Source organism: Cupressus sempervirens, chromosome 4 (assembly GCF_028749045.1).
Source record: "Cupressus sempervirens isolate cs-2001-9-10 chromosome 4, ASM2874904v1, whole genome shotgun sequence".
Lineage (NCBI taxonomy): Eukaryota > Viridiplantae > Streptophyta > Pinopsida > Cupressales > Cupressaceae > Cupressus > Cupressus sempervirens.
Genome location: NC_143121.1, coordinates 320,279,137 through 320,351,225, shown reverse-complemented (window position 1 = coordinate 320,351,225; position 72,089 = coordinate 320,279,137). Strand labels below are relative to the sequence as shown.

The 72,089-nt window shown below is 35.6% G+C and overlaps 1 protein-coding gene across 1 annotated transcript; it reads left to right on the top strand.

Annotated features, from left to right (window-relative positions):
• Positions 1 to 37,284: 37,284 nt before the first annotated feature.
• LOC149561322 (uncharacterized) lies at positions 37,285 to 41,344 on the top strand. The gene is made up of 2 exons (XM_089825089.1): positions 37,285 to 37,666; positions 37,764 to 41,344. Exons 1-2 carry the CDS (start codon positions 37,646 to 37,648, stop codon positions 40,761 to 40,763), a joined length of 3,021 nt encoding a protein of 1,006 aa, XP_089681215.1. The 5' UTR covers positions 37,285 to 37,645; the 3' UTR covers positions 40,764 to 41,344.
• The last annotated feature ends 30,745 nt before the right edge of the window (positions 41,345 to 72,089 follow it).

The window sequence follows — 72,089 nt, the reverse complement described above, 5'->3', positions numbered from 1 at the left end:
ATGAATGAATATATAACAAGGAGAAAATAATCAAGAAAGGAAAGGAAGCGAAGATCTGATACTACAAATTTGATGTGATCAGTCATAGGTGATTTTTCTCTTAATAGGGTTTTCATGTTAAAAATTATTGTGTTTAAATGTGTGGATTATTGTGTTGCATGTTATTTTATTCTTATTTTTTGTATACTTCTTGTTGATGTAACTCAGTACATGAAGTATATAGTTAAAAGTTTATTACTTTGATACTTGGTAAAAGCTAACAATTTACTAGTGAAGGATGAATTAGATATTATTATGAAGTTTTAATATAGTTACCAAGTTGATATAGGAAAAGTTTAAGTTTGTAAGATGCTAAGAGTTTTTTAAGGCCCTATTCGATAGCTGAGGAAAATTGAGCCCCCCTCCCTCCTTAGTTATATAACAAAAACATGTCAAGGTGTCCAACAAAGGATCATGGGAAAGAATGGAATGCATTAATACCATAGGAAAAATATGCCTATAATGAATGGACAAATAGGAGAAATGGTATTAGTCCTTTTAAGATAGTATATCAAAAAAGATAGAGGATATTTTAAATTGAGGGATATGAAGAGTATGGATAAGAGGAGTTCTCATGCTGAAGATATAGTAGAAGCAATGAGAGAGGTTCATGAAAAGGTGAGAGCTAATTTATGGAAGTGTTTACAAGGTTGCTACCCCACACACTAGAAGAAAATTGTATAGGAATCCCTCACTGCACACGTTTGTCTTTGAAATGATGACAAGTAAAAGAGTTGTTAGGGTATACCTAAAAGGTGTGGGATAGGAAGAAATTTAGCAGTCTAGATATGTTGATTGAAGAAATATGAAGCCAAATTGCATTTGGCAAGATCTTTTTCTTTAATTGCTTATGTTTGGCTTTGCAAGAGATTTAATGATGATAATGTATAATAAAAGGAAAGGTTGCATGGGTATGGGGGTACTTGGGTATAGGTATGGGTACAAGTATAGTTATCTTTCAAAATAGGGAAAGGGGGTATGTGGTTTCCTATATATATATATATATAGATTTTATATTTTATAGAAAATCTGAAAATATGATTCACGAGTCAACTTTTGATGCATAACAACAAAGGCAAACTTTATATATGAACAAGAGGATCATAAATCATATAACAACATACTGCAAATGATAAGTTTCCAGTTCTAACTTGAACAATGAAAATCAAAAAATGTTTAGTAGTTTACTGATACTCAATATTGTATCAAAGATTCTAACTGATTACATATTGAATTAAGCTTGATAAATAGCAAGCTGATATGCAAATATAAAATTGAAAACAATATCAGACATTTTAATCTGCATGGCAATTTTTAATGTTTTGCAAGGGGGGTGGAATTTGTGAGCTGATGTGGCATTTTTGGCTGCAAGGTGTGTACCCAGGCAAGTACCCAATATGGGATAGGCCTACTAGTACCTGGTACACATACCAGGAGTCTGGATATGCGTACATGTGTTATCTTGATAAAAGGGTGTGGGATAGGAAAACATTTAGCAGTATAGAGATAGTGATTAAAGAAATATGAAGCCAATTTGCATTACTTGGCAAGAGTTTTTTCTTTAATTTCTTATGTTTCCATTTGCAATACACGTATGTGATGACAATTATTAGCCTTCATAAGCAATATAGTTGAATCTATGAAAAGATTGGACAAGATAACATAGTCCCATTTTAATTAGTAATAGGAGTGATTAGAGTAAATATCTAAATAAACTATGCTTCGGGACCTACTTATTCCTAAGATTGTTCAACAAATTCACGAAATACTAGGAAGGAAACTCAGCATTGGAAATGAAAAACTGCATTGAAAATCCATAGCTATGATGCATTTAACATCTTCAAATTCCCTCCTTTATACGATATGACAATGAATTTTGTATAACAATGGAAGAAACTAATTCATTATTAATGCACTATTTCATGGAATCAATTGCCGCCTGAAACTTGTTTTGGACTATCAACAAAATTAAAGACTAACAATAACCACAATATCAGCAACCTTATGTATACCTTCAAAAGTGGATGAAGGAAAATACTCCTAGGAAATAGATTCTCAAAGTTAAATTCTCCACCCAGAGCAGATACAGAATTGTTTCAATAACCTTCCTCACCACTAAGTGGTAAAACAATAGATGGCAGTGACTTTTTTGCACCTTCTCTAGCAAAGATATGAACCACAATTTCACTGAGCTTCTAACAAGAGAATGAATATCCTCCAAGTTTTTTTTAGATGATATCCCTCGTACAAATAGAAAACCAAAGATTTAGAACTCAAATTTAAATAAGAAAAGTAAATATAAGCACAAATCATTCTCTGTGTTCTAAGTCCCTACAATTACAACACATGAAACAGACATACTTCACAACAAAATTTCAAGAATGGCCTAGAAAATCACAAAAACTAGAAGTATTTTGGTAAAGTTTCAATTTCAAAACTCAAAATGAAATATTATGCTAGCTTTCCAGCTTCCCCAAATAACCTTTTACAACTTAAAATCAGTCTTATCAATCATCCATTAACAAACTTATAATTACTTTTCATTCGAAAGATACTAAATTACTTCCCTAAAAAATACTAAAGTTTCCATTAAAAAAACCTAAATTTAAAAAGTAAAAGGGTTTTTCAGTAAAATCCTCAAAAATTGTCACCAAAATGATGCCCAAGAAGTTTTCATTTTCTTTCCATGCCCAACTTAGTAATTTGTGAGGTCATATAAAAAAATTTAATTTACCTCAATGCAATAACAAGGGCTTTAAAACATAAGCTAACTTCTAATATAGCTTATCAGTTCATTACGAGACCAAATGTGAAGCATTTCAATTAATTTTACTCTACTCTTAATGCATATTGATATGAGTTTATTGATTCCAATTGCAGAAGCAGATGTTAGAATAAAATAACATCGAAACATTCATATTTTGTTAGTATATCATTATCTCCTAAAAAACTAAATTCAAGATAATTATAACACTTGGAAGAAACCCAAATTGGAAATCTTGTTGCTTTCCGACATTTGTCTTTAGCAGAAATGCTTTCTTCAATTCTATTAGCTTTTAGTCACATATTGATGTAGGAAAATCTGTATCTTTGATCACCTCACACTCCAAATTAGATGCTTTCTTCACCATTATTTTTACCATCATTTGAAGTACATGTAAAAATTGAAGAAAACTGTAGAACATTGATAACTATAGAACATTGATAAAGAAAACTGTAGAACATTATCAATGCTAGGATACAGGGGAAAATTAAAACAATTTAATCCATTAATTCATGACCACTGACCTTTTGTGAGACTATGAAACCATCAAAAATCCAAGACGATATAGACCAAGGTTCAAACAGGTTAGTACAGCCCATACAGATTGCATCCACCAAGCCATGATAATGGTTGATTCTTGAACACATGTTGATGAAACAAGAAAGTTGCCTAGCAAGTTTGGACCAATATCAATACTCTTTGTCTGAGACAAGCCTACAAACAACAATATCAAAGAACCTGGAATGAAGAACTGTAATGCAATCTAGCAGATGAAATAATTATGTTTGTGGGATCCAAAGTAAATCCCATGGAGGTTTGGGGAGTCTTCTTAAACCCTAGAGTTTCAGATCACTTTCTAATGATAATTTCTATGAGGTATGTGGTTTTTAAAAGACTTGGGAATCCTATCAAAATAATTGTGCAATCCAATTCAAAATTTGGGAGCATTCCAAAACCCCAAACTTTTAGTTGGATTTTTTATGATTGATCTTATAAGGTTGTGGGTGATGATGTTTTTGAGAGCCATGTTAAAACCCATAGTAGTGGCTATGGGAGCCAAGTCAAAACCCAATGATGAGGTTCAGGGAGCCTTTCTAAACCCCATGGGTCTCCTTGATAGATAGAATCATTGTGTTATGTGTGGCTTTAACCTTGTGCTAACTTTTGGGCAAGTGGATCTTTGTCTAACTTTATTTTAGTTCTCAATTGTTTTCTTGTTTTGGGTTGTTGTCTTGTAATACTTTTTCTATTGTAGCTATTTATTTTAGTGGGGTACCACGTCCCCTTAAAAATTTTATTGTAAAGGGTTTTGGATCCCCTTAAAAGATTAGTTTTCCCTAATAAAAAATGTTCCTTAATGTTCCAACTCATCCACTTGAGTTATCCTACATTTGAGATTCAAACATAATCAAATAATTACCATGGAGACTTGGTTCTAATGACTACATATCCATCATGTATTGATTTGCATCTATAGACTAACTTTCAAAGTGTGGAAATCCTTATTTTTGTAAGGATCAATAATTACTTTAGTGTAGATTGGGCTTTTATTTGTGAAGAGTAGATTCAGTCCATGATTATTATTAATGTAGAAAATAATTATTCTTAAATATTTTCTATCCTCTATTAGTAAAATCAATATCATTGTTATAGATAGCTTGATTAAAATAATGTAAAGGTTTGGGAAATGTAAATTTATTATTCAAACTCATGCTCTCTTTTTATTTTTATTTTTGGTTGGTAATGGTATATATTTATATTAAACATTATAAAAGAAGTACAAAATTGGGATACCAAGATAGTCCCATCATCTGATAAGTAAGATCCCCATAGTGATAACCACCTATCCTTGAAGATTCTACCCTTTACATGTCATAAGGAAAAAAGATCACCAAGTGATCAAAATAGGACAACCATGGCATAGAAAAGATAAAGAAAGAGACAAGAGCCCCAAACATCATTACATGAACTAATGCTTTATCTCCTCCTTGGTGAAGTTGATGATGACATGGTCATCAATGACAAATTTCCCAAGATGGAATGAGAGAGATGTACATGTCCACACTAGAAAATGGGTTAGTTAGTGGACCCCCACTCACACTATCAAAAGCCCTACCAGAATGAATCAAACCATGCTCCACACCCTACTAAAAACTAACCATCACAACATAACCACTCGCAATAACTTCCATTACCACCTTTCTCTACTTACTATCTCAAGATAGGATTTGGCAATGAATCAAGAGGTGATCATAAACATCCACCAGAGTATTAGACTTCATTGGTGTCCTTTTTTGTTGTTGAACCACTTGACTTTCAAGAAAATCCCTATCCAAGCTTAAAATTTTCAAGAAGAGGAGCTCTGGTATTATGATGAAGACTTGGTCTGTGTGAAATGAGATCCCAAGACACAGAATTTAAATCCTTTAGAGGGATTGAGAAGGCCACATAATTGCAAGACCCATTTTAATCGATTAAGTATGGCATGGGCACCAATAATTAACACATTTTCAATCACCCAATCTCTATTTTTCTAAAAGTAGTATGAATCTAGAATTACAATATGGGATGAGAAGATAACATACACTTTAATGATTTCTCTCATGCCTCAAATGCTGTAAGAATATCTGCAGCAGCGCAACCCTCGCTCCAACAAACTTTGTAGGCTACAACTCTCGCATGAGGAGCTCCTCCCTTTGCAACCCCTTCAACATATCCATACAAACTCGTATGTTTCACAAAATTCCTACATGACGTGGACAGAGTGTGAGATATGTGCCCTTCTATGTCTCATGGTGTAGCAAGATCTCCATTTTTGAAATGCCCATCTCTAGCCTCATGTCCTGTGTAGAAGTATCCGGCACCAATTAATTTCCTGGTCCACAATAATATTTATCAAAACACATGTGCCGCAAAAAGAGAAGCAACAATGCCAAAACATTTCTGTGCAAGGGCATTTTCTAAATGTAGATAAGTAAAAATTTCAAGCACATTAAGGATGATTTTTGAAATGTCGGTGTTGATGCAGATACCAATTGCAGTCAGCTGCGATGAAATTCATGCCACTTTGACAGAAACCCTTCCATACAGATAATACCCTAGCCTTGGGAGATCTGGTTCACAATTTATCTTCGACTACTCTTAAACATTATGCATATAAGCTTAAACATTGTGACCAACGCGCCTTTTTTTTTTCTCTTATAACCCAACAACGTCGCAATTGCGATGTTGTATTAAATTAACGTCGCAATTGCAATGTTGTCAGGTTATAATTGAAAAAAAAATTCCAAATACACATTACATATGCCCGCCGTTGCAAATTGGTATCGCAAATCCACCCCTATTGTATTAGTGGGAAATTAGAATCTTTGTAGACTTTGGAAACCTAAATAAGGCTAGTCTTAAATATAATTATGCCCTCCCTATGATAGATAATTTTCTTCAAATAGTGGTTGGTGTTGAGATGATGTCAATGTTGGATGGTTTTTCAAGTTACAACCAGATTAGTGTAGCTGAGCCAGATCATCACAAGACCTCCTTTATAACTCCCTAGGGCACTTTCACCTATAATAAAATGCCTTTTGGTCTTATTAATGTTGGTTCTACTTTTTAGCGGGCCATGAATTCTTCTTTTTAATATAATTATAGATACAAAAAGTAGACTCATGCCCGAATGTGACACATATTTTTGAGAATTTTTATTCCCAATAAATAATTAATTATGAATAATCTACTATACTATTTTCAAAATTAAAAAACTCCCATGTCTGACCACCTTAACTAGTTTTAAAAAATTCAAAATTAAATTTTTATTTTTTATTTTTATACTAGTCGAAGCATAGAATGTGACGCATCTTTTGGATTTCACAAATCTTATACGGTTTGAAAGTTATAGCTATTTTTCCATCAGTATGTCAATCAGCACTTTGTAGCTAACTCCATTAGAAAATAAGTAATAATTTCTTACTTAACTCATAATTTAACAAACATTATATCGATGGCAAGCTGAGAACATTCTCAAGAAACCTTTTTCGTTTCATCAAATTTAGATGAAAAAAAGTCGTTAGCTACATCATCGAAGTCATAAATACACAACAATACACCAAAAACAAGTTTTTGGGATTTTTTTGCATTGACCATGGAGAGTTGGCATCCAAAGAAAAACCAAGCCTAATCAGGTACCCATTCCCAAATCGGGTATCCGTTCCCAAATCGGATACTCGTTCTCAAATCAGATACCCTTTTTTTTTGTTTTTTTGTTTTAAAATTATTATTATTATTTTTAAATTTTAATTTTTTAAAATTCTTTTATGATAGTATGATCCCTTTTTAGGACACTTAACATGTTCTATAAAGACTTTAGGTCCCGTAACCATACATATAATGGTTCCAAAGGATCAAAAGGGGTCATAGGGTACCTTTTGACACACTTTAACCTATTCAATCACAATATGTGTGCTTATGATTCCTACGACTCCTAACCACATAAATGATCTGATCTAATGACTCAAAATGATTTTAGAATATCTTATGACTTTTTTTGACCAATTCGATGACATTAACTATGCTTAGGGGTCATAAGATACTCTATTACCCTTTCAATTCATTCGTACACATAACATATTTTCCTAAGACCCCTAGGAATGTATTTTCTTATTTAATGAGTCAAAAGGGGTCATAGAGAACTTTATAATCCCATTTGACCCATTCAAACACATAATGTATATCTCTAGGGGTCCTAGGACCCCTAGGAACATATGTGGTCCTACCCCTTTGGACCCATATAAATGATTATAATATGTCCCTAGGAGTGATAGGACACCTAGAGACATGTTGTCATGAAATGTGTCGAAATGGGTCATAGGTTATTGTATGACCCCTTTCGACCCATATAAATGCTTATAATATATCCTTAGGTGTCCAAGGAGCCCTAAAGACATATGTTATAATGAAATATGTCAAAAAAGATCATAGGTTATCATGTGACCCCTTTTGAACCATATAAACTATTAGAATATGCCCTTAGGGGTCCTAGGACCCGTAGAGACATGTGTTACAATGAAATGTGTTAAAAGGGGTCATAGGTTATCCTATGACCCCTTTTGACCCATATAAACAATTATAATATGTCCCTAGAGGTCTAGGGACCCTTAGAGACATATGTTGTAATGAAATGTGTCAAAAGGGTTCATAAGTTATTCTATGACCCCTTTCAACTCATATAAATGATTATAATATGTCCCTAGGGGTCCTAGGACCCCTAGAGACATATGTTGTCATGAGAAGTATCGAAGGGGGTCATAGGTTATCCTATGACCCCTTCTGACCCATATAAATGATTATAATATGTTCGTAGGGTCCTAGGACCCCTAGAGACATATGTTGTCATAAAATATGTCAAAATGGGTCATAGGTTATTCTATGACCCCTTTTGACCCATATAAATGATTATAATATCTCCCTAGGGGTCCTAAGACCCATAGAGACATATGTTGTAATGAAATGTGTCAAAAGCAGTTATTGGTTTTCCTATGACTCCTTTTGACCCATATAAATGATTATAATATGTTTTTAGGAGTCCTAGGACCCCTAGGTACATATGTTGTAATGAAACATGTCGAAATGAGTTATAAGGTTATCATATGACTCCTTTCGACCCATATAAATGATTCTAATATGTCCCTAGGGGTTCTAGGGCTTCTAATGATATATGTTGTAATGAAATGTGTCGAAAGGGGTCATAAGTTATCCTATGACCCCTTTCGACCCACATAAACAATTATAATATGTCCCTAGGGTCCGAGGACCCCTAGAGACATATGTTGTAATGAAATATGTCAAAAGGGGCCATAGGACATCCTATGACCCATTTCGATCCATATAAATAATTATAATATGTCCCTAGGGGTCCTATGACCCCTAGAGACATATGTTCTAATGAAATGTGTTGAAACCTATAACCCCTTTCAACTCATATAAATGATCATAATATGTCCCTAGCAATCTAGGGACCCCTAGAGACATTTTGTAATGAAATGTGTTGAAAGGGGTCATAAGTTATCCTATGACCCCTTTCTACCCATATAAATTATTCTAATATGTCTCAAGGGGTCCTGGGACCCATACCGACATATGTTGTCATAAGATGTGTCAAACCTATGATCCCTTTCGACCCATATAAATGATTATAATATGTTCCTAGGTACTGGGACCCGTGGAGACATATGTTTTTATGAAATGTGTTGAAAGGGATAATAGGTTATCCTATGACCCCTTTTGACCCATATAAATGATTATAATATGTCCTTAGGGATCCTAAGACCCCTAAAGATATATGTTGTAATGAAATGTGTCGAAAGGGGTCATAGGTTTTCCTATGACCCTTTTGACCCATATAAATAATTATAATATGTTCCTAGGGGTCCTCAGACCCCTAGAAACATATGTTGTAATGAAATGTGTCAAGAGGAGTCATAGGTTATCCTATGTCCCCTATCAACCCATATAAATGATTATTAAACGGTCTTAGGAGTCCTAGGACCCCTAGGGACATATGTTGTCATGAAACATGTTGAAAGGGGTCATAAGGTTATCATATGACTCTTTTTGACCCATATAAACGATTATATTTTGTCCCTAGGGGTCCTAAGACCCCTAGAGACATATGTTGTAATGAAATGTGTCAAAAAGTGTCACAGGTTATACTATCACTCCTTTCAAACCATATAAATGATTATAATATGTCCCTAGGGGTCCTATGACCCCTAGAGACATATGTTGTAATGAAATATGTCAAAAAGGGTCATAAGTTATCTTATGACCTCTTTTGACCTATACAAAAGATTCTAATATGTCTCTAGGGGTCCCAGGAACCTTAGAGACATATGTTGTCATGAAATGTGTCGAAAGGAATCATAGGTTATAATAATATGTTCACTATCACCCCTATCACTCCTTTCAAACCATATAAATGATTATAATATGTCCCTAGGGGTCCTTTGACCCCTAGAGACATATGTTATAATGAAATATGTCAAAAGAGGTCATAAGTTATTCTATGACCCATTTTGACCCATATAAACGATTCTAACATGTCCCTAGGGTTCCTAGGAACTTTAGAAACATATGTTGTCATAAAATGTGTCGAAAGGGGTCATAAGATTCGAAAAGAGGTCATAGGTTATCCTATGACCCCTTTCAAGCCATATAAACTATTATAATATGTCCCTAGGGGTCCTGGGAGACCTAGAGACATATGTTGTAATGAAATGTGTCAAAAGGGATCATAAGTTATCCTATGACCCCTTTCGACCCATATAAACAATTATAATGTCCCTAGGGGTCCTAAGACCCCTAAAGACATGTTGTAATGAAATGTGTTGAAAGGGGTCATAAGACATCCTATGGCCCATTTTGACCCATATAAATTATTATAATATGTCCTTAGGGGTCCTATGACCCATGGAGACATATGTTATAATGAAATGTGTCGAAAGGAGTCATTGGTTATCCTATGACCACTTTCAACTCATATATATGATTATAATATGTCCCTAAGGGTCTTGGGACCCCTAGAGACATATGTTGTAATAAAATGTGTCAAAAGGGGTCATAGGTTATCCTATGACCCCTTTTGACCCACATAAACAATTATAATATGTCCCTAGGGTCCGAGGACCCCTAGAGGCATATGTTGTAATGAAATCTGTCAAAAGGGGCCATAAGACATCCTATGACCCATTTTGACCCATATAAATAACTATAATACATCCCTAGGGGTCCTACGACCCCTAGAGACATATGTTCTAATGAAATGTGTTGAAACCTATAACCCTTTTCAACTCATATAAATGATCATAATATATCCCTAGCAATTTAGGGACCCCTAGAGACATATTTTGTAATAAAATATGTTGAAAGAGGTCATAGTTTATCCTATGACCCCTTTCTATCTATATAAATTATTCTAATATGTCTCAAGGGGTCTTAGGACCCCTACCGACATATGTTGTCATAAGATGTGTCAAACCTATGACCCCTTTTGACCCATATAAATGATTATAATATATTTCTATGTACTGGGACCCCTGGACATGTATGTTGTCATGAAATGTGTTGAAATGGGTAATAGGTTATCCTATGACCTCTTTTGACCCATATAAATGATTATAATATGTTCCTAGGGATCCTAAGACCCCTAAAGATATATGTTGTAATGAAATGTGTCGAAAGGGATCATAGGTTTTCTATGACCCTTTTGACCCATATAAATGATTATAATATGTCCCTAGGGGTCCTCAGACCCCTAGAAACATATGTTGTAATGAAATGTGTCAAGAGGAGTCATAGGTTATCCCATGTCCCCTATCGACCCATATAACTGATTATAAAATGTTCCTAGGAGTCCTAAGACCCCTAGGGACATATGTTGTCATGAAACATGTTGAAAGGGGTCATAAGGTTATCATATGATTCCTTTTGACCCATATAAACAATTATACTATGTCCCTAGGGGTCGTAAGACCCCTAGAGACATATGTTGTAATGAAATGTGTCAAAAAGTGTCACAGGTTATACTATCACCCCTTTCAAACCATATAAATGATTATAATATGTCCCTAGGGGTCCTATGACCCCTAGAGACATATGTTGTAATGAAATATGTCGAAAGGGGTCATAAGTTATCCTATGACCTCTTTTGACCTATACAAAAGATTCTAATATGTCTCTAGGGGTCCTAGGAACCCTAGAGACATATGTTGTCATGAAATGTGTCGAAAGGGATTATAAGTTATAATAATATGTCCCGTATCACCCCTATCACTCCTTTCAAACCATATAAATGATTATAATATGTCCCTAGGGGTCCTTTGACCCCAAGAGACATATATTGTAATGAAATATGTCGAAAGAGGTCATAAGTTATCTTATCACCCTTTTTGACCCATATAAACGATTCTAACATGTCCCTAGGGTTCCTAAGAACCCTAGAAACATATGTTGTCATGAAATGTGTCAAAAGGGGTCATAAGATTCGAAAGAGGTCATAGGTTATCCTATGACCCCTTTCGAGCCATATAAACTATTATAATATGTCCCTAGGGGTCCTAGAAGACCTAGAGACATATGTTGTAATGAAATGTGTCAAAAGAGATCATAAGTTATCCTATGACCTCTTTCTACCTATATAAACAATTTTAATATGTCCCTAGGGGTCCTAAGACCCTTAGAGACATGTTGTAATGAAATGTGTTGAAAGGGGTCATAAGACATCCTATGGCCCATTTTGACCCATATAAATGATTATAATATGTCCTTAGCGGTCCTATGACCCATGGAGACATATGTTATAATAAAATGTGTCGAAAGGAGTCATTGGTTATCCTATGACCACTTTCAACCCATATATATGATTATAATGTCCCTAAGGGTCTTGGGACCCCTAGAGACATATGTTGTAATGAAATGTGTCAAAAGGGGTCATAGGTTATCCTATGACCCCTTTCAACCCATATAAACAATTCTAATATGTCCCTAGGGGTCATGGGACCCCTAAAGACATATATAGTCATGAAATGTTTTGAAATGGGTCATAGGTTATCTTATGACCCCTTTTGACCCATATAAATGATTATAATATGTCCTTAGGGGGTCCCTAGGGGTCTTGGGACCCCTAGTCACATATGTTGTAATGAAATGTATTGAAAGGGGTCATAGATTATCCTGACCCATTTCGACTCATATAAATAATTATATTATGTCGCTAGGGGTCTTGGGATCCCTAGAGATATATGTTGTCATGAAATGTGTTGAAATGGGTCATGGGTTATCCTATGACCCCTTTTGACCCATATAAATGATTATAATATGTCCCTAGGGGTCTTGGGACTCCTAGACACATATGTTGTAATGAAATGTGTCAAAAGGTGTCATAAGTTATCCTATGACCCCTTATGATCCATATAAATGATTCTAATATGTCCCGAGGGGTCTTTGGACCCTTGGAGACATATGTTGTCATGAAATGCATTGAAAGGGTTTATAAGTTATTCGATGACCCCTTTCGACCCATATAAATGATTATAATATGTTCTTAGGTTCCTAGGACCCCTAGAGACATAAGTTGTCTTTAAATATGTCAAAAGGGGTCATAGGTTATCCTATGACTCCTTTTGATTCATACAAATAATTATAATATGTCCCCAAGGGTCCTAAGACCCTTAGAGACATATGTTGTAATAAAATGTGTCGAAAGGGGTCATAGGTCATACTATGGACCCTTTTGACCCATATAAATTATTATAATATGTTCCTAGGGTCCTGGGATCCCTAAAGACATATGTTGTCATGAAATGTGTCGAAAGGGGTTATAGGTTATCCTATGACCTCTTTTGACCCATATAAATGATTATAATATGTCCCTTGGGGTCTTGACACCTCTAGAGACATATGTTGTAATGAAATGTGTCAAAAGGGGTCATAGCTTTTCTGATGACCCCTTTCGACTCATATAACTAATAATAATATGTCCCTAGGGGTCCCAGGACCCCTAGAGACATATGTTGTCATGAAATGTGTCAAAACGGGTCATAAGTTATCCTATGGCCCCTTTGACTCATATAAATGATTATAATTTGTCCCTAGGGGTCCTAGGACCCCTAGAAACATATGTTGTAATGAAATGTGTCAAAAGGGATCATTGGTCATCCTATGGCCCCTTTCGACCCATATAAATGACTATAATATGTTCTTAGGGTCTTGGGACCCTTAAAAATATATGTTGTCATGAAATATGTCGAAAGGGGTCATAGGTTATCCCATGACCGCTTTTGAACCATATATATGATTATAATATGTCTCGAGGGGGTCCCCAAGGGTCTTGCAACCCCTAAAGACATATGTTGTAATGAAATATGTCGAAAGGGGTCATAGATTATTCTATGAACCCTTTCGACCCATATAAACAATTATAATATGTCCCTAGGGGTCATAGGACCCCTAGAGACATATATTGTAATGAAATGTGTCAAAAAAGGTCATAGGACATCCAATGGCCCATTTCAGCCCATATAAATTATTATAATATGTCATTAGGGGTCCTACGACATTTGAAGACATATGTTGTAATGAAATGTGTTGAAAGGGGTCATAGGTTATCCTATGACCACTTCCAACCCATATAAATGATTATAATATGTCCTTAGGCGTCTTGGGACCCTTAGAGGCATATGTTGTAATGAAATGTGTTGATAACCTATGACCTCTCTCAACCCATATAAAAAATTCTAATATGCCCCTAGGAGGCCTAGGACCCCTAGAGACATATATTGTCATGAAATGTGTCGAAAGCTTTTGACCTATATAAATGATTATAATATGTCTCGAGGGGTCTTGGGAGCCTCAAAGATATATGTTGTAATGAAATGTGTCGAAAGGGGTCATGGGATAACCTATCACCCCTTTCGACCCATATAAACTATTCTAATATGTCCCTAAGGGTCCTGGGACCTCTAGAGACATATGTTGTCATGAGATATGTTGAAAGGGGTCATAGGTTATCCTATGACCCCTTTCGATCCATATAAATGATTATAAAATGTTCTTAGGTTCCTAAGACCCCTAGAGACATATGTTGTCATGAATTGTATCCAAAGGGGTCATAGGTTATTCTATGACCCCTTTTGACCCATATAAACTATTATAATATGTCCCCAGGGGTCCAATGACCCCTCGAAACATCTGTTGTAATGAAATGTGTCGAAAGGGGTCATAGGTCATACTATGGACCCTTTCAACCCATATAAATGATTATAAAATATTCCTAGGGTCCTGGGACCCCTAGAGACATATGTTGTCATTAAATGTGTTGAAATGGGTCATAGGTTATCCTGTGAGCCCTTTTGAGCCATATAAATGATTATAATATGTCCCTAGGGGTGTTGTCACCCTTAGAGACATATGTTGTAATGAAATGTGTTGAAAAGGGTCATAGCTTTTTCGATGACCCCTTTCAACCCATATAAATGATTATAATATGTCCCTATGGGTCCTAGAACCCCTAGAGACATATGTTGTCATGAAATATGTCAAAAGGGGTCATAGATTATCCTATGGACCCTTTTGACTCATACAAATAATTATAATATGTCCCTAGGGGTCCTAGGACATATGTTATAATGAAATATGTCAAAAGGGGTCATAGGTTATCCTATGGCCCCTTTCGACCTATATAAATGACTATAATATGTTCCTAGGGTCCTCAAACCCTTAGAGACATATGTTGTCATAAAATGTGTCAAACCTATGACCCATTTTGACCCATATAAGTGATTATAATATGTCCCTAGGTGTGTCGGGACCCCTATAGACATATGTTGCAATGCAATGTATCGAAATGGGTCATAAGTTTTTTGATGACCCCTTTTGACCTATATAAATGATTATAATATGTCCCTAGAGAACTTGAGACCCCTAGAGACATACGTTGTCATGAAATGTGTCAAAAGGGGTCATAGGTTATCCTTTGACCCCTTTTGACCCATATAAATGACTATAATATGTCCCTAGGGGGTCCTTGGGGTCTTGGGACCCCTAAAGACATATGTTGTAATGAAATGTATTGAAAGGGGTCATAAGATAACCTATGACCCCTTTCAACCCATATAAATGATTCTATTATGTCCCTAGGGGTCTTTGGACCCTTAGAGACATACTTTGTCATGAGATGTGTCGAAAGGGGTCATAGGTTATCTTATGACCCCTTTCAACTCATATAAATGATTATAATATGTTCCTAGGTTCCTGGGACCTGTAGAGCCATATGTTGTCATGAAATGTGTAGAAAAGGGTCATAGATTATCCTATGACCCCTTTCAACCCATATAAATGATTATAACATGTCTTAGGACCCCTAGAGACATATGTTGTCATGAAATGTGTCAAAATGGGTCATAGGTTATCCAGCCCCTGTCGACTCATATAAATGATTATAATATGTCCCTAGGGGTCCTAGGACCTCTAGAGACATATGTTGTAATGAAATGTGTCAAAAAGGATCATGGGTCATCCGATGGCCCCTTTTGACCCATATAAATAATTATAATATGTTCCTAAGGTCCTAGGACCTTTAGAGACATATGTTGTCATGCAATATGTCGAAAGGGGTCACACGTTATCCTATGATCTCTTTTGACCCATATAAATGATTATAATATGTCCCGAGGGGGTCTCCACAAGTCTTAAGAACCCTAAAGACATATATTGTAATGAAATGTGTCGAAAGGGATCATAGGTTATCCTATGAACCCTTTCAACCCATATAAATAATTATAATATGTCCCTACGGGTCATAGAACCCTTAGAGACATATGTTGTAATGAAATGTGTCGAAAGGGGTCATAAGACATCCTATGACCTATTTTGACCCATATAAATGATTATAATGTGTCCCTAGGGGTCCTACAACTCTTGAAGACATATGTTGAAATGAAATGTGTTGAAAGAGGATTTTCAACCCATATTAATGATTATAATATGTCCCTAGGCGTCTTGGGACCTCTAGAGACATATGTTGTAATGAAATGTGTCCAAAGGAGTCATAGGTTCTCCTATGACCCCTCTTAACCCATATAAATAATTCTAATATGTCCCTAGGGGTCTGGGACCCCTAGAGACATATGTTGTTATGAAATGTGTCGAAAGGGGTCACAGGTTATCCTATGACCCCTTTTGACCCATATAAATGATTATAATATGTCTCAAGGGGTCTTGGGACCCCTATAGACATATGTTGTAATGAAATGTGTCAAAAGGGGTCATAGGTTATCCTAGACCCCTTTTGACCTATATAAACAATTCTAATATGTCCCTACGGGTCCTAGCACTTCTAGAGACATATGTTGTCATGAGATGTGTATAAAGGGGTCATAGGTTATCCTATGACCCCGTTTGACCCATATAAATGATTATAATATGTTCTTAGGTTCCTGAGACCCCTAGAGACATATGTTGTCATGAAATGTGTCGAAAGGGATCATAGGTTATCCTATGAACCTTTTCGACCCATATAAACTAATATAATATGTCCCCAAGGGTCCTAGGACCCCTAGAGACATATGTTGTAATGAAATGTGTTGAAAGGGGTCATAGGTCATACTATGGACCCTTTCAACCCATATAAATAATTATAATATGTTCTTAGGGTCCTAGGTTCTCTAGAGACATATGTTGTCATAAAATGTGTCGAAATGGGTCATAGGTTATCCTATGAGCCCTTTTGACCCATATAAATGATTATAATATGTCCCTAGGGGTGCCATCACCCTTAGAGACATCTTGTAATGAAATGTGTTGAAAGGGGTCATAGCTTTTCTAATGACCCCTTTCAATCCATATAAATGATTATAATATGTCCCTAGGGGTCCTGGGACCCCTAGAGACATATGCTATCATGAAATATGTGAAAAGAGGCCATAGGTTATCCTATGGCCCCTTTTGACTTATATAAATGATTATAATATGTCCTTAGGGGTTCTAGGACCCCTAGAGACATATGTTTTAATGAAATGTGTCAAAAGGGGTCATAGGTCATCCTATGGCCCCTTTCGACCCATATAAATGACTATAACATGTTCCTAGGGTCCTGGTACCCTTAGAGACATATGTTGTCATGAAATTTGTTGAATCTATGAGCCCTTTTTACCCATATAAATGATTATAATATGTCCCTAGGTGTCCTGGGACCCCTAGATACATATGTTGCAATGAAATGTGTTGAAATGGGTCAGATTTTTTGATGACCCCTTTCAACCCATATAAATGATTATAATATATCCCTAGGGAACCTGAGACCCCTAAAGACATATGTTGTCATGAAATGTGTCGAAAGGGGTCATAGGTTATACTTTGACCCCTTTTGACCTATACAAATGACTATAATATGTCCCTAGGGGGTCCTTAGGGGTCTTGAGACCCTTAGAGACATATGTTGTAATGAAATGCATTGAAAGGGGTCATAGGTTATCCTATGACCCCTTTCAACCTATATAAATGATTCTATTATGTCCCTAGGGGTCTTGCGACCCCTAGAGACATATTTTGTCATGAGATGTGTTGAAAGGGGTCATAAGTTATCTTGTGACCCCTTTCAACTCATATAAATGATTATAATATGTTCCTAGGTTCCTAGGACCCGTAGAGACATATGTTATCATGAAATGTGTAGAAAAGGGTCATAGGTTATCCTATGACCCCTTTTAACCCATATAAATTATTATAACATGTCCCTAGGGATCTTGGGACCCCTAGAGACATGTTTTCATGAGATGTGTCGAAAGGGGTCATAGGTTATCCTATGACCTCTTTCGACCCATATAAATGATTATAATATGTTCCTAGGGTCCTAGGACCCCTAGAGATATATGTTTTCATGAAATAAGTCAAAAGGGGTCATCGATTATCCCATGATCCCTTTTGACCCATATAAATGATTATAATATGTCCCTACGAGTCCTAGGATCCCTAGAGACATACGTTGTAATTAAATGTGTCAAAAGGGGTGATAGGTTTTCCTATTAGCACCTTTGACCCATATAAATGATTATAATATGTCCCTAGGGGTCCTAGGACCCCTAGAAACATATGTTGTAATAAAATTTGTCGAAAGGGGTCATAGGTTATCACATGACCCTTTTTGACCCATATAAATGATTATAATATGTTGTTAGGAGGTTTAGGACCCCTAGGGACATATGTTGTCATAAAACATGTCGAAAGGGATCATAAGGTTATCATATGAATCTTTTTGACCTATATAAACAATTATAATATGTCCCTAGGGGTCTTAAGACCCCTAGAGACATGTTGTAGTGAAATGTGTCGAAAGGGGTCATAAGTTATTCTATGACCCCTTTCAAACCATATAAATGATTATAGTATGTCCCTAGGGGTCCTATGACCCCTAGAGACATATGTTGTAACGAAATATGTCAAAAGGGGTCGTAGGTTATCTTATGACCCCTTTCGATCCATATAAATGATTCTAATATGTCCCTAGGGGTCCTAAGACCCATAGAGGCATATGTTGTCATGAAATGTGTCGAAAAGGGGCCATAAGATAACCTATGGCCCCTTTTGACTCATATAAACTTTTAGCGCTTTTATTTTTCTTGCACCCTTGAATGTTTCAATCCCAAGTCTTCTTCCCTTGAAGTTGAACTTGAAGTTTTAGTTTACTTCAACTTCAAGTTCAAGTCTACATCTATCTTCATATGTCAAGCCCAATTTCTTTTCTCGAGTCAGCCTTAGTAGAGTTGAAGTAGAAGTTGAAACCTGACCACCCAAAACTTCAACTTCAGCTTCAGTGTTGATGTTGCACACTAATGAAAGTTGTATGCAGGTTTCAAATTTTTGAGCCAATCAAGGTGGGTCCCAGTATAGCACTTCCCAAGACATGCAAAGTTATGAATGGAAGGGTTTAAGGCATTACGCATTCGGATACGACAAGATTTGATTAAGGGCTAAATTTATCATTTCATGATCACTTAGCATAACAGGATACGTGCAGATTTGATGAAGTATTTAAAACAAAGCACCCACAGTATCTTTTCCAACACATGTCACACGAATAAGTAATTATTGCACTTACTTGCCAAATATGTCCTACGATCTTCTATACAAATCATCCCTTAAATGCATTCATTTTAAGCCTTCCCACTCATTCCACTTCCTCCAAAGAAATTTTGGTGCTATTGGGTAAGAAGGGCAAATTACAGGTTGTGTCTCTATCAAATTGTAAGTGCATTTCCATAACCCTTTGCATTTCAATTGTGTTTGCTTTGTTTTGAGATATTTCAAGCCATATCTTGTAAACTTGTCTTTCTTAGCAATCATTATGCTTTTCCATCCTAAAATGCCCAAGTTAGAGAAGCCATCTTTGCTTAGTTCACTGCCTGAAATTCGTGATACGTTTTTGGTAAATAAAAATTTATCTGATATTGTTGAATGAACCAAAAACCCCCAATCAAACCCTATTTACCAGAGGCTAGTTGATAGTGGATTATTAGAAGCCACCGCTTTTCCCGCTGCAATCACATACCTAGAACTTGTCCTCGAATGTGCAAGCCATTATGACCCTGTTTCTAGGTGTATTAAGAAAGTCTCAAGGGAAGTGATTGTTAAAATCAATAGAACTGGTGTCTATTCGGCCTTTAGGATTCCTCACAAGGAACCCTACAAGCCATGGACATTTGAAGAAACTGAACGTCTATATGCTGAAAACAAAAGCAACTATGATAACAAGATAGCTCAGTCCTGGCTTTTGAAACCAACAGAGGGAGGTTCTAGATTGCCTAAGCCATTGACTATTGAGCATTTTATAAAAGAAATTACAAACATTGTTCTCCTGGTGAATAGGATTAAGGAAAATGAGCATGCATTCCACTGGGAGTCATGGATGTACTTTTTCATACAGAAGATTGTTGAAGGAATTAAGTTCATTGATTGGTCTAATCTAATAGCAGAAAACCTGCATAGGGGTTTAATAGTTGTTAACAATTGTGGTCCATTTTTCTTGGCTTCTTATCTAATTTACATCCTAGTGGCATCTAAGGAATGGGAGAATCTTCCACATACACCTTGGGTTGATGACATGCCCATCTACCAGTATTACAGTGATCTTTAGGAAACTACATTATGCAATGAGTTCAAAAAGGTAAATGATGTCTTTCTAGGGAAATTGGTATTTGAACTCCAAGGTTAGGAGAATGATAGGATGTCAGAAGAAGCTATGTAGGTTGTGCAAATCTATGGTTGCTTTTACATTCAATTTTCCAAATTTACATATATCAGAGTGGGTGATTTTTCTGATGAACCTTTAAAGTTACCACGTTATTGTTCAGATTCTGTAGTGTTATCTGAGATATGTAGGCAATTTTTTTATGTGGTTGAGTCTTTTTAGATTTCAAAAAGATCTTCTTCAGTATTCTTCCCTATTGAGATTGGACACTATAGATGCCCCATTCTGAAAGAAGTTGTATTGGCAGAAAAATCATTAACCCACTTATGCTTTAAGCCTTTCATTTCTCAGTTAGATTTTGACTATACTGGCTTTGTCAGAAACAATGTTAAGAACATAGTATCTCTGGTTCACTCCCCACAATTAGAAGATTTTTGGGAAAATTGCCTTAATGAATTTGAAGTAAGGAAAAGGCTATGGTCACACCTAACCATTAAGCAGATCGTTATGTTTAATGTGGAGTTGGATACTTATGGATTAAAAGATGAAGATTCTGAAGAAGTGCTTGATCAATTTTATATTGACTAGATCGAATGCATGCCCATTCCTGAAATTGACTGGGGAAAAAGGGAAGAAAATGATGTCTATGCTTGTACTAAAGATTTAATAGCTAGAACTACTAAATGGATAAAATTAAAGGCAGTTGCTACTCTAGACCTTTCTGGTAAGTTTTCAAAAAGTAAAGATAAAAAGACTTCCAAAAAGCAAACTAATCGAGATGTTCCTGATCCTGTTGCAGGTCCGGTTGAAGTTGAAGTTGAAGCAATCCCTGAATCACTTCAACTTCAAGTTCAAGAGGCAACTCCAAAGAGCAAGAGGATAACTCGTTCAAGCACAAAGAAGGCATCAATCATCAGAAGTAAGAACACCATAACCGTTGACCTGGAGGTAGTAGAAGACCTACCTATGGTGGATAATGTACCTGAATCCTAGAACTTGTTAGTGACTACTGAAGGCCAGGAGAGTAACCTCACCTTGGTCAAATGCTCCCCTGCTACAGAAAAAGATCAAGCTATGCCTAAATGGCTAGAGACATCAATGGAGAAGAAAAGGAGCATAGTCCCAATATCGATGCCAATTGATGATTTGGTTAGTAAGTTTCTTGGTAAGACACCTAAAGTAAAGAAAGCAAGAACCGAGGTAAGGATCAATTTTGATAAGAATTCAGGACGTTGGGTAGTAGAGATAGCTACACCACCAGATGGAAGCTCACGTGATTTTGTGGTTCCTCAAGACTACCAGATAACAAAGGTTGACCTGGGAAAAGGGAATCGCAAAGTAGACATGGAATTATTTGAAGCATCTAATAAAAAGATCACACACAGAGTATGGAAAGATGAATAGGATAAGCAAGAAATGAAGGAAACAATCAAAAACATGGTGCAATATATTAATCCTATCCTTCGCCCTGAAGCAAAGCCAATCCATGAAATGTCAGCAATCATTGATGTGTCCTCTGTGACCCATCATAAATCATTGGAGAATCTGCATAAGTCCAAAGCGGTAGCGAAAGTAGCAGGCGAATGGGTTCAAGATGTTTTGCATGACACTGTAAAGCACATAGGTCACTTGGACCATGCCTCGAAGGAAATATTGAACATTGCTAAAAAGGTGGAGACAAGCAACAAAGGATATGAAAAGGAGAAGAATAACTGGGCAAAGGTGGTAATGTGGTTAGAGGATGTGCAAGAATTCAATTTACAAAAATTCCAGGCTAAATGCCCTGTAGTTGGTCTAGATGAAAAGGCCCTATATGTCATCAAAGACTGCATCGAATGGAGGAATGAAGCACTGACACAAGGAGTAACTAAAATTAAAGAGGCATTGCAAGAACTTAAGGTTATACACCAGATTATTCAAAATGACCTTAAACGGTTTGCTAAACAGTTCATGGGAAAGGAAGATGACTCCATTGCCCAATCGGATGAGATGATCAAAGAGGTTCAGAAGAAGTTTCAAGAATGGCAAGACAAGAAGGCACCAGCTAAGCAAGACTTCTCTAACGTGGTGCACACTAAGGCTATGTTAATCATCAATCTAAAACATTTGAAAATGCATGAAGAAAAGGTTGTTGAACTAAAGAAGATGAAAGAAGTCTGGAAGCAAAGGTTCACCTATATTGGTTTGCCACATCAATCCATTATTTTAGCCTTTTTGACTGCCTATGAAATGTGGAAAATGATGAAAGGCGTGGCCAGTGGAGATAGCGCTACCTGATTAACACAAGCAGTTACACTTAATCGCTTAGTTATATTTTCTTTTGATGTTTTGCTTTTCTTGCATTTCAAGTTAGCAGTTATTTTAACCAAAGACAATTAACTCTTGGCGGGGTAATTTTGGCAGTAGTCCAGCCCCATGCCTATATATATGTACTAATTAGTATGGTGTAGGGGTTAGAATTCTCCAGCAGATCGATAGACAAAACTATTTTTGTTTGTGGTTTTATTCCAAGTTTAGAAGTAGCATTTCAGAATTTTGCAAATACAATGAAACTCTAAAGTTTGATTTGTGGTTAAAAGCTTTGTAAGTAGATACTATTATCTGCCTATTTAAATTAGTATTTCTAAATATACTATTTAAGCTTTTGGTTGTGTCTGTTATTGGTTTTGAGATTGTCAATTTGGAACTTGGGATGTTGTGAGAGATTAATTTTGTCGAATTTGCCTACTCGATGGTTTAATTTTCAACTATGTGGATAATCTTGATAATTAAAATCGAGTGGTTCTTTTGCATAAATGTTTTTTTTTGTATTGATGAGATAAAATAAGTTGATTCAACACTTTCAACGGATTGTTTTCTAAAAAGGTCATTCTGTTGAGTCTTTAGATCAAAAAATTCTCATTATAATAAAGGTAGCTGTGCCTATTTTCATTGAAGAAACTTTAAGCAGAGAATTCCTTAGCCTCTTCTATAGGAATTCATTTGTTAGTTTACATTCTTTTTCTCTATTCTTACATTTGAACATTTATGAGAAAAACTGTTTACTAACATAAACAATTATAATATGTTTGTAGGGGTCCTAGGACCCCTAGAGACATATGTTGAATGAAATGTGTCGAAAGAGGTCATGAGTTATCCTATGACCTCTTTCGACCCATATAAACAATTATAATATGTCCCTAGGGACATCTATTGTAATGGAATGTGTCGAAAGGGGTCACAGGAGATCCTACAACCCATTTCAACCCATATAAATGATTATAATATGTCCCTAGGGGTCCTACAACCCCCAGAGACATATTTTGCAATGAAATGTGTCAAAAGGGGTTATAGGTTATCCTATGACCCCTTTTAACCAATATAAATGATTATATTATGTCCCTAGGGGTCTTGAGGCCCCTAGAGACAAATGTTTTAATGAAATGTGTCGAAAGGGGTAATAGGTTATCCTATGACCCCTTTTGACCTATATATACTATTCTAATATGTCCCTAGGGGTCCTAGGATCCCTAGAGACATATGCTATCATGAAATGTGTCAAAAGGGGTCATAAGTTATCCTATGATCCGTTTTGATGCATATAAACAATTATAATATGTCCTTAGGGGTCTTGGGACCCCTAGAGACATATGTTGTAATGAAATGTGTCAAAAGGGGTCATAGGTTATCGTATGACCCCTTTTGACCCATAGAAAGTATTGTAATATGTCCCTAGGGGTCCTATGACCCCTAGAGACATATGTTGAAATAAAATATGTTGAAAGGAGTCATAGGTTATCTTATATGCCCTTTCAACCTATATAAATTATTATAATATGTCCATAGGGGTCCTAGTACCCCTAGAGACATATGTTGTAATGAAATGTGTCAAAAGGGGTCATAGGATAACCTGTGACCCCTTTCAACCTATATAAATGATTATAATATGTCCCTAGTGGTCCTAAGACCCCTAGAGACATATATTGAATGAAATGTGTCGAAAGAGGTCATGAGTTATCCTATGACCCCTTTCGACCCATATAAACAATTATAATATGTCCCTAGGGGTCCTAGGACCCCTAGAGACATATGTTGTAATGGAATGTGTCGAAAGGGGTCACAGGAGATCCTACAGCCCATTTCAACCTATATAAATGATTATAATATGTCCCTAGGGTTCCTACAAACCCTGGAGACATATTTTGCAATGAAATGTGTCAAAAGGGATTATAGGTTATCCTATGACCCCTTTCAACCCATATAAATGATTATATTATGTCCCTAGGGGTCTTGAGGCCCCTAGAGACAAATGTTGTAATGAAATGTGTCGGAAGGGGTAATAAGTTATCCTATGACCCTGTTGACCCATATAAACTATTCTAATATGTCCCTAGAGGTCCTGGGACCCCTAGAGACATATGTTATCATGAAATGTGTCGAAAGGGGTCATAAGTTATCCTATGACCTGTTTTGATGCATATAAACGATTATAATATGTCCCTAGGGGTCTTGGGACCCCTAGAGACATATGTTGTAATGAAATGTGTCCTATGAACCCTTTTGACCCATAGAAATGATTGTAATATGTTCCTAGGGGCCCTATGACCCCTAGAGACATATGTTGTAATGAAATATGTTGAAAGGGGTCATAGGTTATCTTATATCCCCTTTCAACCTATATAAACTATTGTAATATGTCCATAGGGGTCCTAGGACCCCCTAGAGACATACGTTGTAATGAAATGTGTCGAAAAGGGTCATAAGTTCAACCTATATAAATGATTATAATATGTCCCTAGTGGTCCTAGGACCCTTAGAGACATATGTTGTCATTTAATGGGTCAAAATGGGTCATAGGTGACCCTATGACCCCTTTCAACCCATTTAAACACATGATTTATGTCCCTAGGGTTTCTAGGACCCCTATGAACATATATTATCATATAATGTGTTGAAAGGGGTTATGGGGTACTCTATGACCCCTTTCAACTCATTTGAACACATGATATATTTTCCTAGGGATTATAGGACCCATATCAATGTATGTTATCATTTAATGGGTCAAAAGGGGTCATAGGGAATCCTTTGACCCCTTTTGGCTCATTCAAACACATAATGTATGTTCCTAGGGGACCTAGGACCCCTAGGGACATACATGATGTGTTATAATTGGCAGAAAGGGGTCATAGGGCATTCTATGACACATTTCGACTCATTACATGACAAAATACATTCACAGGGTTTGTAGGACTCCTATGGACATACATGTTGTGTTCCAATGGGTTGAATTGGGTTAAATGATATCCTATGACCCATTTTGACCATTTACATGACAAAATATGTTCTTGTGGGTCCTAAGACTTTTAGGGACAAGCATGTTATGTTGAAATGGGTTGAAAGGGTCATAGGATAACCTATGACCCATTTCAATCAAATACTTGACATCTTATGTTCCTAGGGATCCTAGGGCACCTAGGGACATATATGTTGTGTTTCAATGCATAGAAAGGGGTAATAGGGTATCCTATGACCCCTAGAGGAATAGCTCTTATATTACAATGGTTAGAAAGGGGTCATAGGGTATTCTATGACCCCTTTTGACACATTACACAAGAACATATGTTGCTAGGGGTCTTAGGACCCTTATCATCATGTGTGTTGTGCTCCAATGGGTCAAATTTTGACCCATTACATGATAACATATGTTCCTAGGGGTCCTAATATCCTAGGGCCATACATGTGTTCCAATGGGTAAAAAGGGGTCATTAGATACCCTATGACCCCTTTCGGCCCATTACATGACAACATATGTTCCTAGGAGTTCTGTGACCCCTAGGAACATGTGTTTTCATATAATGACTTGAAAGGGTCATAGGATACTCTATGAACCCTTTCGACCCTATCTATAAGGTTCGTAGGACCCCTAGGAACATATGTTATCATGTATTAGGTTGAAAGGGGTCATAGGATACTCCATAATGCCTTTCTACCCATTAAAACACAAGATATATGTCCCTAGGCATCCTTTGACCCTTAGGAGGATATGTTGTCATATAATGGGTCAAAATGGGTCATAGGGTATCCCATGACCCATTTGGACTCATTGGAACACATGTATGTCCCTAGTGAGACCTGTAGGAACATATATCATCATATAGTTTATTAACATAGGTTACTAATATATATATATAATATATAATAATAATATATATGATATATAATTAGGTTATCCCATGACCCATTTCGACTCATTGGAACACATGTATGTCCCTAGGGGGACCCCTAAGAACATACATTATCATATACTTTATTAACTTAGGTTAGTAATATATAATATATAATATATAATAATAATATAAATGACATATAATTATATAATAATATATAATAAGTAATAACTATATATAAAATAATTACATAATAAATAATATTTTTATATATAATAAGTAATAACTATATATAGAATAATTATATAATAAATAATTATTATTATTTAATACTATATAATAAATTTTAGTAACTATATATAATAATTAGTGCCCCCTTTGAGTTTGGTAAATAAAATCAATATTTATCTTAAAAATTGGTTCTCACTCCCTTTAGATTTGAATTCGGTGCCATAATTTGGGAACATAAATTGGATACCCATTCCCAAATTGGATACCCGTTCTCAAATTGGATACTCGATCAGGAAAGGTATTATATTTTTGGTTTGGTACCAGGATGGGTGGGAAAAAAGTCAAAGCACATTTTGAAATGCTTTTAGGCATTTCACAACTACATGTTTTTCACATCGCCACTTTTTGGCACACCATGATCATGTACATACCCTACAAATGCATGAAAAGAAAGGACCACCATAGAAAGAGATGTGTGTCTAGGTGAGTGAGTTGGTTCATCTAAAGAAAGAATATCATAAGTGCATTAAAAAAAATATAGTATGTAAGACCGGTAGAGGACTATAAATTCAGCAATGGATACTGTCATTTCATGCCCTCATCTTCCATCTGTATAAATCAAATACATTATGAAAAGTGGGAAGAAAATGACAATCCTTGCTATGTCACTTCTTCTTGGAGTTTTAGTCATATCAACATGTTGCTTTTGTGGTGTAAAAGAGGTGCCTGCATACTTTGTGTTTGGGGATACATTGGTGGATAGTGGAAACAAAAATTACATTGCACCACTGCAAGAGAAAACATGTATCCTTAAGGAATTGATTATCCCACTAGAAGACCCACTTACCGATTCTCCAATGGACTCAATATAGCTGATTTTATTAGTACATTTCAAGTTATTACTATTTTAGAAAAATTTCATCTAACTAAAATGATTTCATATAATTTTTTCTCATCCATGTAGATTGAATTTACTAACACATGATGGATTAAAAGATGTATATATAGATTATTTGGAATCCTAACAACTCATGTATTTTATTTTGAACTAGTTTTGTATGTGTTACCTATGTATATTTATAATGATGACTTGCATTAGTATAATGTAATTTAATAGCTTGCACAATAGAAGAAATAATATGGAATATTATATAAATACTTGATAATAACTAAGAGTAATAGGCCACTTCGAGGGGGCAACCTCCAAATATCTCCAATGAGAACACACTTCACAATATGATGTTGAAATAAGAATCACAACCTCCTCTATATATCTAATTATGCTTAGGTTGAATAGACACAACCCTGCATAACACCTAGATCGACCTACTTACCTAAATAATAATATAATAATGATAACATAACTTAATTAAGGATTAAGATAGCCACAAGTTAACTATTCATAACCCTATATACACCAATATTATGCATACAAATTTGGATGCTAGATGTTAAAATTTGTAAATGATTTACCTTTTCCCTTCCATTGTTTGTCAGTGTGATCTCCACCAGGGTTTCCTTTGAGTGAAAGCTCATTTTCTCTCTAGTTTTTAGAGTTAATTTCCTTTTGCCTCCAATCATGCCAAAACCTTTCATAACCTTGCTCAAGTTCATTGATCTCCTCAAGAGAATCCTTTGTTTGAAAATCCCCTTAACTAATTCTTCATAGTTTGGAAACCAGACCAAATTCCACCCTACTGGATCCTTCCTGCGATAGGGGAAACTATTTTGTTCAAAAGGCCCAGATGCCTTAGGGTATCCATGTTGAGCTACTCTACTTTGACTGCCTTTCAAAAAAGACACTCTTTGTATTTATTGATCTGGGACATTCTAGGACCCTAGATCTACCATTGTTCCCTTGTTTCTACTCGGTCAAACTTTATTTGTGCATATAAGGAATTTTTCTACTTCATTACTAGCAAACAAGAATCTTGATTTCCAAAAGTCCTCCCAACCCTCATTTTTCCTATCATACGAATCTTCTATTAAGAGTTGTTGTTTGCTTCATTTGCTCATATCCCTGCTCTAGACACATGTTTCCTTAGATCATGTCTACTCTACTCCTTGTGCTCCTACCTAAACTACACTTCTCATTCCCTCTTATTCTACTCCTCACATTCCATCTAGAAATCAAACCAAAGATAGCACTCATTTAGTCTGCAAGACTTAATATATAATATGTAATCTATTTAAATTAAATTTGTATTGTTGATTTTCAATTTTTTTTATTGATAAAGAGTTAAAATTGAGATTAATTACTATATTATATAAGATTAATTATTATTATTTGTTAAGCTTGAATAGACTTGAAGCCAAGACCTCTAAGACAAAAGACTTGCAACTTACCATTGTACTGTAAACCTTGTTACTTAATGATTTTCACTCTTTCAAATTAAGAGAAATTTAAAAAATTACTTACATTCATCCATTTTTAATTATTCCAATAACCTTAGTTTTAATATAAAATCTCATACAAGAAATAAAAACATTTTTAATATAAAATCTCATACAAGAAATAAAAACATATTTATTGACGTCAAGTATTTAGATTAATAAAATAAATTTGAAAAACATATAAAATTGTGGTTAAAGTGTGCGGTTCTCTTAGACCAGAGTGAAATGGTATTCTCTTTTTAAGGCACATAAACATTATAGATCCCCATTTCTATAGCTTTCACATGATAGGAATTGCCATATTTATTAGATTCACATGGGTTGTTTGATAGCACATGAACATTTTTTTTGGGGCTTAATTCATTAATTGAAAATTGAAAATTGAAAACAAGACAAATGCTGATTTTGTTTGGTACCACAATAACGTGTAATAATATTCTAAAATGAAAGCCAATAAAGTTAGAAGATTCTTTTGTGGGGCAGGTGAAATCTAAACTATAGCCATTGTGAAATCAAATTATGTTTTGTTTCCATGCTGATTTGCAATAATATACAAGACTATTTGTTTCAGATTGTTTGTTTGCTCTGAAATGCTTGTTCTTTTGTTGTGGTATTGCATGTTCTTTGGCACAGATGATAGGTTCTCTTTCTCCATTCTCACATGTAATAAGATGAACATTATTAAGAGTTGTCACTTCATTATTCATGACTATTATTATCATCAATAGTTGATGTGACTTGTATTTGGTATTTGGTTTTAACGATGAAAAGTAGGGGAAATATTGTTGAGTATATTTAAATGAAAGCTTTTTTTTAAGAATGATAATATTAAATATATTAAATAAATAAAGTAGGGGTTAATATTGATAAAATATAAGGATGTCTCAATGTAGTATTTTAGTGTAAATGTTTTGTAGTGAGATATTCTAATAGTTGTTTATTGTAAGATAGAGGGAAGGTTGAATTTGAAAATTATGACAAAATTTTACGAAAATTTAGAAGTCTAAGAATTCAAATTTATAGTATAGATTTTAAATATGTCATGATGTAATAAGAATCAAATCTATATGTTGGTAATATAGAAATCAAGAGCTACCAATTAAATAGTGTGATCTATACAATATTAACTTTGTTGTAAAGGCTAATATCATCTTGATGTAATGCTATAGTAAATATGATCTATAATGAGATGTTATACTAGTTTGTCATGATTAGCTATGACCTAAGACTATCTATGAAGCCACAATTCTAACTGTCCAAATCATAGTGTATAGACATGTGCTCTTACAGAATAAATCAAAATTTAAAAATATGGTTCTAAAAGAAATCATAGATTTTAGAAAGTAGGAGACAAAGCCACACCAATGTACATCAAGGATGAGAAAATGTCAGTGAGAGCAAAAGGCTTTTGACATGGCTATAGAGAGAACATCTAGTGTGGTTCACAAAATTGATTTCGAACCTTGGTGGAAAGATTAGCAGTGGAGTTGAAACACCACATTTAGTAATTATAATTCTTGTCTTGGATATTGTTGACTTTCTCCTAAATTTTTAATGGTGCCAATATCAAGCCAAAGATGAAATTTTTTGTCAACCCAAGTTAGCCCTCTTAGCCTACAATATTCTTTCTTGAGGCTTGCAGTGAGATCATGGTTATTTTAAATGAGTGCCTTAGGTTCGTGTTTCCCTTATGTTGGTAGTTTGAGTCTTTAAGTACTTTTTGTAGATTTTTCCTACAACCCAAAATTCTAGAACTAAAAGTTCAATCCATAGTGTATAGACATGTGATCTTATGAAAAAAAAAAATTTTAAAATGGCTCTAAAACAAATCAGAGATTTTAGAAAGTAGGAGACAAAGCTACACCAATATACATCAATGATGAGAAAATGTTACTGAGAGAAAAAGGCTTTTGACATGGTTATAGAAAAAATATTGACTAATGTGGTCTAGAAAATTGATTTCAAGCCTTGGTGGAAAGAATAGTAGTAGAGTTGAAACACCACATTTAGTAATTATGATTCTCGTCTTGGATCTTGTTGAATTTCTTTCATTTTCCCATGGTGCCAATATCAAGCCAAAGATGGAGTTTGTTGTCAGTCCAAGTTAGCCCTCTTTGCCTACAATATTATTTCTTGAGGCTTACAATGAGATCATGGTTATTTTGAATGAATATCTAAGGTCCCTATATCCCCTTGTGTTGGTAGTTTGAGCCTTGTAAGTACCTTTTCTAGTTTTGTCCTACAATCCAAAAACTCTAGAACTAGGTCCATGACTTTTTTCATCCTTTCTAGCTAGAAATTTTGCTTAGGATATGGTTATTTTGTGTTATTGACCTCATATTTTGCAAAAGAACGATCATATATGATTTAAAGGTGTAGATTCTCTTTAGCAAATAGAAATATAGAAATTCTACATTTTTTTCTCATAGCTATGTTTATCAACATGTTTCACTTTCTCTAAAGCAATTATTTATTCTAAAGTGTTAATTAAGGTCTCAATACAAGCCAAAATAATTTCCCTAGAAGTGGATCAATTTTATATTTTCTTTTTTGACACTGATGGAATGTTTTATGTGTTATGCTCAAATTTCTCATGTTTGCCTAGCCTCTTGGGGTCAATTGCCCCTTAGTAAACACCAATGACGTCAAAGTCTTTCTTCTCATGGTAATTTTGTTTCTTGATTTAAGACTTCTCTCCAAACTAAAAATATATATCATTGTATTACTTATAAGTGGCATAACTAGCATAGCATCTCATAGTCAAAATTCTAACTTAGGCACCTTGATTTTTCATGTTACCCCACTTGAAGATACTTTATCACATGTTTTACATGACTATTGTAATGTTTAACAAGGATCCAATGTTACCACAATAATCATGCCCTTACACATCATAGAGTCTATCATAAGTAACTTCTACATCTTACAATGCTATAATGTGCTCTTACAAATTATTATGCAAATGCTAAGATGAACAACTCATGACAAAGGGAGCCACCTCAAAGTTGGATGCCCCACTTCAATTTTGATGACAAAAATAGTAAATGAATATGAGAAATAATAAATAACATTATAGATGCAAAGTTGAGAAATCTTAATATATCTAAATAAATGGTGGATATTATTTTAGTTTGTACATAAGCATCACTATGCATTCTTTTGTGGTCTATAAACATGTACATAATATTTATCATAAAGTACTAGTAAGTTACAAGAGTAGTTTTAATTTTAATGTATACAATATATGAATTGTGAATCTCTAATTTACATCCATAATTATCAGTCACAATTTACTTCTTACATTTCTTGGTTTATTCACCTTTCATCAACTAGTTTTCATTGGACTTCTGGACTTTAAAGTATTTGGTTGCAAACATAGAGATAACGTAAGTGTGATTTACCTCATGTGTAAATCCTAATGCATATTATCATTGTGCATGTGTTAGTGCATTTAAATGCAGTTATTATCCATTTGAATTAATGAATACAATACATATACATTCACATGAGAGCTTCATCATAACATCATAGAGCTCCTAATTGTATTGTCAACTTGTATATCCAAAGAATATTGTGTGTTTGTCTTTCCATCTTCAATAGTCAGTTATCATCCTTAAATCAGTTTTATTAGGGCTTAACAATAGGAAAATATATTCTTGCCTAGGAAGTTCCAAAATGGCATCACTTAAAACCAACCTACTTTAGAGGGATGTAGTCTACAAGAGTTACCATTTTTTTGTCAATCTACTTCTACAAGTTAAGTACATTACTACACATCAAGTTCACTTCCACACGTTTGAGCTTAAGTTTCATAAGTGTAGATTTCAACCACAATAATTTATACTTAATGTATAAACTTCAAGTTATTCATATTGGTAAGACCATATTTTACTATATATTTGCATATTAATTTAATAAACATCCTCAATATTGTATTCCTTGCCTTGATTTTGAGCTAAGTATCACTTTAATTTTATTAACTTGAGTAATCAGTTTTTATATTTATTCTTACAGTGCAAGCTCCTTACCTTAGGTCAATTCTCTTTATTAATCAATTTGACATATTATGCAAGAAAGATAATATTTTGTTACTTTAGTTAAGTTTTATATTTAATCATCATTGTTGATTGAAAATGTAAATACTTGTCAATATAAAGTTAAGCATTCTCTTAAAACAAACTCAAAATATGATCACCCACCATTTGCTATCATAATTAACTATGTTGACATAAATAACATACTTGCCTTAGATATAATAATCCAAAAGACACTATAATAGATTTGTTTAGGGTACTTTGAGACTAACTGCATTTAAAATAGATATATTCAAGATACCTATAATATTTTACTCGACTTTTATTTAGATTTTCTTTTGAAATGGAAAATCAATATTATATAATTTGTGTAAACGTTGATTGAAAAATTATGATTATGACTAAAATTTTCAATTTTCATTTATCAACTATGAAATTTTATGGAACAAGGTTTCAAAATAATATTCACGATAAGTACATCTTTTTAATTCTTTTTTAATATAAATAATGTGTATTTTCAATTACAAAATGGTACAAAACATTCACAAAAGAAATAGGTTGAAAAGGTCACATCCCTAAAGTCCATATGTAAAAACTCGTAAAAATACAAATTCTTGTGTTTGTAGAGTTATTTGAGTCAAATTCATTGACCTATATTTCATGAGTAATGATTCACAAGAACCCATCATTCATGAGAATGAATGAAATTTTTTGCACTCATTGCATTTAGGCGTTGTTCACAAAGGTGAGGTATTAGACCTTTCAAGAAGTCACTCATCCTCATTACTACATTAGTACTATATAAAAATTTCCCCCGACATTAACCCCACTTAACTTGCTACCCATCATAAAAGAATAAAAATTAAGATTCATAAAAGAAAAGAATTGTATCACCCAATTTACTTCATTCATCATTTCCCATTATCCTCTTATCACACAAACAAGATGAATAGAAGGTACCAACGAATTTTTCCACTAGTCACACAAGAAGAAAAATAGAAAATCCCAAGTGTTAGACTTGGGTGAGTGTATTTCCGCCATGAAGCAAAATGTTTGTCTTCCAATAGAAAGGAAGAACCTGAAAATGAGGCTTCTGATGCCATAAGGAGAATGGACTGCACCCTAGACCACGAGGAGAATGGAATGATAAAAGACCTCACATATTCCCTACTTGGTTGGAAATAGACCATGTAAAATCAAAGTTAATTGTACTTTTCCTTCCATGATGAATCCACCATCATTGGTGAAAACATAGGAAAAGTTAATTATATGGAGAACTGTGGAAGAATTACATATAAAGTCATCTCACTAATTGGGAAAGACATGTAAATCATGCGATGACACATTATTTGAAGGGGACTGCAATATTCATGGCAACAGTTATTTACGTTTTCTCTGTTGTACACTTCTATTTACAGGAAGTGATCATATTGATATAATGGTTAATTGATTGTAGATAGGTGGGTTTTATATATATATATATATATATATATATAATTTAAGGTGTGTTTTTTAGTTGTATTTTTCTGTTTCTTTTTCTTTCTTGAGTGGGATTGATTTTTTCATTTTCAAATATCTTCTCTTTCAAGTCAAATATATCTAAAAATGTCTCTTTAAATAATTTTTATAATTACTACAATGAAAATTATTATAATGATATAATTATTATGTTTACTTTGTTGATCTCCCTTGTTCTTGTCTGATTGAAAAGTTACATAACATTTTTCAAATGTCCTTTCTTTCAACTCAAATGTGTATAAAAAGTTTGGAAGGTTGGCTGTTGAAATTACTTTTAACTATAAAATTCTTGAATGTAATGAGTGTTTGGATGGATAAGAGACTACTAGTTTCCCATGGAGGGCTGGATAATGATGGTTGCAAATAGTCCTGTGAATTGAAAAGTGAGATGAAGTTGATTCTGGAGAGTGGGTAGTCCAAACATCTATGATAGGAAGCCTGGGGGAATTGTTTAGTGAGGTAACCGGGATTAATTAATTTTCAATGTAACCTTAGTATTGGGGTATGTCGGGACAAGGTTTCGGGACAGAGAGAAAATGGGTCTCATTTCCGGACGCCCAGGGGATGGCGGCAAGGGGAGGATGGGGAAGGGAGGGGTGTTGTATAGTATACATATAGAACTTGAAATGTTTTTTATGAAATGACGTTTCAATAGAACATACAAAATTAAAATATTTGAACATGAAAATTGCAACATGAACTAGAACCATTGAACATTCAACATAGTAACATTAAAGAATCCAAATTCAAATAGAAATTCAAGTACCCATCTCAGCAAAAGCATGGTTGCGCAATGGTGGAGGTGGGGGTACTTGGGTACACAATTACCCGGTGTGGGGACGTCTTGAGGACGGATACTTCAAGGTTTAGGAGGGGGGTGTGAGTACCTGTATTACACTATTAATTTTTGATAAAATATTTCAGCATACATACATAATTGTCTGCAAACAGAAAATTATAACGATTTGAATAAACATGCATCTAAACAACAAACCTTCTTTAATTAAGTAGCCAAATACCAGAGATTCTGAGATTTTTAATTTTTAATAAATGAAAAATTTATTATTGAACCAAAATCTTTCTTCCTAAAGGAAACAAAAACATGTAGAGTTCAATCAATGCAGGAAAAGAAAAACTCAAAATCTAACTCGGTACTTGTAAAGAAGCATATCCCAGGATTCCCTCAAGATTGATCTTGTTTTATTCAACACTTGGGATGTCTGTCTGTGCATTGGAATGGTGCAATGTATAAAGTACTCTTGTCAATGTTTGTTTATAGAAAATAACATGGGTAACTGAAAAATGATTGTACTAAAGATTCTTCTTGTGGCCCATCAGAAGTCAAGTCCTTTTAGTGACATTTGTACACATTTCAAAAAGTTAGCCCAGCTTTAGGCCTGTATTGAAGCATGGGGTTTTCTTCCCTTTCCAACTTTTTCTACTTCCCATGAGTTGGAATTGTCATCAAACTTCCATCTTAGCTGCTTCTTACTAATGTGGACAAAAGTTAAATTCTCTCTGAAATTGAGAAAAGTTTAGGGTTAAAAAGCTTTTTACTTATTCTAGAGATTGAATTTGTTCAATGGGTAGAGCAGCGTATACATGCTAAAAGAGAAGGTTTGTAGATTGTTGTCTGACTTGGGAAATTTGGGTTTATTTAGTCTGGTTTGAGTTCAAAAAATTTACTTACTTATAGATTGTTTTTTATTTGAAAATTTTGGATTTTTAGTTTGGTTTTGTTAAGTGACAAAGAATGGTGGAGGCCTCGCCGTATGACAAGTCCACCATACGAAGGACGTGAGGTCTCCGTAAGGTGAAAGCCTGCACCACGTGGAGTATGGGTTCCACTTTACTAAGATCATCAGACGTCAGCTTTGGTGTCTCTTGTGAGTCTGGTATTTTCATTACTGACACTGTATTTCTTCAAATTCAGAAGGTTAATGACCTAACAAAGACACAAGACAACAGAGATTTGAACCTTGACAATTACCTCACCAACAAAGTGTTTCTACCATGACATTAAACATTTGAAGACATTCATATTTATTGACAATGTCATAGTCCGTTATTGCTTCCCAGGTAAAATAAAACTAAAATAGAAAAAAACAGCAGCATAAACCAAACTAAACTTCAAGTACTCATCGATTTCACATCCTCCTCCCTTTCATGACTTCTATAACTTACACGCTCAAAAAGTCATAGGTGCATCCAAGCAAGGGAATACTATTCATGCTTGATTAAATTGGACTCTAAGATACATTATTGAGAAAAGGAAAAATATAAAATCTCAAAACCCCACGCAACTGTCAATTGCTTGGATAATAACAGGATGGATGTATTGGAATCTAATTGCAGAAGAACGTTTGTTTCATCTGCATCTATCAATCTGATCAGCATATAATCCAAAATACAACCTAACACAAGTAAAGATTGAAAAGTCAGTAGGAATATATCAACATTCAAAATCTTAATTGATTGCCATAGCTTTGTAATGCTTGCCATACTCTATTTGATGCTGATGTCTCTGCTTCTTGACTCAGCAAGAATGGAAACTGAAGGTTCTGAGTTTGGTTTAAACATTTATGCCACTTCCTTTTTCCCAATTGTTGAACGGAATGAATGGATGAGGGCTTCAGCATACTGGGTGCCTGAAGCACAACTTGATTGAACCTTTTTTCATGGTTAGAGACCAAGATGGAAGCCATGGCAAGTACTGGATGGTGATGATGATACTGACCCAGAAATTATTTCGGTAGCTCATTCATGAACCGCATGAAAGTGCTCGATGCATTGGTTATCCCAAAAGGCATGACTAATCACTCATACATTCCTTCCTTTGTCTTGAAGGCAGTATTCCATTCATCTCCTTCTCTGATCTGAATCTGATGATATCCACTCTTCAGATGGAAAGCCATGGCAAGTACTGGATGGTGATGGCGATAGTGATGATGATACTCATGACAATAAATGCTTTGGTCGTTAGTAGGACTTCTCTTCACGGGGATGCAAAGTGGTTATTGCAGGTAAAACTTGACTTTGAGGATCCTCTTAGGGTTATGGATAACTGGTCTAATGAAACAAGCATATGTGAATGGAATGGGATACTTTGCTGTCCTGACGGAGTTAGAGTAATTGGTTTGAATTTATCTAGTTCAAGCTTGTATGGGAAGATATCCCCTGCAATATCTAACCTTCAGTATCTTCAGACCCTAGATCTCTCAGCTAATTATCTCCATGGTGCTATCCCTTCTTCCGTTGGAAATCTCTCCACTTTATCTTTACTATTGTTGTATTCTAATGAGCTTTCTGGACCCATTCCTAAAGAAATTGGACTTCTGAAGAAGTTAGAGGTTTTGAAAGCAGGTGAGAACATGTTCTCTGGTAGTATTCCAGAGGAGATATCACAATGTAAAGAGCTTAGAATATTAGGGTTTGCTTCATGCGTTCTAGATGGATCCATACCTCCAAAACTTGGGCAGCTTTCACACCTGAGGGTCCTGAATTTGCAGGAGAATTTCTTCAGTGGCTTCATGCCCGCCGAGATAGAAAATTGCAAGTACCTTGAGATATTTTCAGCAGCAAGGAACCATCTAGAAGGGCCAATACCATCTGCATTGAGCAATTTGACAATGTTAGAGACATTGAATTTAGCTAATAATAGTCTGTCTGGACACATCCCTCCTGAGCTTGGAAGGCTTAAGAAACTGAATTATTTGAATCTTCTTGGAAATCACTTGGATGGGGATATTCCTAGGGAATTCAGCCAGCTTTTCAAGTTGGAGACTCTAGATTTATCAAGAAATAGGCTTTCCGGAATCATTCCTGAGCTATTGAACAAACTTGAAAATATTCAGTTCTTGGTTTTGTCTGAAAATTCTTTTATGGGTCCAATTCCCAATAATCTATGTTCCAGAAGCATGTCAGTGCGACATCTTTCTCTTGGTGGAAATAATCTTTCAGGGCCCATTCCTGAGGGGTTAATCTATTGTTCAAATCTACAGCAGCTGGATCTCTCCAACAATGCATTGAATGGATCAATTCCGAGAAATCTAGATAGTCTTTGGAATCTGAATGATCTTCTCTTGCATAACAACAGTTTGACGGGATCCATCCCTCCTGCAATTGGGAACCTTACTAACCTAGAAACTCTTTCCTTGTACCATAATCAATTTACTGGTACGATTCCCCCCGAACTAGGTAAATTGAAAAATCTACGCTTGCTTTTTCTTTATGAAAATTTGTTGTCTGATAACATCCCGATGGAATTGGGTAACTGTTCTAGCTTAACGGAGATCGATTTCTTTGGAAACCAGTTTAGGGGAAGCATCCCAATCACTCTTGGAAGGCTAAAATATCTGAATTTCCTTGATTTGAGACAAAATGACCTAGATGGTGAAATTCCTCCGACCTTGGGACACTGCAATAGCCTTGAAGTGATAGATTTGGCCGATAATAATCTTTCTGGAACAATACCAGCAACGTTTGGATTCCTTGAAAATTTGCAAATGCTTGTCCTGTACAATAATTCCCTCGAAGGACCTGTCCCTAGAGACTTCATGCATCTGAGAAACCTTACCAGGGTGAATCTCTCCAGTAACAAGTTGAACGGAAGCATCGTTCCTCTGTGCGCCTCAAGGTTTCTTATCACATTGGATTTGACAAATAATAGCTTCATGGGGCAAATCCCCTCCCAGCTAGGCAGATCAAGAGGATTGCATCGCCTCCGATTGGGTAGGAATTTCTTAAATGGTAGAATCCTTAGACAGATCGGTCAGATGAGAGACCTTCGTCTTTTGGATTTATCTTGGAATAAGCTCGAAGGTGAGCTACCTGTAGAGCTTGCTAAATGCAAAGGGCTAGATCATCTGGACCTCAATAATAACCATTTTTCTGGACCTATTCCTGCATGGCTTGGCGATTTTGATAGGCTTGGAGAGCTAAAGTTGTCCTACAATGAATTTCATGGACCAATTCCATCTGAGCTTGAGAATTGTAAAAATTTACTCATTCTTCATCTTGACAATAATAGGCTTTCTGGCAAGATACCTATGCAGCTTGGCAACCTTCAGTCCTTAAATGTTCTCTACTTGCACATGAATAATCTCTCTGGATCAATCCCCTATTCTATTGGAAAGTGCAACCAGCTCTATGATTTGAGGCTCTCACACAATTCTTTGACGGGCTCAATCCCAACGGAGCTTAGTAGACTTACAAATTTACAAGTGATGCTAGACTTGAGCTCTAATTTTTTATCAGGAAGCATTCCTCCTCTCGGGAACTTGATGTTGCTTGAGGTTCTGGATCTGTCCAGTAATTGGCTTAGCGGCCAAGTCCCTTATGAAATTGTTGAGCTGAAGAGCTTGAATGAGTTGAATCTTTCCGACAATTTTCTTCAGGGGCAATTACCTTCAAGTGCTTCAAAATGGCCTCGGACTTCTTTTCTACAGAATCCAGGGCTCCATGGACGGCCATTGGATTCATGTTCAGGGGTTTGTTCAGGAATTTCAACATCTACCAAGAATCAACCGACGAATGGAGCAGTCGTTGGCATCTCAATTGCAATTGTGTTTAGCTTCGTCCTTCTTGGGGGAATTGCATATTGGGTTTTGATGAGAATTCGTGCTCTTTGGGATAAACCTAATTCAAATTCTTCATCTGGTTCAGGTGACAGGGCTAAGGGTTCTACTTCTGAATTGAGCAAAGAGGCATACAAGTGGACAATCGGAGGCATAGCTGAAGCGAAGGCTAGAGATGAGGTCGGGGTTAAGATTGCGTCCGCTGCTTGCCATGATTTACCTGACAGAATATGCGTATGCCATCAAAAGGGCTTCTCCGAAGAAAGACACATGCAAAAGGAAAATTATGGTGAAGGAATCGGAAACTGGTTAGATGGTTCCATATAAAGTGTTTCCTCCAAGGAATGGCCATTGTCAGACGGGTATGATGATTCTGTTTAGTCGCTCTCTGCTTGTGCTGGGAATGATTTTTCGAGGTCTAAATCTGTTTCACTCGGACTGGCATAGAAGATCGACTGATTTATACCCTAATTCTCTGTGGATGTATTCCACTTCCAGGCATTACAGTTAAATCAGTTAAAGCTACACTTGATTTTTTTCGGGCCTCATTGTCAAAAGGAAATACCATTGCTTATCTGTAACTTCTCCCGTTTATCTGCCCCCGAGTACCAATTATGTCAAATTGTTGGAAAATTGATCCATTCCAATGCATGATGGAGAGAACGAGACAACCTGATATCATATATTTGCTATTGTTATAATCGAGTGCCCTGACATTTTTCACGAACAGGTCCTCCTCCTCCAATACAAAATTCTAGCAGGCGCTGCCGAGTGATCAGATACCACATGGCTCGGGAAAACTTCTCATACCCAAATTAGTGAGCTTTCATGACAGAATTTCCAATGTATAGCGAGGCTGAATAATGTATCGTTTCCAAATAAAAGTAAGAAACATAATTTATTCTTTATTTTTCGTCCCGGAGAGGCGTTTTCTCAATTGTGAAACAATTAATTACACAGATCGTGAATGGTATGTTATGTTATATTATAATTATGTAGAGTTAGGCAGGGGTCTTATGAGGGGGGGCTACAGGGCTATTTTTCAGGTAGAGGAGGTCCCATAAGAAATTTTTTGAGGTTTAATTAGAATCTTTTCCTTCATAATAGGAGCCCCACTTTTTAAGGAAGCGGATGAAAATGGGGTGGGGCTAGAAATAGCCCCACCAGCGTATGGAAAAATCTAGCCATTTGTCAAAACTGAAACTTTAAAACTTAAAAAGTCTTTTATCATAAAATAAATTTTAGAAAGTTTTTCCTTAAATTTGGGTGCTGAAAACTCAAATTACAAAATTCATAGGACCGTTCAGCTTACAAATTTCCTAAAAAATCTTAGTCGGTGCAGCTTTATTTTTAAGGAAGCTGGCTTCCATGGGACCCCAGCCTTACTTAGCAGAAAACCAAATTTCAGATCACATCTCTGACAAAATTAACCATAAAAGTTACAGTAAACTGTGCAGCGTATATGTGCTTGTGCTGAAAGATAGTAATGTAGGATGGAATACCAGTAGTGTAGGATGGAATACCATTTTACCTTTCATCTCAATAGAAAGTACTCATTTTCAATGGTTTGGGGGAACAGAGAATCTAATTGTTATAGAGGTTCTTATATCACTGGAGTGTTCCGATCAAATTTTCTACAATATAAAAAATAAAAAATAAAGATTTGTCAAACAAGGACTTATGAATTTGTAAAACTTTTATTTATATGTTCGTTCATTTTTATGAGAGTGAAATTGATATTACAAGTGTGGATTTAAACAAAGCTAGTAGATTTTATCTCTACAGATTTCTAAATGTTCACTTTCACCTGACCTCAAAGTTCTCAATATGATCATCACATAAAAACTCACAAGTTTACACATAACAAGGATGGTTCATCATGTGTGTTAAACCCCATTAGACTTTTTGACTCTCAATTAGATTATCAAGAAGTTGTGTAGTATGTCCTATATGTAGGACTTGATAGTGAGCTCCTATACCCTTGGGTCATGTTCAACATAAAAATAAACTTACAAAATCTAGAAGAAAAGCAAGAGGATGAATTGCTTAATAATGGATATATGCAAAAATGTTCAATGATCCAGTGATGACCTCAATTGAATGTGTTAGATAGGTGGGAGGTGGTGACTCAAATCCTAGAATACCACTCCTTACCGAGCTTGTCACCTATCATTGTTGCCTATTATTCTATTGTTCCCTACAATCCTTTCCTTGACATTATACCCTTGAGAAGTTGGATTGGCCTAACCATGGGCTCCTCTCCTCGTGTATGGATACATTAATTGAGCATTATAGATCATCAACCTTCTACTCTGACTAGCTATTATTTTTAAGTGGTGTACCATAAGAGAGGGATTTTATTTTACATGAATGTGTGGATTAGTTTTTAAGAGACAATCTCTAAGAAAATATAGCTTTAAAGAGAAAAGCCTTCAATTACCTCAAATATTATAGATTTAATTTATATTCTTAATATGCAATAATTAAATAATAAAGAAAAAAATATAACACTTTTGGAACTAAATGCTTAAGAGAAAAGGAGACAAAAATAAATACTAAAATATACCCAGTTAAGAATGGATCAAAACTTAAGGAATGCAAAAACCAAAATTGTGTATAGAAAGGAACCTAAAATATGAAACATATGATGGAGAGATCCCCACCTTGGACAACAACCATTATGCCGATCATAATGTTCCCATGTTGTCATCTTGACCAATTTGACTAGAAACTTCCCCAAATGTTTTATTCTAGTTTTTAAGAGGCCTCAACCTACACATAGACAAGGGCAAGACAAATATTAAGGGTTGTTTAGGGTCTTGTGATGTGACAACCAATCTTGCTCACAAACCCTAGGCTCTCTAGGGTCTTCTTAGGTCTTCCACCTAATCAAATAAGGCTTCTTTCACACCCTATGCCTCTAAGGATTCTATCAAAGAGATCCCACTTCTTCAACTAGTGCACATCAATAGGTTAGTACAAGAGTGCTCAAACTTCCACAAAACACAAATAACTCCAATTCTCCTCAGACATTTCCATTTGGTCAAATGAATACCTAGGCATACCTTAGGTTACTCATCAACATACTACACCCAAAACAAGTGCAAAACCCTATTCAAATTGCAATCCACAAGTCAATTTGTACTTAGTTGCTTGGAAAAAGGTTATAAGAATTAGCCTTCCAAACACACTAAAACTGAGATTTGAAAAATCTCTTAACAATGGCCCAAAAAAATCACCTTTTTGGATACCCTTTTTGGAGTACTTGAAGATTTTTCCCTTTTCGGAGTACTTGAAGATTTTGTAACTCTTAAGCTCCTAACTTGTCCATACAGCCCAAGCACAATTTTAGGCTTAATTTGACGATTTCAAGGATTTTGGTGTTGTTCGGGTTTTAAACCTTCTAAAAGTCTTGACCAAGACTCCTCCTCTAGATTGGAGTTAGCCCTCACCATCTACTTACTCACCACATTCTTGAATTGAAGAATCAAACCTTTCAATCCACTCCAAATGCTCTTTTTTCAAATTTGTGATCCCTAACCAAACATGGTTTGCTTGCCTAGGGCATCACACTAAAAATGCTTTATGTGCTTCTCATGGGATCTCCTTTGTTGTACATAATGTACAAGGATTCTAGTTCCAAATCCCAAGAGGTAATACATTTCATACGGTGGGAAATGACCCTAAGACTCCATTTAGTGCTGGCTACCCAGTTCAAAATAACAACCTGCTAACTTACAAGATAATTTATTTGAACACACAAAACTCTCTGAAATAACCCAAAAACTGAAAATAGAAATGAAGGAAAACCTCAACTAACACTTCCAACTCGAAAAACCCTAAGTCTGATCCATACAAAGCATGAAAAAACACTCAAAACAATAAACAACTGTAATATTGAAAAATGTTGATTACATTTCGTACAATGTCATTTCTCCTTCTTCTAGCCTCTTGAAAAGGTTGAGTTTAAACTTATATAGGATTGGAATTTACATTTCCAACTAATTCAAGTGGTAGAATGGATCCCACGAAGAAGTTGCTCTTTTTGCATAAAAGTTGCAAAAGTTGTCAATGACAACTTTGCAAGAAATGAGCAATTTTTGCAATTTTGCAAATTTTCTACCCAAACTTTCTCTACTTCTTACCAAACTTTCCAAAAGGCCTAAGATGGATCCAAAACACCTAATAAGGACCTTGAAACACTTGATTACCCTATTTGGCCCTCAAAACCCACAAATGCTCTATGGAGCCAAATGAGCACTTTTTGAGCAATTAGAAGCAATATTGCATTGTGGGACTCTTCAAATCTATTTAAGTTCACCTTATGACCAAGTTGACACTATTATTACTCTAGTGATGTGGCTAGCATCACTACAAGCCAAAAATACCAAAGAAGCCCTAGTTCTACCCTTTAACCTACCTAGGTGCTCTGCACCATACTCCCCCCATCAAAAAAACTAAGTCCCACCTGATGGCAAAATGTCTACAGGTATTCCAACCTTCTTGAACTCTATTTAAGCAACCCAAGTAGCCTCTAAAGTTGTCTTGCGCTTCCCTTGAATGAGATGTTCCATATACACCTTGTGCCTTGTAGACTTATTCACCCTTGAGTATAAAACTTCATTTGCTTCCAACTTGTTGATATTAGGTGTTGCAGAAGGTTCAAGGTTAGCATGCACATCTAGACTGATCTGAGGTAAGGTACCTTTGTATGCCACCAAGTCTTGCACATTAAAAATAGGGGATATGCCTAAATCTGAAGGTAAGTCTACCTTATAGGCATTTTCTCCATACTTTGTCAAGAGTTTGCAAGGTCCTACCCTCTTCATCTGTAGCTTGGTAGGAACACCTTTTTGAAGCCTTGCTTTATTCAAATGGATCATTACATAGTCACCAGCAACGAATTGAACATTTGTCCTCTTTTCATCTACTTTGGCCTTGAGTTTTTGAGTGTTATCTTGGATAGTCTCCTCATAATTTGAACAAAGTCTTCAGCTTGTCCACTTCTCTAATCCATATCACCAAGATATCTCAACTCACATACACCCCTTGGATGCATTCCATAAACTATCTCAAAAGGACTCGAACTAGTTGTCTTATTCTTGCTATCATTATAGGCATACTCTACTTGTGAAATGATAACATCCTAACTTTGACCATATTCCTTAGTTAGGAACCTTAGAAGGTTTCCTAAGGTCCTATTAACCACTTTAGTTTGACCATTAGTTTGGGGATGGTAAGTTGAACCAAATGAAATAATTGTACCAAACTTTGTCCACAATGTTTTCCAAAAATGGCTCATAAATCTAACATCCCTATCTGATACAATGCTTAATGGGAGTCCATGAATCAATACAACCTCATTAAAAAATAAGTCGGCAATGTGACTAGCATCATCAGTTGTCCTACATGGAATGAAATGCCCCATTTTTCTAAATCTATCAACAACAACATAAATGCTATCATACCCTTGCTTAGTTTTTGGCAAACCTACAACAAAGTTCGTACTTACACAATCCCATGGCCTATTTGGAATTGGTAAAGGCCAATATAAACTTGCATTGTTGATTCCTCCTTTGTCTTTCATGCACACCATGCACTGCTCCATATACTTGGTTACATCCCTTGCTAGTTTTGGCCAATAGTAAAACCTTTGCACTAGTTCTATGGTTTTGCTGATACCAAAATGACCACTTAGGCTGCCATTATGCTTCTCTTGTATTAGGTTATCTCTCATGGAACCCCTTGGTATACACAACTGATTACCTTTGAATAACAAGCCATTTTGCAAGGTATATTTTAAAAATTTGCTATGAAAATGATTCTCAAAATCCATGCATGCCTTGCAAGCTTCAACAAAGTCCTCATCTTCTTTGTAGAGATTCTAAAAACTCTCTATTCCGATGCTTTGGGGTTGAATCTCTTGGACTATCATATTCCTCTTACTTAGTGCATCTGCCACTTTGTTCAACTGTGCCTTCTTATGCTTGATTATGAAGGTAAAGGCCTGCAAATACTCCATCCACTTCAAGTGTCTATTGCTCAGCTTCTCTTGAGTGTTGATATAGCTAAGAGCTTGATTATCTGTAAACACAAAAAATTCCTTGGGCAACAAATAATGTCTCCACTTCCTAAGACTCTAAACTAAGGCATAGAGCTCTAATTCATAGGATGAGTACTTCTTCTTGGCCTCATTAAGATTCTCACTATAAAAAGCCACTAGTCTACCTTCTTGACTCAAAACATCACCTACTACTAAGCCACTTGCATCACATTCTAAGGTGAACAATTTTTGAAAACTAGACAATTGCAAGATAGGTTGAGTAGCTACTTGTTTCTTCAACATTTCAAATGACTTTTCAACTTCTAAAGTCCGCTTAAACTTAGACTTAACTCCACCCTTTATGGTATCCAACAAAGGTGCACAAATACCACTGAAATTCCTAATGAATTTCATATAGAATTGAGACAACCCATGGAAACTTCTTACCTTAGTAAATGTGGTAGGTGTTGTCCAATCTAGTATAGTAGCAACCTTCTCCTTGTCCATCTTTAATATGCCTTGAGACACCACAAATCCTAGGTACACGAGTTCCTCCTTGAAGAAGTCACACTTGTCAAGATTTATGGCTAGCTTCTCCTCATGAAACCTCTTCAAAACTGCCTCAACATGCTTGCTATGCTCTTCTGTAGTCTTGTTGAAGATAAGTCTATCATCTAGATACACCACTACAAATCCACTCGTGAAATCCTTGAGCACTTCATTCATGAGCCTCATGAATGTGTTAGGAGTATTGGAAAGACCAAATGGCATTACAAGCCATTCATAAGGCCCATCAGTAGTCTTAAATGTTGTTTCCATTCATCTCCCTCCTTTATCCTTATTTGGTGATAACCACTCTTCAATTCTAGCTTAGTGAAGTATTTAGCACCTCCAAGACAATCTATAAGGTCTTCAATCCTAGGTATGGAAAACCTATACTTGATTGTAATCCTATTGATGGCTCTTCATTCTGTACATAATCTCCATTTCCCTCCTTTTTTAGATGCCATCACAACAAGAACTGCACATGGGCTTATGCTCTTTTGTATCAAGCCTTGATCCATCAATTCTTGGACTTGTCTTGCCACTTCTAAGTTATGATCTGGAGTCAACTTGTATGATTCTTTATTAGGCAAGAAAGCACATGGAACAAAGTCAATTTGATGACTAATAACTCTCCTAGGAAGTAGAGTAGCTGGAGTACCATCACTCACTATGTCCTTGTACTTTTAAAGATTTTTTTTGACTTCAATTAGTAAGGGTTCCTTTGTTTCAAACTTCAGCACTACTGCAAAACTTTGACATTCCTCATCCTTGAGGTCTTTAACAAACTCTTTCCCACTACAAAATAACACACCAAGCACTTTTTCTTGTGTTTCCTCCCCTTCCAATAAGGACTGAATTTTGAAGGTCTTTCCTCCTTTCTTAAAAGTTATGGCATTTTCCCTACCATCATACACAACTTCCCTATCAAATTTCCAAGGCCTACCTAACAAAAGATGACAAGCATCCATAGGCAAAACATCACACAACAATTTATCCTTGTATCTTGCTATGGAGAATTCCACCCAAGCTTGCTCATTCACCAAGATGCTTTGTCCCTTATTGAGACAAGTAACCTTGTAAGGGTTGTCATGATGTATCTTCTACAAATTCAAATTAGTAACAACCTCCTCTACTATTACATTATCAATAGAATCGGAATCAACCACTACTTTGCATACTTTTCCTAGGATTTTACATTTTATCCTAAACAATGCCCTCCTATGTTTAGGTTCATCAAGAGTTGGTTGTTTGATCAACGCTATCCTATACATGATGTTCTCACCTTTTTCAAACTCAGTTTGATCTACATCAGATTCTTTTCTACAACCCTCTCACACATATGCCATTCTTTTGTCCTGATTTGAGGAAGAAGGCTTCTTTGGGCATCTATATTCTGGATGACCCAAGTGACCACAACTGTAAAATTTCATACTTGCAAAGTATGAATTGGATCTACCTGATCCTCTCCCTCTACTTGATCCTCCTTGGTTGCCTCTCCCTCTATTGTAGCCACGTCTTGAGGAGTTATCACTAACTTGCTCTGTGAACTTGCTTTCACCTTGATTCTTTTGCTCACTACCTCTACCTTGGTAGCCTCCTCTTTGCCCTCTTTGATTTCTTCCCTTGCATCTATCCTTGAAGTTAGAATCTCCTTTCCTTTTGTTCTTTTCCTCTACCTTTAGAGCTAGCTGATGGCATCATTGAACTATGGTAGGTGCCCACAAACTGAGATCCTCTTGGATATTGCACTTCAAGCCACCTAGATATCTTGCCACTTTGATTGGCTCATCTTCTTGCTGCTTGGATCTCAGACATAACCTTTGAAATTCTTCAGTATAAGAGGTCACATCTAGGTCTTTTTTCTTGAATCATTTCCTTCTCTTGTGGAGCTAAATTTCAAAGTCTTTAGGCAGGAAGTTCTCCTTCACTTTAGTGACCATAGCCTTCTAGTTAGCTATAGGATTATTACCCATGTTGATGCTTTCATCTTGTACATATTTTCACCATGTTAAAGTTGAGTCTCTAAGCCTTGACTTAGCAACTTTAACCTTTTGTGCCTCTGATACCCCCTCACACTCAAAATGGTTCTCCATGCCATCTATCCAGTCCATGATTACATCTATGTCCATCTTTCCACTGAAAAGTGGTACACCTTCCAAAGCTTTTCCTCATAAGTGCTTTGATAGCTTTCAAGAATGGTTCTTCATTCAAGATAGGGTTAGATTTAGGGACTAAATCCTCCTCTGCTACCTCTTTACCCTTCTCAAATTCTTCTTCTTCCTTGCTCCTGGTTGCTTCAACAAATGCATCCAATTTCACCTTCACCTCTATTAGGGATTCTTCAAGAACTCTATTCTTCTCCCTTTTTTCATCAATTTCCTTGGCTAGTTCTACATTTGTCACCATGTTGGTTTTACCTACTGATTTTCTAGTAGTTGCAGACATCCACCAACTATTCCCAAATCTTTAACTTGCTCTAGTACCACTCTAATGTGACAACCAATCTTGCTCATAAACCCTAAGCTCTTTAGGATCTTCTTAGGTCCTCCACCTATTGAGATAATGGGTGTTGCACACATTGCATAATATTGTTATATTGTAGTATTCTATTTTATTATGTGATGTTGCACCTAGATGGACGTGCAACATTTAAATATTCCCATGGGATATACTTGATGAGTTCTATTGTAACATTGTGATAATATTTCATGTAATTATTTAATATTGGGGAAAAGAATTAAATTTTTGATATTGAATGTGGGGTCAATAAGTTAGGTAGCACATGGTTTTATCACATGGTTTATGTAGTACCACTTGGTGGTTTTGTAGGACTTGCTACTATATAAGCAACCATGTTGGTGGTGTGAGAAGAAGGCAAAAAGGGAAAGAGTTGAGCGGGACAAGGCTTGACAAGTTAGCTAAGTGAGCATTATGAAGGTTGGAAGCATGGCATGGGATGTTATGGATTCATGCTTGTTCACATGGATTGCTTGGTTGTGGCTATGGCATTGAAGGCTTTCATGGTTGTATTGCAATGGTGGTTTTTTGTTGAATAATACATGGTGATGGATGTTTTTGGAGGCTAGGTTTTTTTCCCTCAATGAGCATTTCCCAAGGTATATCTTGTGTCACATTTTTGTGGGTATGTTGTCTATTCTCTTGCATGTGGATTTCAATTACATGTTTATTTCAGATCTATTATGGGTTATGTGGAAACAGTTATATTATTTCTTGCAAGTTTCCTTACAAGTGGTATCAAAGCAAGGTTGTTTTTTCAGTTATCCTCTATAGGAAAGTCTCGCAATTGAGTGGAAGTGTCATGGTTGAGTGGGAGTGATGGTAGACAAGGTTAAGCTGAGGGTTGACAAGTTTAATGGGTAGAACTTTCAATTATGGAAGATGCAAATGGAAGACTATCTTTATTAGAAGGATTTATGGAAGTCGTTTGAAGGAAAAAACCAAGAATTAGGGATTTATGTCAAATGACCATTGGGATCTTTTAGATAGAAAGGAACTTGGAAGCATTTGATTATGCCTGGCACCATCAATGGCATTTAATATTACAAAAGAAAAGATGACGGAAGAGTTGATGGAAACGCTAAGGAAATTGTATGAAAAGCCCTTCGCTTCAACCAAGGTATTTCTTATGAAGCATTTATTTAATATGATAATGATTGAAGGTGGATTTGTTGCGGATTACTTAAATGAGTTTAATATTATTACTAGTCAGTTATCTTCTATGGGTATTAATTTTGATGAAGAATTTAGGGCTCTCTTGATTTTGGGTTCTTTACTTGAAAGCTAGAATGGTTGTGAGTAATTTTGTTTCTAGATCTAGTACCCTAAAATATGATGATATGATCAGTGTTATTTTGAGTGAGGAAACTTGTAGGAAAACCTTAGGTAGATCTACATTAGAAAGTGCTTTGAACACACAAAGTCGAGGTAGAATGACTGAGAGAGGAAATTATTTCAAAAATCATGAGAAATCAAGAGGGAAGTCAAAGGGGAGGAGGTCTCAATTGAGAGGACCAAACAACTGCCGGTACTATGGAAAACTAGGGCATAAAAAGAAAGATTTCTGGACTCAAAAGAAAAATGAAGGGGAAAAGAAAGACAGATACAAGGAGGCAAATGTGGTAAGTAACAAATCTAAAGAGGATGCTTTGCTTCTATCTTTAGAAAGTGTTGATGATGCAAAAATTGGTTCTTGTGACAGTATTGAGCTGTAAGGGATTAGGAATTGTAATCAGGTTGTAATCACCAAATCGTGATAATATTAGACTTTTTGTTTGGTGTACGTAGCCCAAGGATTGGGTGAACCATGTTAAATCTTGGTGCCTTGTGTTCTTTTCTATGCAATCTATTATCTTCTGATATTGTTTATATTTGCATATAATTTGTTATTTTTGTTTGTGGTTAAATCCTAAAACCACCTAATCAAATAGGGCTTCTTTCACACCCTATGCCTCTAAGGATTCTATCAAAGAGATCCCACTTCTCCAACTGGTGCACATCAACAGGTTAGTACAAGATTACGCAAACTTCCACAAACACACAAATAACCCCAATTCTCCTTGGACCTTTCCATTTGGTCAAATGACTACCTAGGCATAGCTTAGGTTACTCATCAAAATACTATACCCAAAACAAGTGCAAAACCCTATTTGAATTGCAATCCACAGGTCAATTTGTACTCAATTGCTTGGAAAAAGGCTACAAGAATTAGCCCTCCAAATGCACTAAAACTAAGATATTTTGAAAAATCCCTTAACGATGGCAAAAAAAAATCACCTTTCCAGATACCCTTTTTGGATTACTTGAAGATTTTGTAACTCTTAAGCCCCCAACTTGTCTATACAACCCAAGCACAATTTTAGGCTTAATTTGAAGGTTTTAAGGATTTTGGTGTTGTTTGGGTTTTAAACCTCCTAAAAGACCTTACCAAGAATCCTCCTCTAGATTGGAGTTATCCCTCACTATCTACTTACTAACCACATTCTTGGATTGAAGAATAAGACCTTTCAATCCACTCCAAATGCTATTTTTCAGATTTGTAATCCCTAACCAAACATGGTTTTCTTACGTAGGGCATCATGCTAAAAATGATTGTTGTGTTTCCTAATCTCCTTTTCTATACACAATGTAAAAGGATTCTAGTTCCAAATACCAAGAGGACGTACATTTCATACAATGGAAAATGGCCCTAAGACTCCATTTTGTGTTGGCTGCCCAGTTCAGAACAACAACCTGTTAACTTACAAGATAATTTATTTGAACACACAAAACTCTCTGAAACAACCCACAAACTAAAAGAAAAAATGAAGGACAACCTTAACTAACACTTCCAACTTAGAAAACCCTAAGTTTGATCCATACAAAGCATGAAAAAACACTCAAAACAAGAAACTATTGTAATGATACTTATCAAAGGACTTATCAATACTAAATTATATGCTAAAGTTAATAAAAAAACATTAGTTTTGATAAAGAAAATAATAGTAAATGTAGAAGTTGACCAAGTAAATTTGATGATGCCTCTAATGATAAACCCAGAGAAAAACCATAGTATCCAATGTGAGATTGTACAAGACTTTATAATAAGACATGAAAAACATCTTGCAAAAAATAATATGTTAGTTTTCCTTAAATGAGAACAAACTACCATTGTGAAAAGAGTGTTTTAGATTAAGGTAAAAGCAAGTTTTGAAGGGCCCTTGAAACCCTTTAACAAATAGAGAAAATATAAAGCAATAAAACCACCAAGAAAGAAGTTTTGAAACCAACAACAAAATTAGGTTTTACAGGGACCTAAAACCACAAACATAATCCGAGAAAAGAGAACCCAAATTTTATAGGGACCTAAAAACACTAAAAAAATTTAGACCAAAAACCAGTAAGCATGACCAAAAACCAATACGAAGTACGACATCCAGAAAATAGGACCAAAATAGGACAAAACCAGAGAACAAAAACCCAGGCAACTATTGCAACTCTATAATCATCTTGACAGCCTCTTTACCAATCACAACAGTATCCTGGATGGAATCAGCAGCCGAAGCAGCAACATCTTTCAGGGCTTTCTTCCTCGAGCTCTGCCTTATTCTTTTGCTTACACCCTCTAGAGATATAATTTTGTCATTGACTCTTTTGCCAAGCCTCGCAACAGTAGCACAAATATTAGAAGTGACCTATTCCATCCTTGTTCCACTTTCCTTGATAAGCATTCTGAGATTTTGCTCATAGTTTTTGAGTTTATTAGGGATATCTCCCATTTGCTCTTCCAAATGGTTGATTTTGGCATGGTCGGTATCTTGGATGTGTTGCATATTTTCCACTTTCTTCTTCAGCCCATCAATTCATTATAAATCCAAGAATCCACACGAAGAATGGAGTCAGCTTTGTGCTTGGCAGAATGCAAGAAGGAGAGCTTGGTTTCCCTCTGTAGAGAATCAATGGTACCATCTGTAAACTCATGAGGAGGGGAGCCAACCATATCTACATGTTCCTCCCTATCCCTCTGTTCCTCCTCCCTAGTCTCAATAGGCTTCTCATTCTGAACATTATGAGAAGAGTGTTATTAGAAAACCTTTTTCTTAAATGATAAAGAAGAGTAAATGTTTTTAGGATCATAGGTGACATCAACATTGCACTAATAAATCATTTTCAACTTTATTCACATTATTTGAAAAGTGCTCTAGGGGACATGAGATAAAATATTAATTATAATTATATCTCATAAGGGTGGACACTTGACAATGATAATTATAAAGCATACTAGGGGAATGTTATTTCACAATGTCTACTTTTTAGGACTTTTGGCTAGGGATATCATGAAATTACATATTGATGCATGTTGGGATATCACAGGTTGATAACTTGCTCAAAATTTTACATCAAATTGCTGAAACTTGTTTGGCTAACATTGCATTACCACTTAAGGCCATAGGTTGGCATACCATGTGATGCAGGAGCATCCTGGGTGTAAGAGCAATCTTGCATCACCCAAAAAAATATTATTTTTATAAGGACTACTAGACAAGGTGCTTACTATTTATGGGAACTTGCTATTTTTAGTTAGTTTGTCATATGAGCTTTGAATGTTCTCATTTTCTATAGGAATTACCATTAAAATCACATTGCTCAAGCTTAAGTATTGGAGAAGTTATTGCGAATTTTTGGTGGAAATATTTTTAGAATAATCTCTAGGCACATTGTTGGAGGCCTTAGATTTCCTGGATGAGGTCTAAAAACTCGATGGAAGGGTGCTTGCACCATTTTGAGCCTATATAATGGCCAATCAGAGCAATGGTTCAAGAGTTATGGCCTTCCAAAGTTGGGCTACCTGAAATATCTAAAATAATTGTTAAAGATGTATTTGGCGACTCTTTATACATTGTTAGGGTCTGTCAGCCCTAGGTATTAAGTTTCAATGTTTAGAACCTTCTTGGGCAGCATAAAATTGCCTATTTAAGAAAGCTCCGAACATTTTCTAGAACAACTTTAGGTGGTAGTTCGCAGCTTAGTCTTGTAGATTATTGTAATGAAGGTGCCATGTGGGTTAGCATTTTGTACTTGTGAATTCTGTGATTCCACATTTGCGGCACAAATAAGAAGTCCATATTTTGTTCTCACATTTGCTATTGTTTCTTTGTTTCTGTTATGAGTTTATGGTTTTAAGGGGAGCACCCTTCATCAAGTGGTATCAGAGCTAGAGTTCTTGAGTGTGTGGATAGATTGCCGACTGTGAGGCAATTTGCACTAGGACAGTGGTTTGGGTTGAGGATGTAGATAGATTGTCAATTGTGAGGTAGTTTGCACTAGGGTTTTAGCGGAAGCATGAAAATGCCTCCACAAAGAGAGTGTGGCAGAAGAGCTCTAGGTGCTACACTTGAGGGTTTCCTAGCCCTCCAAAGACAAATGCAAGCATTAGAAGAACAAATGTGTAGAGGAATAAATCTTCCCGTAAGAGATGAAAGTGAGGGTGAGGATGAAATAGAAGAAAAAGTCAAAGCAGAGATAGTTCTAAACCCAAAGGAAGAGAGGCTTTTTAGAGCCATCTCCATGATTGGAAAAAGACCTAAGTTTGAGGTTCCCACAATTTTAGGAAATCTTAACCTAGAGGACCTAATTGATTGGATCAATGAACTGGAGGAGTACTTTGAATATGAAGATATTAAGGATCTTAATAGGGTCAAGTTTGCAAAGGAAAAAATGAAGGGACATGTGAAGATTTGGTGGCAAGAGGTTTGGTTGGAGCGAAATAGAAAGGGAACTTGGAGAAAATCACTAGATGGGAATAGATGGTAGCTAAATTGAAGTGACAATTCATTACCGTGGATTATGAGCTTGATGTGTTGAAGAAAATACAAGGGTTGAAGCAAGCAGAAAAATCTATTCAAGAGTATACCGAAGAGTTCTACTGAGTTCTCATTAGAACTGACCATACAAAAGCTAATAAGGAGAAAGTGACCCATTATCTTTATGGATTAATGCCAAGCATTCAAGATGAGCTGAGTCTGGTTTGAATGAACAGTATTGAGGAGGCATACCAGTTTTCCCTAAAAGTTGAGGAGAAACTAAGCAAGAAGTTTGACAACAAGAATAGTGGAAGAGGTCACGATGGAAGATCTGGCAAATGATCTTATGGTGACTGTAATGATGATCAAAAGAACAAGGATGAGGTTGGAAGTAGCAGTCAAAACCAAAGGGGAAATAATTCCAATCATATTTCCATGAATAGAACAATAGAGATCAGAGAGGAAGAGGCAGAGGACAAGGATCTAGAAGAGGAGGCTTCCGTGGGAAATGTTTTCACTATGGAGAAGAAGGGCATAGAGCATTTGAATGTACTTAGTGCCAAGGAAGGACATATTGAAGAACAAAAGGCTAGGCTAGAGTTGTACATGTTTATGAAGATGCCAGATCATCACATTATGAAGATATTGAAAGAGGAGAAGTCCTAATTAACAAAAGAGTCATGCTGAGTGGTCAAAATGAACCTAATCAAAGAAGGAGCTTGTTTCACACAAGGTGTCGATGTGAAGATAAGTGTTGTGATGTGATCATTGATGGTGGAAATACTGACAATATGGTGTCAAAAACAATGGTGACCAAGTTGAAGCTAAAGAGATAGAAACACCTGCATCCATACTGTATTGCTTGGATGCAAGATGGCCACAAGGTCATGTTCAATGAGAAGTGCTCAGTGAAGTTCAAGATTGGAAGCTACCACGATGAGGTACTTTGTGATATCATACCTATGGACATATGTCATATGTTGTTGGGTAGGCCGTGGCAATTTGACATGCATGTTGTACACAATGGGCAAGCAAATACCTACACTCTGACCAAGGATGGAGTGAAACATAAGTTGAAACCATTGAAAGATAAAGAAGAAAAGGTATGTAGTACTGCCAGAATATGTTTTGTTGGTGGAAAAGAGTTTCTTAAAGGTATGGAGCATGAGCATATCTTTTTTGCTATAATTCCAAAAGATAATAAAGAAGAAGTAGAGGAGGTACCTGTAGAAGTTGAAGATATGTTGGGAGATTTTTTTGGTATTGTATCAGACAATGTACCTAATGGATTGCCCCCAATGAGGAAGATCAGTTACTAGATAGATTTGGTTCCAGGAGCCAATTTGTCAAACAAGGTAGTGCACAAAATGACACCAGCAGAAAGTGAAGAGTAGAACAGACAAGTTCATGAGTTGTTGTAGAAGGGGTTGATTCGAGAGAGTCTAAGTCCATGTGTTGTACCTGCAATATTAGCACCAAAGAAGAATGGAGTGGAGGATGTGCACAAATTCTTACGCTATCAACAAGATCACAGTCAAGTATAGATTTCCATTACCAAGGATGACTGATATTATGGACTATTTGAGTGGAACTGAGTATTTCACAAAGATAGATCTAAAGAGTGGGTACCATTAGATTTGTATCAAAGAAGGTGATGAGTGGAATACTGCTTTCAAGACAAGGGAAGGATTGTATGAGTGGTTAGTCATGACTTTTGGGCTAACCAATGCACCGAGCACTTTCATGAGGCTCATGAATGGGGTACTGAAGGATTTTTTGGGTAAGTTTGTCATGGTTTACCTAGATGATATTTTAATCTTTAGTAAGACATTAGAGGAGCATTTGATCCACTTCGTAAGGTTTTTGATAAGTTGAGGGAAGAAACGTTGTTGATAAACTTGAAGAAGTGTAGTTTTGATAAGGAGTTGGTGTACCTAGGATTTGTAGTCTCGACAGAAGGTCTAAAAATGGACCCAGAGAAAGTGAAGGCTATCCTTGAATGGCATACTCCAAGGAGTGTGATAGAGGCAAGATCTTTTCATGGACTAGCTAGTTTTTACAAAAAGTTCATAAGAGGTTTTAGCAGTATTTGTGGACCCTTGACTGAAATAATGAGATGGAATAAGAAAGAATTTAAGTGGACTATAGGAGCAGATAATAGTTTTAATCTGTTGAAATAAGAAGTTACTGAGTAGCCTATTTTAGCACTTCTTGATTTTAACAAGGTGTTTCAAGTAGACTATGATGCTAGTGGTACTACAATGGGAGTTGTTATGATCTAAGAAGGTAGACCTGTTGCTTATTTTAGTGAGAAGTTAAATGATGCAAAAGGAAAATATTATGTTTATGATTAGGAATTTTATGCTATAGTTCAAGCATTGAAGAAGTGGAGACACTATCTTCTTCCTAAGGAGTTTGTTTTGTTTACTAATCATCAAGCTTTGCAATATTTAAATAGTCGAGAAAAATTGAACCAAAGGCATTTGAAGTGGGTTGATTTTTTGCAGAGTTATACATTTAGTTTGAAACATAGAAGTGGGAAGTCTAATAAAGTTATAGATGCTCTTAGTAGAAGAAAACTTTTGTTGGCAGAAATGCAGACAGAGGTGGTTGTATTCAAGGAACTCAGTAATTTGTATCCAGATGATCCTGATTTTGGTGAAGCGTGGAAGGTTTGTACAGAACCTGTTACACTTGACATGAAACAAGTGGTTGGATTTCATGATCTAGGATAGCATGTTGTGAATAAGGAAGCTAGTTGTGCATTCTAGAAGTTCAATGAGAGATAATCTAATCAAGGAGAAGCATAGTGGAGGATTGGCTGGACATTTTGGTAGAGATAAGACCATTGCTTTGGTTGCTAAGAATTATTACTGGCCACAATTGCAAAAAGATGTGAAGAAGTTTGTACAAAGTTGTAGAGTATGTCAGATGGCAAAAGGAGTAAAATAGAATACATGGTTGTATCGGCCATTACCTATACTAGAGAAGCCATGGGAGGATGTTAGCATGGATTTTATTCTTGGATTATCGAGGATGCAGTGTGGGATTGATTCTATTTTTGTGGTGGTTGACAGGTTTTCAAAGATGACACATTTTATTCCTTGCAATAAGACTAGTGATGTTGTTCATGTGGCACAGTTGTTTTTTCAAAGAAGTGGTGCGACTACATGGTCTGCCAAAGAGTATAGTTTCAGATTGAGATACCAAATTTGTTGAGTATTTTTGGTGTACATTATGGAAGAAGTTAAAGACAAATTTGAAGTTCAGTTCATCACATCATCCACAAATTGATGGATAGACAAAAGTTGTGAACCGCAATTTGGGAAACTTGATGTGATGTTTGGTTGGAGACAAGCCAAAAGGATGGAAAATGATTTTATCACAGGTAAAATTTGTATATAATAATTCTGTGAACAGGGGCACTGGTAAATCACCATTCCAGATTGTATATGAGAGTAGTCCCAAAAATGCTTCTGAATTGAGGCAATTGGATAAAGGAGAGACAAGTAGTGCTCAAGCAGAAGAATTTGCTGAACATTTGAAGAACACCCATGGGGAGGTGAGGAAACACATTATAAAGATGAATAAATAGTACAAGGCTAAGGCATGGTTCTGGAAATGCTTATGAAGTGGAGTTGCCTACTGAATTAAATACTTCACCAATATTTAATATTTCAGATTTGACAGAGTATTATGAAGGAGGTGATGGAGATGAAGTTGCAGAAGCACAGTGGAGTATTCCAATAGCTAGTTTAGTTACAAAGGAGATTGAGGAGATACCAGAAAGTCGTATTGGAAAAAGTACAAGGAACATAACTTATGAGGAATTACTGGTCAAATGGAAAGAGAGGCCAGTAGAGGATTCATCATGGCTAGCAAAGGAGGAGGTTAACCATCTTGGTTTTCCTTTGAACACCTGAGAGGTGATGAAGTCACTATTCAAATTACCACGGGTGTCTAATGTAAGAGCATCTAAGGTGTAAGAGCAATCTTGCATCACCCAAAAAAAATATTTTATTTTCAATCTTTTCTATTTTAATAAGGACTAGTAGACAGGGTGGTTACTATTTATGGGAACTTGATATTTTTAGTAAGTTTATCATATGAGCTCAGAATGTTCTCATTTTCTACAAGAAGGTTCATTTTAGAGTTATAAGCCTACCATTAAAATTACATTGCTCAAGCTTAAGTATCGTAGAAGTTATTGTAGATTTTTGGTAGAAATATTTGCAGAAAAATCTCCAAGCTCATCGTTGGAGGCCTTAGATTACCCAGATGAGGTCCAAAAACTTCACAGAAGGGGACTTGTACCATTCTAAGGCTATAGATCAGGAGCTAGCATTTTTGAAAAGTGATTATAATAGCCAATTGGAGCAACAGTTCGAGAGTTATGGCCTTCTAAAGTTGGGCTAATCAAAATATCTAAAATAATTGCCAAATAAGTATTTGGTAGACTTTTTATGTACTGTTGGGGTCTGTTAGCACTAGGTATTAAGTTTCAATGTCTAGAACATTCCCGAGCAACATAAAATTGTCTATTTAAGAAAGGTCCAAACATTGTCTAGAACAGCTTTGGGTGGTAGTTCACAACTTAGTCTTGTAGATTACTGTAATGAAGGCACCTATGTGGGTTAGCATTTTGTATTTGTGAATTCTATAATTCTGCATTTGCAGCACAAATAAGAAGTCCATATTTTGTTCTCGCATTTGTTGTTGTTTCTTTGTTTCTATTATGAGTTTATGGTATTAAGGGGAACACCCTTCATCACCATGATCCTACACATACCCAAAAATTAGGAACTTATATGCAACTAATTAGGACACATGCCTTGAGGGGAAGAAATTTGAATACTTGTCTTAAGGGGATGAAATTATGACTTATAACTAATTATATACTACTTTTACTCTTTCATTTAACTAGTCAAGCTTAAATTGTGATTTGTAACTAATTATAAAAATTAGGCATTTATATGCAACTAATTAGTGTTAGAATTCTTTAGAATAACTGATAGGGGGGGGGGGGGTGGGTGAATCAGTTATCCAAGGTCTAAATGCCCTAACAATACTTTTTCTCTTATTACAATGAGCCCATAAACTTTTCATCCATCCAAGCTTAAATCAATCATCTTAGCAAGTTACAGAAAATCAACATGCACCAATAAAACATGCAAGATCAACATATGACACAGTGATTTACGTGAAAATCCAATTTGGGAAAAACCACCAGTAACATGCTACTCAATTCTCACTCTTCTAAAGTGATGCCCTGTTAAAAGCCTGCCCTATTAAAGGCTTACAACACACTATTAAATGTGACCTTGTTAGAGGATTTCACCATACTATTAGGAATGGGCATGGTCAAAGGACTTTGGAACATTCTCTTGGAATGTCACCTTGTTAAAGGATTTACAACATGGCTATTAAACCAACCTAAGTCCATAGGGTTTAAACTAACTGTTACAATTGCTAGAGAGTAACAATAATGGTTTTCTAATCTGATACAACTTACAACATATTTTGCAGATTTTAGATCACACTTCAGTTCAATCCTTTGCTTGGCTTTTAATCACTTCAGCTCTGACAGCTTGTCATCTCAAGCTTCGTCTCCTTGAGTCTTCTTACTCATCATACCAATGCAACCATATATGTGGTCATCTGTTGAAGCAGAGTAACTGTGCTCTCTTACTTCTTAGAACCTCCTTCAACACTTTATGCTTTCATACTTCACCTCCTCCTTTTTGCTTCATGACCTTATGACTCCTTAAATAGAAATCCGGAGTCCCTTTCCCGCTCGATTCTTCCTCTCCAATTTTAGGGTTTCAGGTAGATTAGGTAGGATACAATGTATCTACCCCATATCTTGCTCTCATCCAGAAACTTCGTCTAAAGTCCAGTTGTATACTCCAAAAATGTTTTACATGGTGTTTTGTGCCACCAGCCCATTACTCTTATCTTCTATTTGATTCACAAAATTCTAGATAACTACCTTGTTGGCTCAGGTCTGGCGAATCTTTGATCTTTGAAATAATGCAGCAACTCGGCATTATTGGTTTACTGATGCTCGACACCTTTTGTGTTACTCAACACTTGAATCCTGTTCAGCATCTGATCTTCACTCGGCACCTAATCTTCACTTGGCACTTGTTTCTTGACTTGACACTTGTTTCTTGACTCGACACTTGTTTCTTTCTCGGCACCTAATATTTACTCGGCACACACTGAAGTTCAACTTTCTCGGCTTCAACTATGAATCTATTTGGCACTAACTAGCTTGCTCAGCTCTCTCTTTAATAAACTTAGTTATGCTTTACAAATGACTTAGCTAAAACCTTACATCTTTGATGTTTTTTAGTGTGCCCATTCTCTGTGTCTTGGAGTATGTCATCAATACACTATTTCATCAATGACTTAGCTAATCTTTGTACTTCATTGCAACATCATAACTTCAACCTTTCTCTAGGTGTTTTAGTTACATCTTATTGATTGCCTCCTTCTTGTTAATCAACCAATTGATAGTATTTGGATCACTAAAGCAATTGTCATTCTTGCAAGTAGCAATTTTGACATCAATGACAAAACAATGATTGAGAACATTCTTTACCAGTTCCATTACTTTTGATAGTATTTGGATCACTAAAGCAATTGTCATTCCTGCAAGTAGCAATTTTGACATCAATGACAAAACAATGATTGAGAACATTCTTTACCAGTTCCATTACTTTTTATGTATGATCTTTTCAATCATTTCCAACAATCTCCCTCTTTGGCATTGATGGCAAACCAAACTGATCAATTCATCAACTTAGTTACCACCAAAATTATATACATTTTCTGCTTCTTTCTTGACTTCTACATCCTTACTACTGATCTCATATATCTCCCTCTTTCATATATATCTCCCTCTTACTTTGCATTGATAAGTTTTTTGCATATATCTCCCTCTTTGACATAAATGCCAAAGATGTAGCATCTTTATCATGCAAAATATAAGCTTTGGCTCTGATGTTTTCTCCCTCTGTCACCATGCTTGTGACTGCTTTGGAGTTTCTGCTCCTATTGTCATCCTCTACATCATTCTTCTGATATTTCAATGATTTGTTCTTATTGATGCAGGGCAGCTTCCTTGTTGCTTTACATTGCTTGAGTTAGGGGCATTACCCCCAACTTTCCTCTAAGATATTCATAAGCATCCTTGGGCAATGGTTTGGTGAAGATATCTACAGTTTGTTCCTTTGTATTAATGTACTCCAATTTCACTTGTTTGTCTTCTACCAATTCTCTGACATAGTGATACTTGATTGCAATATGCTTGGTTTTTGCATGCATTACTAGATTTTTGGATATGTTTATAGCACTTGAATATCATAGGTTTAGTTACCTCTTCTTTCATTCCTTTTAATAGATGTGTGATCCACGCAATGTTTGTGCAATTGACTGTTGTTGCCACATATTTTGATTCTGCAGTGGACTGGGATGTGCATGTTTGTTTCTTGCTAGTCTAAGTAACTAGCCGTTTACCTCAAAATAATGCACCTCCACTTGTGCTTTTTCTATCATCAATATTGCCTCCTCAGTTTGCATCTGTATATGCATTGAGCTCAAACTTCTCATTCCTTTTATAATATAGACCAAAGTTATCAGTTCCTTTAAGATACCTCATTATTCTTTTTACTGCTGTGAGATGATTTTCTTTGGGATTAGCAGAGAATCTAGCCACTATTCCAACTGCTAATGCTATGTCTGGTCTGCTATGTACAACATATTGTAATTTTTCAATCATGGATCTGTATATTGTTTGATTGACTTCAGCTGATACATCATTTTTGGATAGCTTATTTCCTGTTGCCTTTTCAACTCTAGCCACATACCACTTAAACATTTGAAAAGCATCAGATTTTTTCTTTAAGAACATAACAATCATCATCCTAGAATATTCATCAACAAACAATATTATATATTTATCTCCTTTGTAGCTTTGTACTTCCATTGGACCACATAAGTCAGTATGGACTAACTCAAGTACTTCTTTAGATGTATAGTTTTTACTTTTGAAACTTGACTTTGCCATCTTTCCTAGCTGACATTGTTTGCACATGAAATTATTAGGCTTCTTCAATTTAGGTAAACCTCTGACTTTCTTCATTTTATTGATATTGACCAGATTGTCAAAGTTGACATGACATAGCCTTCTATGCCATAACCATTCATCATCAAATTTTGCAACAAAACAAAAAACATCATCCATATCAAGGTAAAACAGAATACTTCTTGTTTGATCTCCTTTTCCTATCAATTTACCATCAGTATCATAGATTTTTGCAATTTTTTTTCCAAATTCTACTTTGCATCCTACATTGCTTAACTGTGAGACACTCAACAAATTGTAGTTTAGTCCTTCAACATAATATGCATTATCACATGAAATTTTCTCTGTAAGCTTAATGGAGCCTTTTCCTTTTATTTGACATGGAGCATCATTACCAAATCTAACACTATTTCCATCATACTATGTAAAGTTAACAAACTTACTTTTGTCTCCTGTCATGTGATGTGAGCATCTGCTATCTATGATCCATCTATCATTCTTGTTCATACATGTTACCAGTGTTGTAGGCTCTTCTTCATCAGACTGGTCCTTCATGGTCACATAAACAACTTCATCATCATTATCATCAGAATTCTCTTCAACAATATAACACTTCTTGCCTTTGTCTTTGTAATCTCTCTTATCATCTTCTCTTCTGTATTTGTACTTGTTGCCTTCCTTGTAATCCTTTTTCTATGTACACCTTGCAGCAATATGTCCTACTTCATTGCAATTGAAACAAATGATAGGCATCTTGCCTTTGAATTTTTCTTTACCTCTGTGAAATCTTCTAGCTAGTAATGCTTCCAATTGTTCCACATCTTCCTCATCAGTGCTACTGTCATTGGATACATATTTCATTTTTATTCCTTTCTTTGATTTCACCTATTCAGCATCTTTCAGTGATAGCTTGGCCTTGAAAGCAAATTCAACATTCTCAGATTTGTAGCTATCAAAGTTAGATAGCTCAAATGCAGTCAGTCTACCCACTATACCTTCAAAACTTAGATTGTTTCTTGGTACACATCTTAGTTCTTGTATTGCTGATACTCTAATAGCATAGATAGGGAGCAAGGTTCTCAAGAACTTACTATTAACAGTATCTTCATCCAATTGACCACTCAAACATCTTATTGCACTTACCACTTCCTTTATTCTAGTGCCATACTGAGCAACATTCTCACTTTCCTCCATTTTCATATCATCAAACTTTCCTCTGAGACTTTCTCTTTTTTCTCTTTGGACATTTAGATCTCCTCCATAAATGTCTGATAGGGCTTTCCACATCTTAAATGCAGTATCACATCCTTTGATATCATCGAATTCAGCATAGTTGAGTGCAAAAGCAATCTCCAACATTGTCTAATTGTGTTCCTATTTGTTTTTCAAATCTTCTGCAGTGAGAGTACCAGTTGGATCAACATGTTCAGTAACAATTGAATTTTGGGCATAATCTCCTATGGATCCAAGATGTAGCTTCATCAAACTTTTCCATGCAACAAAGTTGTCTTTGTTGAGTTTGAGAACTTCTCTCTTAGGCATTTTGATCGTTTCTGCTTCTAGCCCCTTTAAACTTAATCAGTAGCAAGACTCTGATACCAATTGTTAGAATTTTTTAGAATAACTGAGAGTGGGGGGTGTGAATCAATTATCCAAGGTCTAAATGCCCTAACAATACTTTTTCTCTTATTACAGTGAGCCCATAAACTTTTCATCCATCCAAGCTTAAATCAATCATCTTAGCAAGTTACAACAAATCAACATGCAACAATAAAACATGCAAGATCAACACATGACATAGTGATTTACGTGGAAACCCAATTTGGGAAAAACCACTAGTAACATGCTACTCAATTCTCACTCTTCTAAAGTGACGCCTTGTTAAAAGCTAACAACACACTGTTAAATGTGACCTTGTTAGAGGATTTCACCATACTGTTAGGAATGGGCATGGTCAAAGGACTTTAGAACATTCTCTTGGAATGTCACCTTGTTAAAGGATTTACAACATGGTTATTAAACCAACCTAAGTCCATAGGGTTTAAACTAACTGTTACAATTACTAGAGAGTAACATTAATGGCTTTTTGATCTGATACAACTTACAACATATTTTGCAGATCTCAGATCACACTTCAGTTCAATCCTTTGCTTGGCTTTTAATCACTTAAGCTCTGACAGCTTGTCATCTCAAGCTTCGTATCCTTGAGTCTTCTTACTCATCATACCAATGCAACCATATCTGTGGTCATCTGTTGAAGCAGAGTAACTGTGCTCTCTTACTTCTTAGCACCTCCTTTAGAACTTTATGCTTTCATACTTCACCTCCTCCTTTTTGCTTCGTGACCTTATGACTCCTTAAATAGAAATTTGGAGTCCCTTTCCCGCTCGATTCTTCCTCTCCAATTTTAGGGTTTCAGGTAGATTAGGTAGGATACAATGTATCTACCCCATATCTTTCTCTTATCTAAAAACTTCGTCTATAGTCCAGTTGTATACTCCAAAAATGTTTTACATGGTGTTTTGTGCCACCAACTCATTACTCTTATCTTCTATTTGATTCACAAAATTCTAGATAACTACCTTGTCAGCTCAGATCTAGCAAATCTTTGATCTTTGAAATAATGCAGCAACTCGGCATTATTGGTTTACTGATGCTCGATACCTTCTGTGTTACTCGGCACTTGAATCCTGCTCGACATCTGATTTTCACTTGGCACCTAATCTTCACTCGGCACTTGTTTCTTGACTCAGCACTTGTTTCCTGACTCGGCACTTATTTCTTCCTCGGCACCTGATGTTTACTCGGCACACACTGAAGTTGAACTTGCTCGACTTCAACTAGGAATCTATTCGGCACTAACTAGCTTGCTCAGCTCTCTCTTTAATAAACTTAGTTATGCTTTACAAATGACTTAGCTAAAACCTTACATCTTTGATGTGTTTTAGTGTGCCCATTCTCTGTGTCTTGGAGTATGTCATCAATACACTATTTCATCAATTGCTTAGCTGATCCTTGTACTTCATTGCAATATCATAACTTCAACCTTTCTCTAGGTGTTCTAGTTACATCTTATTGATTGCCTCCTTCTTGTTAATCAACCAATTGATAGTATTTGGATCACTAAAGCAACTATCATTCCTGCAAGTAGCAATTTTGACATCAATGACAAAAAAATGATTGAGAACATTCTTTACTAGTTATATTACTTTTTATGTATGATCTTTTCAATCATTTCCAACAATTAGGACATGTGCCTTGAGGGGAAGAAATTCAAACACTTAAGGGAATAAAATTAGGACTTGTAACTAATTATATATTACTTTTACTCTTTCATTTAACTTGTTGAGTTTAAATTATGATTTGTAACTAATTATAGAACTTAGGAACTTATATGCAACTAAATAAGACTTTAATCATATCTAAATATCACTTGCATTACTTTTACTCTTTTATTTAACTTGATTAGGACTTGTAATTAATTATATTGAGCTTTTACCCTTTCATTTAACTTGTCAAGTTTGAATTGTGATTTGTAACTAATTATAAAAATTAGGAATTTAATCATATTTAAATATCACTTGCATAGAACAAAATTAACCACATATGTATACATCAATTTCATAAACCAACATAATCTAACATAATCCAACATAATAGAACATTATCCAACATAATATAACATGTAAAAGAAATGTCTAGATAATGTATTTATGTAGGTCAATCATCAAACATGTATATGAACCTGAACATAAACACATGTGTCAAACATCATTCTTGAGTCTACAATATATGTATCAATCATCAAACAAAGAACAAAAACATGTATAATCTAGATCTCAAAAGACAATATCAAATATAAATAGTGTACATGTATACATCCAAGTATCTATCTAGAATCTATGAATGTCTCTCTAGATGAAAGTCTAGATCATATAATCTGTAATAATAATAAAACTATAGATTATCAAGTGTAGGACTATCATCATGACGTCTCCTCATAGTGTGGTTTGAAGACTAACTATCAAGATGCTCACTAGGATGTGTTGACCTTATATATATTCAAGAGAGATTGATATCAATGTACATAATTTCATATTAAATTAAATCTCTTTTAAATTTACAAATTGCATGCAATTTATATGAACATATGAATGCATGTGTACATGTGTCTAATTCAAAATATTTAAAACTCACTTGTCCACTACTAACATCATCGAATGAGCCTCGACAATGTACATAATTTGGCATCAAAGATGGAGTAAAAGGAGGCATGTCCCCCTACAATACATATTGTTAGGATTAACCTCAAACATAAATAATAGTTATATGCAACTATAAACAATATCATAAAATAATAGATCACATAGAAGAGAACACAAGACACCAGGATTTAATGTGGTTCACCCAATCCCTGGGCTGTGTCCACCAACAACAAGTCCAGTATTATTATTATCCAGTGATTACAATCTACAATCCCTTATAGCTCAATACCGCCACGAGAATCTACAATATCACCATTACATTATGAAATCCCTAACCCTAAGCCTTTTTATATAAGCTTTTGTCGCTTACAAAATTAGGGCTAGAATAAGTCGTCCAATAGAAAAATAGCAACCGACACCTTTTACAATATAAGGTCATTTTTAGCTTTGGGGGCATTGCCCTCGAAAACCATGGTGGGGGCATTGCCCCTCAACCCTACCCTGTACTATGACAAGGAGTGCACCTAGGGCATTGTCCCCAAAGCCCCATAGAAATAATACAAGGAAAAAATTGCATCAAATAAACCTTCGAGTTTGATTAGGCTCAACATAAAAATACCTACATACATGTGCAACAAATCAAGTTAAAATATGTATAATTACAAAGACACTATATGTATACGTGCATAAATTATTATTTTCCAACAATTAAAATTTTAACATGAATATATATATATATATATATATATATATATATATATATATATATATATATACTTGTGTAGATGTTGGCATCTAATAATACTCAGACAGCCTAGCATCGATCATGTCCACCTATATATCTAGATTTTTTTGGGCCTCATCTAGCTCCATCTTTATGTCTACACTAGCATGATTGGTGACTGACACAATTTCTAATAATAACAAGCCAAGTGGACTGAATAGATGAGATGGCATAGAAGTAGAATCATGACATGTCAACAAGTTGGTTGACAAGATGAAGTCAGCATCATCGAGGCCCACATCTAAACTCTAACCATGCCCTACACTAGCTAAAGGGTTGTACTAGTATGTATATGTCCCTCTACAACAAAATAGTGGTTAGTAAGTGGATCATGATGTATACTACACCATGAACACTACTTGATTGATGAGAGGAATGTGGCTGAGGATGTGTCCCTATAATGTCCCCATCTTTTTAGCAACTCAGTGGAGTTCTTAGCCTTTACATTCTCCAAAGGCTAAGTGGAGAAATAAGGAATTGATTAAATTAATTTCTTATAAAGTCATTAAATAAATTAAAATTAAAAGGTGACTTTATATTTAATTAATTTAATTTTCTAGAAGCATAATTAATTATTGTATTGCAAGGAGAAGCTTCTAGATAGTGAATTAATTGTTGGAAAGGGGGAAGCCTCTAGTAATTTAATTTTCTAGAAGCACAATTAATTATTGTATTACAAGGGAGAAGTTTCTAGAGAGTGCATTAATTATTAGAAAGGGGAAGCTTCTAGTAAATGTAATTAATTAATATTTTATTTCCTTCTAGAAGGATGAAGGAAAATTATAAATAGAGGTGGGAGCTTCATTGTTTAGCATCAGATTATTGTGAATGACATTTGATAAGAACTTAGATGTGTGAGTTACAGATTTGTTCTTGGCATTAGAGGATGTCTATTCTCTCTTGTGACATTCTAGACATCATTCCCTTGGGGTTTGACCTTTGGAGTTCATTGCTATGTATTTGATTTTATTAGTTTGAGAACTAATATTATTCCAATAGTGATTCAATCTTCAGTTTGCATAAATTCCTTCTTGTTCGTGTTATATGGTTTTAAATCTATGCAAAAACATTAGAATCTTTATCAGCAATTGTTTCAGTTTTTAGGCATTTCTAGGGTTCCCATTATAGCGGTATTAGAGAGGTTTCCCTACCATCCTATGGGGTAGGAAATTTATATTATTTGTTGTAATATTTGGCGTGACCAACACTAGCATTTTCTAGCTATGGACAAACATAGGAGGACTGGTAGTTCTAGAAGTCAGTTGAGTAATGAGGAAGTTAGTGCAAAGATGATTGCTTTGTAGGAGAGTATGGAGAAACTTGAGCTTCATCAAAAAAAATTGAGGGAGAGCTTTTCAGATCCAGAGATAATTGAAAGAGCAACAAGGTATATGGTTTCTGCTTTTAGAAGGCAGAGATCGAGGTTGCAGGGAAGGAAGTTTGAGTTTTTCGCAACAGGAGTCCTTGATGCAAATGTACCTATATTTAGTATCGAGGCATGTATAGAGTCACCCAACTATGATGTTGGTGATGTGGGTGTTTCAGCGGAGTCAGTAGATTTGGGTTTACACTCTAGTATTATTGATTCACAATCTAGTGTTGAGTTATGTGTGTAGAATTAGGAGTCCACATATGAGGCTTTGTCAAGGGATGACAATGCATAAATAGTGGGATTAGGAGAATGTGAGGATACTATCATATCAGTAGCCACTTCTGTGTTAGTTGAACCATCCAACGAGGAGTTTAATAGTATGCATGCAATTTTTGATGTGTGCTCTAATGATGGCACACATGTTGATGATTATGAGTTTTCATCAACTACAAATTCAGTTCAATTTTCTATTGCCGCAGTTAGTGTTGTTCCTATGTTCATATATTTTGATGTGGCTACACCTATTATTGATATAGTTGGCATGAGTGCATATGGTTCACCTGTAGCTACATCTTTCTCAATGCATGTTGATGATGATCACAATTCCAGTCCAATATATATTATGTGGGTGGATACAGGGAAGAAGAGGTTTCATAGATCTTCTATTGAGTTGCCTTGTGGTGACATTCTAACTTCTACATCATCAACACAAGTTTTGTGTGCTAGGTTGTAGGACATGTGGTTGGTCTTGATGATGCTAGTTTGGAGTTGGTTTAATGTCCATAGGGATATCACATACTACTTCATTTGGGATCCAGGTGGAGATTGGAGTTCATTGTGCTGTTGGATTGCTTGAGGACAAGCAATTTCAAGGAGGGTAGATTATAATGTCCCCATCTTTTTAGCAACTCAGTGGAGTTCTTAGCCTTTATGTTCTCCAAAGGCTAAGTGGAGAAATAAGAATTTGATTAAATTAATTTCTTATAAAGACATTAAATAAATTAAAATTAAAAGGTGACTTTATATTTAGTTAATTTAATTTTCTAGAAGCACAATTAATTATTGTATTGCAAGGAGAAGCTTCTAGATAGTGCATTAATTATTGGAAAGGGGGAAGCCTCTAGTAATTTAATTTTCTAGAAGCACGATTAATTATTGTATTGCAAGGAAGGAGTTTCTAGAGAGTGCATTAATTATTGGAAGGGGGAAGCTTCTAGTAAATGCAATTAATTAATATTTTATTTCCTTCTGGAAGGGTGAAGGAAAATAATAAATAGGGGTGAAAGCCTCATTGTTTAGCATCAGATTACTATGAATGGCATTTGATAAGAACTTAGATGTGTGAGTTACATATTTGTTCTTGGAATTAGACGATGTCTATCTTCTCTTATGACATTCTAGATGTCATTCCCTTGGGGTTTGGCCTTTGGAATTCATTGCTATGTATTTGATTTTATTAGTTTGAGAACTAATATTATTTCAGCAGTGGTTCAATCTTCAGTTTGTATAAATTCCTTCTTATTCATGTTATATGGTTTTAAATCTATGCAAAGGCATTAAAATCTCTTTTAGCAGTTGGTTCAGTTCTTGGGCATTTCCAAGGTGCCCATTACAGTCCCAATACTACCATAGACACAATGTTGAACATCTGATATGGGTATGCCAAGATGTTTTGATATGAATATAATAGATCCTCAACAAGACTAGTCATAGTATCTTGTACCAATACTCCAGTGAGACCCTCTAAGCTAGTCACTGAAGGGATGTTTGCTGTAATGTACAAGTCTCCTAAAGATGAAGCACTAGACAATGATCTGGAATGATGATGAAACATCAAGCATTGGCCAACCTTGTCACTCGAAATAGATCTCCCTATTGCAACAATCTCTCCAACTCCTTGAATCATGCCCCACAATTGGGTGCTATGCATGGCTTCATCAGCTCATGGACCTAATATAGGAGAAATAACAGGTTCCCTCTCTTCAAAAATTGACCTATGGGTCTATGGTGGACGACCCAACTGTCTATCCACTAGTCTACCACGCCCTTGTCCTAAATTCCATGGTATATTAGTGTAGTTCACCACCCTTCCTAAGAAAACCTTAGCATAAAGTTGTCATGCAAAATAGAGTGGAATTTGGTCATTATTTGGATAACGACCATGAACAGTAAGGAAGCAAGGGTATATCAATGCAACCATCTTGGACCTGTACACTTAAGGGGAGAATACCACTTCACATACTTTTGTGGAACATAATGTGGGAAAAATTCCCTCTTTAGGACCTCTTTGGGCACTGAGCCCTATACCTGTTGT

Bases quoted from the DNA above. Each gene is read 5' to 3' on its own strand.
- LOC149561322 (XM_089825089.1), top strand. From the start codon at position 37,646: ATGCATTGGTTATCCCAAAAG. The intron at 37,667-37,763 runs GCATGACTAATC...TCCACTCTTCAG, and splicing joins TGCATTGGTTATCCCAAAAG to ATGGAAAGCCATGGCAAGTA.